At 42.1% G+C, this 72,089-nt stretch overlaps 1 protein-coding gene across 2 annotated transcripts; it reads right to left on the bottom strand.

Annotated features, from left to right (window-relative positions):
• Positions 1-15,773: 15,773 nt before the first annotated feature.
• On the bottom strand, positions 15,774-58,683 carry Acsl3 (acyl-CoA synthetase long chain family member 3). 2 transcript variants are annotated; one of them, XM_090354902.1, is made up of 15 exons: positions 58,555-58,683; positions 41,659-42,072; positions 34,325-34,502; positions 32,399-32,508; positions 31,543-31,681; positions 29,796-29,946; positions 28,310-28,433; positions 28,014-28,085; positions 26,917-27,056; positions 25,741-25,913; positions 24,857-24,931; positions 22,934-23,125; positions 21,592-21,706; positions 19,894-20,051; positions 15,774-16,486 (listed from the first exon to the last, which is right to left on the bottom strand). In XM_090354902.1, exons 2-15 carry the CDS (start codon positions 42,034-42,036, stop codon positions 16,329-16,331), a joined length of 2,163 nt encoding a protein of 720 aa, XP_090211028.1. In that variant the 5' UTR covers positions 42,037-42,072; positions 58,555-58,683; the 3' UTR covers positions 15,774-16,328. The 2 variants fall into 2 exon arrangements, with proteins under 2 accessions (XP_090211028.1, XP_090211029.1); XM_090354903.1 differs by lacking the exon at positions 58,555-58,683 and adding an exon at positions 57,213-57,350.
• Positions 58,684-72,089: the final 13,406 nt, after the last annotated feature.

Genomic DNA, 72,089 nt, shown 5'->3' with positions numbered 1-72,089 from the left:
GACTTCCTGGAGTGATGAAGAAAAAAGATGGCTTTTTTATTCTCTGACAGATCTTTCTCTGCAGTCATGGGGGATGCCATAAAGAAGGGAGATAAAAAAATCACACACTCTCCCACCCCCTTACACACACCCCCACTGACAGCCATGTTGGGGTCCACAGTCTTCAGGGACAGAAAGACAGGCTTGGTGAGCTGGTCGCCATGAGGACCCAGAGTCCTCACTGTCAGTAACTCCAGTACAACATAAGATGATTTAAGACTGTGAACTGAGAGGCTCACAGACCTGGGTTGATGAAAATCTACCCCCATACTAGCTTCAAGCAAGCTTCTTAAATCCCTCTGATACGCAGTCTAACTCATTGGTAGAACATTGGTAATTATAGCACCTATATCATGTGAATGTTGAGAAAAGCAAGTGCACTAGAACATATAAAAGCTTTTGTGTAGTATCTTAGATCTTGATGAGAGGCCAACAAATATCTGCTAATATTGTCATGATTTTTATTAGCCTCAGAAGTGTCTCATCATTTAACTGTGAGATCTTGCTTGTTAGCTCTGCTTTCTTTGATCTGGTTCCATACTAGGGCTTAAACTCAGAGATGGGGTACTCTCTCACAGCTTTCTCACAAGACTAGTGCTCTACTATTAGATCCATAGATTCATTTCTGGCATTTTGGTGGATAATTCAAAATAAGAGTGTCACAGACTTTTTTGCCTGGGTTGGCTTCAAACTTCAATACTCTGCCTCCTGAATAGTTAGGCTTACAGGCATGAGCTACTGATGTCCAGCTTAATCATGTTCCTCTATGAACCATTGTGGTCATTAAGATCCAGGGAAAGAGAAGATCACTGCTGATGGTGGAAGACCACAAAGATATGTACAGATTTCTACCCTCATCCTTAAAAGAGAACTCTTTGAAAGAAAACCGTTAGGATCTGTCAGAGAGCCATTACATTTTTACAGCAGAGACATTCCCTAAATATCAGATGTAATTGTAGGATTGATTGTTCCAAAGCAAGACAAGCATTTTAAAAGTGTTTTCCATTAATCTTGCTCTCCCTGCTGCCAATGGAAAAGAAACTCTTTGATTAGTGCTAGAATGTTACCATAAAAATAGCCAGGTGCCTGTGGTTTATGCCTGTAATCCCACCTACCAGGAAGCTGAGATATGAGGATGATGGTTTGAAGCCAGCCCTGGCAGTCCGACTCTTTTTTTTTTTTTTTGGCAGTCCTGGGGCTTGAACTCAGAGCCTGAGCACTGTTCTTGGGTTTTCTCAAGGCTAAAGCTCTACCATTTGAGCCACAGCACCACTTCTGGATTTTTCTATGTATGTGGCACAGAGGAATCTAATTCATGGGTCTTTGTGTATGCTAGACAGGCACTTTACCACTAAGCCAAACTCCTGGCCCCAAGTCTGTCAGACTCTTATCTCCAATTAACTACCTAAAAAGCCAAACGTAGAACTGTGGCTGAAGTGGTAGAGCACTCACCTTGAGCATCAAAAGCTCAAGGACATTGCCTAGGTCCTGAGTTCAAGCCCTAAGACCAGCAAACACACACACAAAGGAAGGATGGCAAAAAGTCTCCATTGCGAACATCTGAAAAGGACGGGCAGCAACACCCATTCGTTGGGTAATTATTGGTTTTTCCATCCCAAATGAACAGAATTATCCATCTTCCTTTATCAAGGACACTCTAAGGAAGAAAACATAAGCGGCAGACATTTCTTCAAAGCAGATAGACCTTAAAAGAAGGTAGACATGAAGTCAGCGTCACTTTGTCATAAGTGACAAAATCACATCAACATAATTAGGCTCTTTAGTGAACGGAGGCTCATCTATTTGCTCTGACGTAGACAATCAAATGATTGCACAAGGCCTTGTGAACCTAACAAACAGTGCTTAATGATAATGTTCATTGCCAAGACAAAATGGAAGAATGAAAACAGAAAGGAAAAGATTGCCATATATTCAAGATCAGTTTATTCAAGATAAAAAGTAAAATATTAATCAGGCATTGGCAGATCATGTTGTATTTCTCACTACTCAGGAGGCTGAGATCTAGGGTTCAAAGCCAGCATTGGGAGAGATTGAACAAATGAAGAGAGAGTAGGGGACTATACCTATCCTAGAAAAGAAAGAAAATTAAGGGGAGGGGTAGAGTTGGAAGGGATTGGGAAAAAAGATGAAAGATGTGACATTGATCAATATCCATTGTATTCTTCAATGACATGTTATATTGCCGGTCCCTGTTTGGGCGCCAGTTGCCGGGGCCTACCGGCAGCAAATTGGGGTTCCTGAAATAGGGGGCAGGGACTGGAAAAAATAGAAGAGAGACAAACACATCGGGTCCGGGAGGGTCTGCCGCCCAGGTAAAAACTGCAGCCTCATTTATTCTCAACTCCAGGCTTATATCCCTTCTTGAAACCAGGGAACTTCCAGCTGTTACATTCATATGGTAAATCTCAGGTCATTTAAACAGAATAAGGCCATAAAACAATAAGACAATAAAGCCATTGTCTGATGCAAATCAAGGTACAATTTGATTCCACTCTGGCTCCCAACATTGTATAGCTACTTCAAGATAACAAAAATATGAGTTTGAAAAATCATTTTGTTCACCTACAAATCTTCTGAGATGTCATTATGGGCATTGAAAATGAACGGAAATGGTAGTTTTGCTTTTCATCATGGAGGTCAGGTTCACAAAGTCAAATACTGGGCAAATAATTCTCACATGGGCTTCCCCCAATGTCTAGAGGCGGGTCGCAGTCCAGCATCCCTGACAACTCCAATGGGCTTTGCAGACCCTTGGAATGGGCCGTTTCTGTGCCCACACTTACAAGGCTGGCATCTAAAGGAGTCAGCCTAATTCATGAGGCTTGTCCGTGTGATCAGCCCTGGGGAAGTGTGCCAGAGAGCTCAGAGAACATAGCCCAGGAAGACTGCCAGCCCCTCCAATGTCTGAGGCTTCCCTACTCCTCTGTATCAAAGCCCCTCTCTCCTTTCGAACCTTAACCCTTCCCACTGAAACAAACCACTACCCTGAGCCTCACTGAAACAAAACAAAATAAAAAGAGTGGAAGCCAATTTGAAACTTTCCCTTTGTGGACTTTTTCTGCTGTGATTCTTGTACTGGCACAGGAGCTTGTCCTCTGGAGATAACTGGCAGACATCCAGAAAAAGGAATTACAAGCCATGCTCTGGTGGTTCACGCTTGTAATCCTAGCTACTCACAAGGTTGCTCTCTGAGAACTGCAGTTCAAAGCCAACCTGGGCAGAAAGGTCTATGAGATTCTTATCTCCAGTTAGCCACCTAAAATCTCAAACTGTGGCTCAAAATGGTAGTAAGCTAGCCTAGAGCAAAAAAGCTCAGAAACTGTGCCTGGGACCTGAGTTCAAGCCCCATAACCTGACCAGAAGAAGCAAAAGAGGAAGAGGAAAAGGAAGAAGAAGAAGAAGAAGAAGAAGAAGAAGAAGAAGAAGAAGAAGAAGAAGAAGAAGAAGAAGAAGAAGAAGAAGAAGGAGGAGGAGGAGGAGGAGGAGGAGGAGGAGGAGGAGGAGGAGGAGGAGGAGGAGGAAGAGGAGAAGGAGGAGGAGGAGGAAGAGGAGAAGGAGGAGGAGGAAAAAGAAGAAATTATTTTAAAAATAATAAAATAATCATCCAGTATGCACTCAGTAAGATTTTCTATAGCATCCCCAAGGAGTCAACACTTAAAAAGAAGGGAAGAAAAAGCTTGCATGTGTACGTAAGGGAGAGAGAGATTTTTAATCAAATTTAAGCAAGGCAATAAATTAATTTTATTTTCAATGGTAGAAAAACAACCTGATCTCCTATCTAGAAGCAGGAAGAAACCAGTTTCTCATTGGTTATTTTGGAAAGCTACCAGGGGCCAGGAGGCCGGGGAGGAGAAGAGGACACTGCAGTCTTCCTCTATTCACCCTGCTCCTGAACTTGTATGGCAAACATTGTCATGACTAAAATCTCCTAAATGATCTTTTAGAGGAAAAAAGTAAAATCACGTAACCTCCAGTGTTCTATCATTGGGAGACAGATGTCATGGAAACCAGGCCTGTGCCTAAAGCAAGAGATCACGGAAATGATAAAAAACTGTTTCCATGACTGCAAAAGGGGACATTATTGGTCTCCACACAGAGGCATTTAGCAAGCATTTCCCTAAGTGGGAAATGAGAAATGTGTTTCTCTTGATGTGGAATCATTCTTGACCAGGGGACTTATGGCAACATGTGGAGTTGTTTTAGGTTGTCCAGGCTGGAACCATGGTGCCACTGGCCTGTGACTCCCTTACCATGCATAGCATGACCTGCATCTGCCAAAGGTCACACATCCCCAAACACGGGTCAGGTTGGAGCTGAGAAACCCAGGCTGAGAATCATGTGTCCGGTACCTGCAGCTGGCAGGACTCGCCTCACCCTCCTACTGGCTTCTGAGTGCCAGACTTCAGGGCTCAGGTCTTCTCTAGCTTCATTGGTCACCAACTCCAGTCTCTCTTGCTGCTCTTTTTCCCCTCCTCAACTTCAGGAATTCATCCAGGCTCTATCCTTGAACTCTGTTTCCTGAGCTTCACTCTAGTCTACGTCTTTTACAGTCAGGTGTTGGCAGCTCACGCCTGTAATCCTAACTACTCAGGAGGCAGGGAAGATGTAAAGATCATACTTTGAAGCTAACATGGTCAGAAAAATCCATAAGAATCTTATTGCCAATTTACCAGCAAAAAGTTATGAGTGGAGATGTGGCTTAAGTGGCAGAATGCCAGCCTTGAGCAAAAATGCCAAGCGAGATCATGAGGCCTGACCCCTTGATACATTACCTCGATAATAAAAAATAAAATAGAGGGCCCAGGAGTTTGGCCTAGTGGTATAGAGCTTGCTTAACATGCACGAAGAGCCAGGTTTGATCCCTCAGTACCACATATGTAGAAAGAAGCCAGAAGTGGTGCTTAGGCTCAAGTGGTAGAGCTCTAGACTTGAGAAAGCACAAGGACAGTGCTCAGGCCCTGAGCTCAAACCCAGGACTGGCAATAAATAAATAAATTAAACAAACAAACAAACAAATAAATAAATAAAATGGGGGGAAAAAAAGATCATGAGGCCCCGAGTTCGAGCTCCAGCATTGGTGCGCAGGCGCAGACACACACACACACACACACACACACACACACACACACCATCTGCAGACCTTTTTACTCCACCCACTACTCGGCTGAGACATTTCATCTGAGACTCACCATCTCTAGAACTGGGCTCCTGTAAAATGGAAGCAGTGTCTTGCCACTCCTCTCCTCGCAGTCCCCAATGGCTCCCCGCCATCCCAGCACAAGCCCCGATCCTGATTCTACGCTGTCAGGTTCTCTGTTAGCAATCTGCCTCAAACCCTCCATGTTCCCCACAGCAGCATCTCTCTGGCTCACACCCCAGCCCCTCACCTGCGTCCAGGCCTCCCCAGCATCCACAGAAGCCTTCTGCTGTCATGTCAGCACTTCCATCTGACCAGAAGGGTGATTCCAGAACATAGCTATGACTTATTCTTCAAATCCTTCAGGGCTTACTGAATTGTCAGCTTCTCGGGGACGCCTTCTGTGGCCATGGTCCTTCAGACCTGTAACTCTCCACCTCCACTTCAACATTATCACCCTCTGATCCCCTAGGAAATTTGTGGCTCAACTGATAAGATGCAAAACTCTCTAAGGTTGGGGCTGGCTCTTACCACAGTCTCCCCAGCATCCTTGTCTCGTTCCCCCATCACAGGGTAGCTCTTTGTGTCTCTAACACTCATCTCTTACCTTACGCTGATAGTAGTAGGAGCCTCTGTCATTTCCTTTCATTCAGAAGGAACTCGATTTTGAACCAAGGGCACAAGCAGAATGCTTAAAATACCAGCTGTATCTCAAGCCATGGTGAGCCTGGCTCACCCTGGCGGCCTGGTGGCTCTCGAAGGTGCTGTTATCAGAGGACAGACTGCGAACGTCGCTTCTACACCATCTTGTGGACATCCTTGGAACTGCAAAATAAGCCATTTTCCAATATCCAAACATGTAGAAGAAATGCTTCTATTTACTCATGTTTTCTTTTATAGATCGTCCCCAAAGATTCCTTGGCTGGACATGTGTTAAGGGTGCGATTCTCACTCCCAGAAAAAAAGAGGTTCCCACCAAGTGGAGGCTGCTTGAGGCTTTGACACCTCCCATTCTCTATCAGACTCCAGTTCCTTCCCCCAAACCAGGAAACTATAAGATCACTCACTCTCCAGCATCCACAGTGACTGTCTTATGAGGCCTGAGGCCAGTGGCTATGTGAGAGGCTGTTGGCCCTCCGACTCTAACCCAACACCTGCCCTCATCGGAGAGCTTTCATTCCACTGTCTGAACTCATGCTTTAGATGTAAAGATACCTGAGAGAAATGTCAGCTTATATCAGTCATACTGCCTTGAGTGGTCCAAATTCAAACCAGGACTCCCTTTCAATGAGTTCCTGCTCAGCCTGCCTGCCCTCTGTGTAGTCTCACTAACTACATCCTATGTGTTTGAGACCGAGGAGGAAAAAGAGCTGAAGGCACTTTTTCTTTTTTTCCCCTCCCACCCTCCCTCCCCCCCTTCTCTCTCTCTCTTTCTTTCTTTTCATCCTGGGGCTTGAAATCAGGGCCTGGACACTGTCTCTGAGCTTCTTTTGCTCAAGGCTAGCATTCTACCACTTGAGCCACAGTGCCACTTTTTCTATTTGTGTGACACTGAAGAACTGAACCCAAGGATGAAGCCCCTTTCATTAGTGAAAAATCTACATTGAAAGACGTCCTCTCAAGATCTTCAAGTTATACTGACTACATAATCTTCTGGAAAAACAAAACTGAGGACTGCAAAGGGAAGTTTGTAATTTGTGCATGGATTGTTTGCAAGAACCTGGCACCTCTGAGGCAAGATTAGAGAGCCTATTTGCTTTTGTGATATCTAAAAGATGGTGAAAGAAAGAGTATGCAGTCAAGTGAATTTAATCTTCCAGCCTACATGCCTGAATTACCACTAGGAGGGGAAGAAAGAGAATAAATATGAAGGGCCATTTATGGAAAGCACCGCCTACCATACCTCTCTTTAGAGATTATCTGTGAGGCCTACACTGGAAGCTTCACCTGTTTCAGACCCATTTTCTCAGCTGTAACTTAGGGAAATTAGGGTGCTGAGGCCATGTTGATGCCTCCAAAAGTAAAGCAGAATTACCACATGATCCTGAAATCCACCTTAGTAAGAGTGGGAACTCTAGCAGATATTTGAACACTAAGGTGTTCACAGTGGCCCAAAGACAAAACAACCCAAGGTCTATTGATGAATGAATAAACACACAAGGGGTTAGTGTACCTTAGAAAGGAATTATGAAATGTGTCATGAGTGAACCTTAAAAAAAGTCAAATACTGAGGCACCTAGAATAGGAAAGTTCAGAGACAAAGAGTAAGATATGGGGCCACGAGTGTAGCCTAGTGGTAGAGTGCTTACCTAGCTTGCACAAAGCCCTGGATTCAATTTCTCATTACCATATACACAGAAAAGGCTGGAAGTGGTGCTGTAGCTTAATTGGTGGAGTACTAGCCTTGAGAAAGCCCAAGGACAATGCCTAGGCGCTGAGTTCAAGCCCCAGAACTGGCCAATAAATAAATAAATAAATAAATAAATAAATAAATAAATAAATAAAATAAAAAATAAAGCAGTGAGATGTGAATTAATAAGAGCTACAGAAAGATATTTGGTGTTTATTTGTTATGGAATTTCATTTTGAAATGGATTCTGGAAATGGATATTGAGAATTTGAATAATATTGTAGATGAACTTGATGCTACTGAATTTTGTTTGGTATACTTATAAAGGTTAAACATGGCAAATATTGTGTTATATATTGCTACAATAAGAGATGACTTGTTACAGGTTAGAGATAGATAGATACATAGATAGATAGATAGTAGACCAAAGGATAAGAGAAAGGAAGATAGAAGTACTAATTAACTGCACAAAGATTTTACTACTCAGTCCCTCCAAAAACTTCAATGGTCCTTCTCCTATATTATCTGTATTATGGTGTTGCTGAAGTGTTTGTTAGTTCACTCTGCTCAAAACTTGCATTCAAATGCCAGGTGTTGGGCTGGGAGTTTGGCCTAGTGGTAGAGTGCTTGCCTAGCATGCACAAAGACCCAGGTTCAATTCCTCAGCACCACATACATAGAAAAAAGCTGGAAGTGGTGCTGAGGCTCAAGTGGTAGAGCTCTAGCCTTGAGAAAGTCCAAGGACAGTGCTCAGGCGTGAGCTCAAGCCCAGGACTGGCAAAAAAAAAATAAAAAGAAGCCACGTGTTGGTATCTCACACCTGTAATCCTAGCTGCTCAAGAGGCAGAGATCTGAAGATCATGGTTCAAAGCCAGCCCAGGCATGGAAGTCCATGAGACTCTTATTTCCAATTAACCACCAGAAAACTGGAAGTGGTGCTGCGGCTCAAAGTGGTATAGTGCTAGTCTTGAACTGAAGAGCTCAGGAACAACACCCAGGACCAGAGTTCAAGCCCCATGACCCACCCAAAAAGAAACTAACCAGGGTAATTTTATTGATTAATGTAGTATAAAAACATTACAGCAAGTTTTTACAAACTACAGTGGAACAAGGAATCTCCCAACTTTCCTGGAGTGAATTGCATCCTGGACTAGACATTGCCTCCAAGAGACCCGAGCAGGTTGGTAAATCCTTTCTATTCTAGTTCAATGCACGTGTTCATAATGAACTTTTCCCCCACTGGTAATGGAAAAAGGTTGTTCCTCCCCCTTCCCCCAGGTTGAATGGAGATGGAACATTCCAAGACTAAGAAATGCCATACATTTGATGAGTAAGCCACACATCACGGGAATGACAGTTTCAGGACACTATCGTTTGCCAAAAATGTGACCTGTGGGACTTACGGACCATGTCATGCTGCTCGGCTCAATGGTTTATGTGGATGAACTGAACTTACCAAGTTCATTCTCTTTCCAAGGGAAAAATATCCAGAGTACATTGGGGGATAAAGGGGTCAGAGCAGGGGGGGAGTGGGAAAGAAGCAAAGGCTATCACTTAGCTTAGAAATCTTGGAAATGCCAAGAGGAAATAACACACTTGCCCTAGAAAACAAAAACAAAAGAGGAAACAAAGCCAGAAATACAGGATAATAAATACCCCAACTTACTTTTCTTTCTGAAACCAAAGCAAAATCAAGAGAACGGAAGAAAGGTTCAAGTATGAATCTCTCCAAATAGAGCCCTTATTATGTTTTCTATCTCTTCCAAATCTTGCAGAAATAACAGTCAATAAAAGACTGTCAGCTGGTGGCTCACACCTGTAATCCTATCTACTCAGGAGGCTGAGATCTGAGGATCAAGGTTCAAAGCCAGCCCGGGCACAAAAGGACCTGAGACACTTATCTCCAATAAAATTCTAGAAAAGGGAAGAGGGACTTGGCTCAGTAACCTTGAGCTGAAGAGCTCAGAGACAACATACAGGCCCAGGGGTAGGACAGTAGCCTTGAGCTGAAAAGTTCAGGAACAGCACCCAGGCTGAGTTCAAGCCATGGAGTGAAACAGCTCACTAGCTGTATGAGTTTTTCCTATGGTCAATCATATTTGTAAAGAACAGACTTGTGGACTGAGAAATGGAGACTCACCTTCCACACCAAAGATACTGGACTACTCCCATAAACCCATAAAGAATAAAACAGAATTTCTTTCTTAAGTGCCAGGAGCATGGCCTAGAGGTACAGTGCTTGCCTATCATGCACAAGGCCCTGGATTTGATTCTTCAGTATCACATACAGATAAAAAGCCAGAAGTGGCACTGTGGCTTAAGTGGCAGAGCACTAGTCTGAGCTAAAAAAGCATCCAAGGACATTGCCCAGGCCCTGAGTTCAAACTCCAGGCTGGAAAAAAAAATGTGCACTTTACCTGATATATAACTGTAACAACTCTGTGCATCATCTTTATAACAATAAAATATTTTCAAAGTGTAAAAAAAAATAGGGCATTAGACAAAAAAAAAATCCAGACATAGTAACATAAGCTAAAATACTGGACTATGAACCTACACTAAGTAAAAGAAGCCAATCACTGAATAACACATATTAAATGAGTGTAATTATGTGAAATGTCACATGAATCCACAAAGGTAGAAATTAAATCCGTAGTTTTCTGGGACTGGTGTGGAAGAAGATGGGAACTGAGTACTCATGAGCACAGGGCCTCCTCTGGGAATTATAGAAATAGTCAAAATTAGATTGCAATATTTTCCTAACTCTGTTAGTACACTAAAGGGTGTGGAGCTTATGCTTTAAATGGGTGAACTACATCACACAATAAAAGAAATTTTAAACACAAAATTAAATTTATGTGTTAGAAAGGTCAGCCAGCAGTAGCATGGGGAATAAGAGTAAAAATACATGCAAGAAGGCCAGTGAAGAAGTTACTCTTCACACCAAGAAACTGAGGTGGTGGTACATGAGCCAAGAGCGAACCACTCTGAGACACTTCCAGCCACGACAAGCTGCAGCATCGAGGTACCTGCCTGGCTCCTGGGCCTAGGTGGAGGAGCCCAGCGTGGCCCCTGGCTTGTAGCTAGATGGGAAAGTGGCTGCATTCGCCTCATGGAAACAAAAGGGGAAAGGAGAGATCTCACTCTTAGAACCTAAAGTACTTTCAAGACCTCCAGATCCAGATATCCAGTGACCAGATACTTTAGTCTGGCACTGAGGAAAGATAGTGCTGAGACTAGAATCTACACAACCAAGTGAGAATGTGGGAGATGAGGCGAACTGGGTGCAGGGCCACAGGCTGGGCCTCTTCTGGGGAGCCCCCTTTCAATAGCTACCCAGAGGAAGATGAACAAGGCTGAAGACAGACCAACACATGCCAAGGGTGAAGCTGGTGGGGAGGTGGGCACCAGAGAAGGGCTGCATTTCAAGAGGCACACGTCCATGGCATCAAGGGCATTGCCAAGTCAAGAACACAGCCAAGCTGTTTACCTTGGATTTATCAATATGGCATCCTTGGATTTGGGGTGGTGGGGGGAGAGGCAGGGCAGTGGAGATCGGGTGCTTTGAGTTGTGCACTGACTCTAGGATAAGCATGCCAGTGCAAATGCCCCCAGGAAAAGACTTGTCAGAAGAGGGAAAGCAGAAGAGTAAGAAGGGATCCCGGGTCGAGTACCACAAAGAAGCTTTAGCCTGGCACTACTGGCTGTGCTGACACCAGTTACAGCTCAAGGGAATGTCCCAGAAGGGCTCTGCATCTGGCTTCTTGAGAAGACCGGAAGCTGGAGCCTGGAAAATATTGGCAGCAAAGCCAACCTCATAGGCCATGATTCGGAGGAAAATGAGTTGGCAGTGTCAGGCAGCAGCATGCTCCTAGCCCCTACTGCTCCCTTTGAGCACCGAGTTGAGGAAGAGAGGCAAGAGACAAACAGGAGCAAATCCAGGCCTCCCTCCGCTCCATCGCTTCACATTACTGTACCCACGGCATGGTGTTTACTAGTGTATTGCTCAGATGACTCAGGGCATATGAAACGTGAATTGTTTATAACAGAAAGGGGAAAGGGAGGGAGGGAGGGGCTCTGGTAGTTACTTCGTATGTCCAAGCCCCCAGTCCTGAGCCTTGGCCACCATCTTTGTTTCTGCTCAGACTAGCACTCTACCACTTGAGCCACAGTTGCACTCCTGGCTTTGTTGGTGCTTAATTACAATTGAGTCTTACACACTTTCCTGCCTGGATTGGCTTCAAACTGTCATCCTGAGATCTCAGCCTCCTGAGTAGCTAGGATTACTGGTGTGAGCCACTGGCACCTTGAATATGGTAGTTTTTGATCTATTTGTGACCCTTGTTGGTTTGCTGTAATTCTCAGAGAGCTTACACTAATGTTCTCAAGACAGAGATGCTATGTGGAGGGCAGGGCCCAGATGGGTTGGAAGGCAGATGGGGATGAGGACCTCTCTTAGCAAGCACCAGACATGTAAGACTTAACACTCCGTTCTTTCCAGACCACTTCTGATGTCTTCTAGAGCTTTGGTCTTCAACATCCTGCTGTCTTCAGCTGGCTGACGCTTGGGTACTTGTCACATTCTGGCAAGGCCTAGACGTGGTCTGAGGGTTGATAAAGTGACCTGGCTCAGAAGAGTACCAGGGCCCTGACCTACACACATAACCATTGTGAAAGCTGGGGTGCCAATTTACTTGGACAACAGCTATAGGTTTTCATTTCTGTTCTGGGGGTTTCTTTGGTTCTTAGAGGCAGAGGCTTGGTCCCCAGTGGCTGATGCCCTTGGGAGATAGAAATTTTAGGAGGCAAGGCCAGAAGAAGAAAGTGAGGTGAGGGCATGCCCTGCGAGGATACAGGGAATGCTGGCCCATCCTCTTGCTTCCAGACCACCACGAGGTGAACATGTTTATCACGTGTTCCCACCTCAACGTGCTGCCTCACCCAGGCCCAAGAGCAACAGAGCCCAGTGAGCATGGAATGCAGCCTCTGAAAACCCTGAGCCAAAGTACAGTTCTACCAAAGGTGATTTCCACTGGGATTCTGTCACAGCAATGGAAACCTTATAGAGGCTTGCCGTGACATCTGCCTTATACTAAAATCATGAATGACTATACTATGGTAGACATGCTAAGTAACCAAGCTAGCAAAGAAAATTAAGACACATTAGCCCAAAAGACAAAAAGAAAAAACTCCTGAAATGTGTGTGTGCTTATAAAATCTAGTCAAGATAGTCTAGATTAGGTATAGAATTACATAAAGACATGCCAAAGGCATGTGATTGGCAGGAAGCACTTATCTACTGAGATACCAGGGCAAGATAAAATTTGTAATCCCACAGCCATAGATTAAACGCTGCCACAAAAAAAAAAGAAAATAAAAAAGAAAAACCACCACCCTGAAAAATAAAGAACAGACTCTGTAGTCAAATTACTGTAGGTAATATTTTGAGATTGTCAATTAAAGCCTACTATAGTGGCAAACTTAATCTCAGCGCCCAGGGACTGTGTCGAGATTTTGAATTAGAGGTCTGAGCAACTTAAAGTTCCAAGGCAGCATGCTGTGTATCAAAACCCTGTCTCAATGAAGAGCACATTTTCACATATGTGAAAGCTAAGTCGGAAGTACAAGCCTTATATGGAAACATATACAAGACATCATATGCATATAGATACCACCAGACTAAAGAACGGTATGTGCAGGAGTGCATTCCAATGGTGTCAACTCTTTTGAACCATTTGGCTTAAAAGCATGAATACTACACAATGGAGACCTGTCTACAGTAGGTGGAGAGGATTAATGGCATAATGCTCAATGTACCTATGTGAAATGGAAGTGGGGTGAGGACGTGGATGGAGGATGGGGTGAGCCTGATCACGATGCACTGCACTCATGAACTAAGTCTATTTCAACTATTTCAAGATTCAGAAAAGCATGTGTAATAAACCATGTTACGCACAAAAAGGAGCTGCCTCAAGAAAAAAAAATTACCTTTTACACAATCAGCACATTTAATTATCAACTATCTTTATTCTTCAAACTCACATGAAAAACATGAATAGTTCATTGCTATGGAACTACAAATGGTCTGTTGTTGTTGATCATGGGGCTTGAACTCGGCCTGCGAGCTGCCCAAGCTCTTTTGCTCAATGTAACTGCTCTATCACTTTTGAGGTACACCTCCACTTCCAGTTTTTGAATGACTAATTGGATCTAAGAGTCTCTCAGGGACCTTTCTGCCAGGGCTGGCTTTGAACCCTGATCTTCAGATCTCAATAGCTACAATTATAGGCGTGAGCCACCAGAATCTGGCTGAACTTTATACACTTTCTCAGCAGAAAACAGCAACAACCAAGAATACATTAGAAATGAACCTACAGTAAAAAACAATTAGAATGTGTTACATTTCAGTGCAGTGCAGTGGGCAGAGTTTAAAAAGTCGACAAATGTACTCACTGCCTTATGTAACTGGAACCCTCTCGAGTACATCACCCTGGCAATAAAATTTAAAAAGAAAAAAAAAGGTCAATCCCAGGCCTGGGATTTACACCTGTAATCCTAGCTACCCATGAAGCTGAGATCTGAGGATCTCAATTCAAATGCCAGGCAGTAGGACTCTTATCTCCAGTTAACCATGAGAAAACTGGAAATGGTGTTGTGGCTCAATGGTAGAGCGGTAGCCTTGGGATGAAAAAAGGTCAGGGACAGTGCCCAGATCTAGAGTTCAAGCCCCATGAGCGACAAAAAGGGAATCCCTTAAAAAAAAAAACCCACAAGATTTACATCCTTACAAAAAAACGAAGAAGTACTTTTTTTTTTTTTTAAACCCAGTATTTTCTTTTTTCTTCTTGGAATGAGGCATACTAACGGATTTGACTTTTACAGTTGAGATTGACTGGACTCATTTATCTGAAACTGGATTCTACTAATATCCTACTTGCTGTGGATGTGACTCCTGCACCTGACATTTAAGAGAAAGGAATTATAAATTTTAATCATGCAATAATACAAATGGAATCCGATAGAGCAAATCAGCTTGTTTCTAAGAGAAATTATTTTTATTTCACTATAGGCCACTTATTCTGCTGACATTATTTCTATTACCAATGTCCTCCTTAAAAAAATTAAAGCTTACATTCTAAATATAATTTTAAGAAATTGTTATAACAAACTATTATGCTACAAACACCAGACACAATTCTATCTACCCTGGATGAATCAGAAACCTGAGAAATGTTTTTTACTTTCTGCCCTATGTTTAGTTCCTTTTGACAACTCTTCAAATATTAGAATTTCAACTGTGACAAGAAAAACATCCTGAACAATAGATACATCCAAGTACACAAGAAAAACTGCAATAAAACCTCGCTTTTCAGGCTCTTCTATTATGTGCCTTGCTTGTTCTGGGGTGCTGCAGGCCGCTTCCCTCCACCTCCATTCCCACTATACCACATAGACCAACACCTCCTTTCTTTCCCTTCTCTCCTCCCACTATGATGCTTAAGAGTAGCAGAGCTTAAAACTAGTGGAGAATCAATAAAAAAAAACAATACAGGTGGAAAACACGATACACACAATTTTAAGTTCTAATGTGTGCATGCTTCATGTAGAGAGAATACTTTAGATCCAGAAACAAAATACATATGGGAAAACTATGTACTATACATGCAATGCATTATATGGACTAGAGCATCTACAAATTAAGTCTTAGCCTTTTTATGAAGTTGAATTCTTTCTTGTATATTCTATGTCTATTGAATACAATTCTCTTGTACAATTATCAAAAGTATTCAAATATTGTTTCATTTTCTAGTAATAGGAAGCTTATGACAGAAAGACAAGGTTTCTTTTCCCTAAACACTCGCCCCCATGCAAACTGCTTAAAAGTGGTAATTTTAAATGAAATATATACAGTCAATATCTACATTAAATCATCAGATCTTCAAGTAGAACACTTTTCTGATATATTCATAAATATGTACAACTACATTTATACTTGTCCCAGTACACTTGGCCAATTAATAACTTCCTATTCCTATATGGATCTTCTTCTAATTTCCTTAGCTAAAGAGCTAACACAGCACATTTTGGCAGACTGCATCCTGCTGGCTCCACATCAGCTGTGCTGGCTTTCTCCCTTACTTTACAATAAAGCCCAACCCTCTCCTGCTTTGTTTCATGCAGTATCAACCAAGACGCTGCCAGGAATATAGTCACAACACCTCCATCTCTTAAAACATAATAAGTATAGGTATATTTATTTCTCTGAAATGCATACAAGACAATAATTACACAGCAACAAATCTTTTGTTCAACAATGATTTGATTCATAAGCATTTGAAATTTACATAATTTCACATCCATACTCTTGTATTTTTAAATACAATAAGTAAAAAAGCCCCCAAATAACCAATTCTTATATTTTCCTATTTCTCCCTCTATACATCCAAACTTTAAAAAGTTACAAACTGAACACTACACAGAACATATAAATCATGTTTAAAAACTTGAGGTTTTAAAATCACTGCTTCCCAATATGACTGAGAAAAATTCTCCTACTGACATGTCCAGTCATAGGTGGTAATGTGAAGTTGGAAGAGAGCAAAGAGGAGACAGACACAAATTTGCTGTCTTAATATTTTACTAATCCTGTCAGTTAGAACTGGTGATGTGAGAAGTAACAACTTCAGTGTAAGATGAGGAATGGAGTTCGCCTCACGGTTGAGACATGCATTTCAAGTATTTTCCTATTTGATCTGGAGCAACGGAAACCAAAGAGCAGTGTCATTTCCTTCCGTACATGCGCTCAATGTCCGCCTGGTAGTGTGTTTTAAGCTCTTTGCGTTTCAACTTGAAGGCATCTGTCACCAGGCCAGTTTCAGGGGTCCATGGTTCAGGACTCAGACGAATTTTTACTGGAATTTCAAACTTTTCTAGACAGGCTAAGATAAAAACAGATGAAAAAGCACAGGCTTTATAAATGTAAAATTAAAGACCTTCAGCAAACTTAACCCATGCCAGATAAACATAGCATTTGCTGACCTCGGAAGGATACACCCCAAGCTGTAAATCGCATATCTCACAGGGTTGGGATCCAGGAGAAGGGGAAAGAGAACTGCACTTTTATTTGGAAATGTGAAAACACAGCTAAAAGAGAATCCTGTGACTAAACCAGGCCATCCCTGTAAGTAGAGTGGGGACAAACTGCTCTCCTGCTGCTGTGAACCCGACACCTGCTGACTCATAACTGCAAAGAATGTAAGTGCGGTGGAGCAAGGCACAGGAACGAGGGATGAAGCACAGAATTAAGAATCAACAATGTTGTTTTGAAGTGACACATGTACTTAGTCAAACTTATTTTCTAGCCATTTATTCAAAAACAATACAAACATGGAATACAAACAAAATGGCTTCTACATTCAGTCACACTCAACCCAACAGAGTAAGCAGGTAAACACCAGCCATCAGTACCCACAAAAACAATGTGATAAAGGGAGTGACTCCCCAGATAACAGAATAGGGAAACCTAGCTTCTATTTGGCGCTGAGAAGTACAGAAACCAGACAAGAAGTTTCTGCACTGCAGATGAGCATAAAGCAACCACAATCAAGTCAAGCAGTTACTTTCCAGAGCCTGTTCTAGTGGCACAGCATGTAAAGAGGAGAAACCACCCGGAGCGGTGGCTCACTCTTATAATCCTAGCTACTCAGGAAGCTGAGTTCTGAGGATTGTGATTCAAAGCCAGGCCAGGCACTAAAAAGTCGGTGAGACTCTTATCTCTAATTAACCACCAGAAAACCAGAAGTGATGCTGTGGCTCAAGGGGTAAGGTGATAGCCTTGAGCTGAAGAGCTCAGGGACAGCACCCAGGCCCAGAGTTCAAGTCCCATGGTCAACAAAAGTAAATAAATAGGAGAAACCTCCACTCCTGACGTCTTCCTGGTAAGAAAAAGGCAACACATCCAAAATTCTGGTTCTTGGGAGTGTTTCCATCTTGCCAATATAAATCTAAGCTCTAACAAATCAACATGTGTGAGAGAGATGGGGATCAAGCGCATCCCAGGGGGGAGCTCCTTGGTAAAGTCTACCAGCTCTCTTTAATCAGAACCCACAAGACCCCAGCAGGAACTTCAGACAACTCTAGACTCCATCAGGACAGACTGGACAAAGTCATCCTGGTATAAAACGAAACCACAGAGAACAAAAAAAAAGTAGCTGGTTTCTCAGGCAAAGCTTCAATAAGACACACAAAAAGAAAAATGGTCTATCAAAAGTACCGAATTTAATATTTCTAAACCAACCCCCAAACAAACATACACAAATTACCAAGTAATTCAGAGAAGTGAAGTTGGGCACAACAATGCACACCTGCAACGCCTCCTTACTTGGGAGACAAAGACAGAAAGATTACATCCAGTTCAAGGCCAGTTTGGGCAAGAGTGCTTCTGAGCTGAGCACTAGTGGTTCACACTTGTACTCCTAGTTACTCAAAAGGCTGAGAACAAAGAATTCGGGGTTAAAGCCAGGCCCAGCAGTAATGTCTCTGAGACTCAGAGCCAATTAACCACCAAAAAACCACAAGTGGAGCTTTGGAGCAAGTGGTAGAACACCAGCCTTGAGCGAAAAGGCTCAGAAACAGAAAGTGCCCAGCCTGGGGAGTTCAAGGCACAAAACTCCAAAGAAGTCATTTATGAAATTCCATCTCCAACAGTGGCACTTGTCTATTATGTCAGCTCCTGGAGAAATGCTGAGACCCCTAGTGTCATGTAGAAGCCTGGGTTGTTCTAGGCCTAAAACAGTCCCTCAAAAATAACCAATGTGTGCTGGGAGTTTGGTAGAGTGCTTGCCTAGCACAAAGACCCGGGTTCAATTCCTCGATAGCACAGACATAGAAAAAAAGCCAGAAGTGGTGCTATGGTTCAAGTAGTAGAGCTGTAGCCTTGAGAAAACCCACGGACAGTGCTCATGCCCTGAGCCCAAGCCCAGGAATGGCAAACAAACAAACAAACAAAAAACCAAGGTACCAGGCAACAGTGGCTCATGCCTGTCTTTCTAATTACTCAGGAAGCTGAAGATCATGATTTGAAGCCTGACTCTTGTTTCCAATTAACCAAGAGAAAACGTGGTAGAGTTTTAGCCTTGAGCAGAAAAGCTCAGGGACAGTAGCCAGGATCTAAGTTCAAGTCCCGTGACTAACCAAAGAAAAAACAAAAAGACAGCTACCACTAATGTAAACAGGGGGTGGAGGCAAACTCAAGTGGTAGAGGATAGAGGGCCTGCTCGGCAAGTACAATCTCTACTGTCAACAACAATAACAAACGCTTAATGAAGCCAGGTACTTTAGCTCACAACTGGCAGTGCTTGGATCACAGTGTGAGGCTAGCCTACACAAAAAGTTAATGAGAAGCCACCTCAACAAATAAGCCAGGTATGGCAGTGTGCACGTGTAATCGTAGGTACTCAGGACACACGAGTTAAAGGATTGTGGTTCTGAGGATGGCCTAGACGAAAATGTGGGACACGGTGGAAAAAGTAACTAAAGCAAAGAAAACAGGAGGGGAGGAGATAGGTGGCTCAAATGTTAGAAAGCTCTGAGTTCCCAACTCTGGTACCACCAAAACAAGTAAGTTTTAAAGAAAGTATAGGTCTGAGAATGTGGCTTAATGGTAGATTGCTTACCTAGCACACATGAAACCCTGGGTTCAATTTCTCAGTACCACATAAACAGAAAAGGATGGAAGTGGCACTGTGGCTCAAGTGGTAGAGTGCTAGCTTTGAGCAAAATAAGGGTCAGGGACAGTGTCCAGGCCCTGAGTTGAAGCGGGGGGGGGGGGGGGGGGGGGGGGGAGCGGAAGAGTAGAAAAAAAGGTAACTATGGCTGGAAGTGTAGCCTAGTGATAGAATGCCTGCCTAGCATGCATGAATTCCTGGGTGCCATTCCTTGGTCCCACATACAGAGAAATAGTGGTGCTGTGGCTCCTGTGGTAGCGTGCCAGCCTTGAGAAATCCCAAGCACAGTGCTCCGGCCCTGAGTTTAAGCCCCAGGAGGCAAAGGAAGAAGAAACTAGAAAGAAGAAGAAAGGCAGCTAACAAAATCAAAAAGTAACTCATGAAATGATACAAATATGAAAAAATATAAAGGTTTTAAAAACCAAATCAAATTCTGAGACAGAAGGACATGATCAATGGAATAGGAAAGAAGCTGCCCAGATGAGGGATTTCAGGAAATATAGCTCAGCTGTGGGAGAATGGCCTGACTGCATGGGAGACCACAAAACCATTTTCTAAGCGGGAAATAGAGGCATGCTCTTCCCATCTCGTTCTTAGAATCAGTTCAGTTGAGGACTCACCTGAAATAGCAGCTTCAGAAAGCACTCTAAGGACCTCATTTTCCATCTCACTGCTGTTACACAGCTCCTCCCAAGACCCTTTCAGTCCTTTCTTCAGAGCTAGTTCTGTTAGTTCCTTTTGATTTGGCACAACGAAGCCAATGACGTAAGAATGATAACTGAAACAAAGGATAATTTAGCTAAGAAACAAAATAGTATGCCACACTGACTGAAGCTACTACTGATTGCCTTGGCATTTTCTAGCTATTATTTTTAATGCATGGGCTGTACTTGGTAGCAACTCTCACAGCAATTCTTTTACTGCTTGGTTCACAATACATTCCAGTCTTTCAGCATTTCACATTATCGCTCAATAAACTCCAAGTATACATAACTACATACTATTATATTTAAGTATGTAATAATATGCATATTATATATTAAATGTACTGAATAGTAATATAGTATATAATACATAGTATATATATATATATTACTATACACTGTATTACATGTATATTATATACTTTTAGAATAACTGGTCTCCAGATTATTCTAGAATGTGGGCAGGGAAATGTAAGTAAATGTGTACTTAGCAAATAGCTGCCATTTCCTGAGCATTAATGCTTTCTTTTATCTCTCAAGAGCTGAGAGTGCTTCCCATCTACGAAAACAGTGCCAATATGCATTTGTAAGAAGAAAAAACATTTAAAAAATTCATCTTGCCAGGCGCGGTGGCTCACACCCGTAATCCTAGCTACTCAGGAGGCTGAGACCTGAGGATCGTGGTTCAAAGCCAGCCCAAGCAAGTCTGTGAGACTCTTATCTCCATTTAGCCACTAGAAAACCAGAAGTGGTGCTGTGGCTCAAGGGGTAGTGTGGTAGCCTTGAGCTGAAGAGCTCAGGGATAACACCCCGGCTACCAACCAAAAAAAAAAAAAAAAAAAAAAGTCATCTTTAGACTGGGAATTTGGTCTGGTGGTAGAGTGCTTGCTAGCATGCAAGAAGACCCATGTTTGATTGCTTGGTATCACATACATTCACTCTGAATATGCCAGAGGCAGACGCTCTATAAAGACTGTAACTACTTTAACCTGAAGAAATGGCAGCTGCATGGCGAACAGAAAGACAGACCAGGTTGTTGAGATCTGGTTACATCCAAATCTATACCAGTACTGAAAAAAACACTGGAGGCCAGTTAAAGGGCAGAATCACTGGAAAACCAGAGTGCACATTACACAATTGCTGAAGTCCATGCAACATTCCAAGATCCAAAAAAACTCAGATTTTTTGTGCTAACCACTTCATAAAATAGCTTCATTCTCAACTTCATCTACAACTGGGGCTATAGGCCAAAGCCTCTTTCTAAATTCTTCTGAAACTTGATTTTTCTGAAACGTGATGAGGGGAGGCATTCTAGGGAAAGAATCTGTCAATGGAAGAGGCCATTCTCAGAAATCAAAGAGGAAGAGTTCTTAGAAAACCAAGATGGGGGCGGGAGGGGGGGTGGGGGTGTGTGGGGGGGGAGGGTAATGGGGACCAAGACATGTGAAAGGGTATCAATATATGTGAATTAATGCACCTTCTATCTGGCAAATATCATGTAACCCTTTTATTAATCACAATAAAAAATATTAAAGAAAACTTCTGCAACGCCTCCTCATATGGGATGGAAATGCTTAATGGATCGTCCAACAGAATTAGAAATTCCCTTCTTACCTGTTTGCATATGCACAAATGTTATCAATCAGTGGGAGATTCTTCAGAGCTGCCTCTACTTTCCCAAGAGAAACATATTCTCCTGCTTGTAGTTTTACAAGGTCCTTTTTACGATCTGTGCAAAACAAAAGCATGGAGAAGGGGACACAGAACACGTTAATACTTTAATACGTGTAAATGGGCGTCATCCCTAAGAGACAGTGCTTGACACAAAACTTCCTGCCTTGCTCCCCTCAAATGTTGAGATAGAACTATGAGCTGCCACATCCAGCTAAAAATGTCTTTTTAAAAGAAAAAATTTCTGGGGCAAGGAGCACAGGTAGAGTGCTCACCTAGCATGCATGAAGCCATAGGTTCGATTCTCCCGTACCACACATATAGAAAAAGGCGGATGTGGTACTGTGGCTCACCTGGCAGAGCACTACGAGGCCTTAAGCAGAAAGTGTTCAAGGACAGTGCCCAGAACCTGAGTTAAAGCCCCAGGACAAGAAAAAGAGAAAGGAAGGGAGGAAGGGAGGAAAAATTTCTATTTCATGATCCCCCCTTCATCAGGCTGTGCAGGTATTAAGTGTTGTCTCCTGAACCATGAAGATGAGGAATGCGTCAACAAGCTCACAACTAATCTGGAAAGGAGACATTGTCTGGGGAGGTGGCAGACATGGGCAACACAGGAAATTCCTACATGAGGGTAGTATGAAGTGCAGCTAACCCTCAATGAGGATGATGGTTTGATAATCAGTCTTAGGACAGGGTATAAGCATGAGGAGCTGCCTGAGAGAAGCCAGGGGTCCCTGGGCATCGAGTTAGCATAAACACAAACAACAGGGGTGCCATGGACTCAACACAAGTCCCAAGAGTCTGAGAAAAGACTCCCAGTGCTTGAGTTGCCGGGCTTTCCTGTTTTCTTGGTACAAGAACTAAGAGGAACTACAGATGCCCAGACTCACAAAAGGAAACATTCCCTCCACAAGCAGGAAAGGATGCCCAGGATAAAATAACTTCTATTATTAAAAAAAAAAAAGTATGGCTCAAAGCCAATAGACATTCTTATCTCCAATTAAGCACCAAAGCCAGACTGAGTACTGTGGCTCAAGCAGTAGAGCATCAGGTTTAAGCCAAAAACTAACAAACAAAAAAACAAAAAAGCTCAGGGACAGTGCCCAGTTCTACAGACACAACAAATAAATTAACTAAGTAATTAATACTCCAGAGATAACAGAGCAGAGCACCACTGAGAAGATCTGCTCTCACCTCCCTGAAGAGCTACTAAAAAACATACTGTACCTCCTGCACAAAACCACCCAAGAAATACTCGTTTTCAATAAAAGGGTTGATGGCTCACCAATTATCTTTAAACAACCATCAGGGTCAAACTCTCCAATATCTCCAGTACAGAGCCATCTCTGACCATTTTCATCTTCAAAGAAGTCAGCTTTTGTTTTTGCTTCATTTTTGTAGTATCCCATTGTTACATTCTGGCCACCAATAAGAATTTCACCTCGGGGGTGTGGTTTATCAGTATTAAAATATCCACCTAATAAACACAAAATAAATGTAGTTAATTCACTCTCTTGATTCCTATCTCTACCATGTGTTAATTCAAACTCCAATCAAAATTTCCCAATTCAAATTCCAATTAAAGTTTCCCAAAGGAAAGAAGACAGACTATAGTTAACAAAGCTTATCAATCTCAAACCTACAAGTAATCATAATATTCAATGATTACCCAAGAAACTAGGGAGTTTGGATTAGAAAAGATAGAAAATAGTGGAAGGGGTGATATTAATCATAATGTATTTACTTATAAACTGACATATATTGAATAGTAGTAACTCCTCTGTACTACTACTTAAAACCAATATAAATTAGTAATCAGGTGCTGGTATCCTTAATACTCAAGAGGCCAAGATCTGAAGATTGCAGTTCAAAGCTAGCCAAAGTCTATGATATTTTCATCTCTGATTAACCACCATAAAACTGGAAGTGGTGCTTTCGTGTGGCACTAAGCCTTGACCTGAAGAGCTAAAGGACAGCACCCAGGCCCAGAGTTCAAGCCCCATAACCAATAAAAAAAAAAAAAGGAAAAAAATAATAATAATAAGTTGGGTGGGAATATGGCTTTAGAGGTAGAATGCCTGCCTACTATGCATGAAGCCATAGTTGATTCCTCAGTACCACATGCACAGAAAAGGCTGGAAGTGGCACTGTGGCTCAAGTGATAGAGTGTTGGCCTTGAGCACATGAAGCTCAAGGGCAGTGCCCAAGCTCTGAGTTCAAGCCCTAGCACTGGTGTGGCAGTGGCGGTCATGGTGGTGATGATGGTGATGGTGATGAAGATGAGTTTAGTGACTCTGTAATAATAGCATTTATACCTTCAGGGATACTACTCCATGAAAAAAAATATTCAAAAATCCACGAAAAAATATATTCAAAAATCCAAAGACTGCTATTTAAAGTATTGTAATGTATCTATATACTAAAAGATTTATTCTGGCAAGCAACCTTAGACTGACTCAAAATTTAAAATTATTCAACACTGTTAACTACTGCTAAAAATAGCTGGAACCTTTATATAAGAAAAGTACATCCCAATAAATCACAAGTAACTTGTACACTTTTAACATGATCAAATACAATTACTGAAAGTGATTTGTTTCAAACTGCATAAGCAACTCCGCTTTAATGAAATTATGGTGAAATTTTCTTTCTGATAACCCTCAGAAAACAAAGCAGCTGCATGTGAACAGTCTCAGGAAATAAAGTTTATGATTTTTTCCTGTAAAATAATAGTTGTGATCATCCCTTATTTACTTGTACATGCACTTGGCACCTTCATTTCTTAAGCCTGTGCACCAGACTGTTACTAAGTTTTTAGATTGTATTTATTCAGAATCACCTTTGAAATAAGCAAGATAAATGTACTACATATGTAGCTGTACAAAATTTAAAAGAACAAAAATAGCCAGGCTCTGGTGGCTCACACCTGTAACCTAGCTCCTCAGAAGATCTGAGGATCACAATTAGAAGCCAGCAGATGCTTATCTCTCCAATAAGATAATAAAAAGCTAGACGCAGAGGTGTGGCTCAAGTGGTAAAGCACTAAAGGGGAGGGGAGAGGGAAGAGCTCAGAACACTATCAGGACCTGAGATCAAGCCTTTAGGACCAGCAGGACTGAAGAAGCTAAAAACAAGCACTTGCGGGTGATTGTGCCTTCTATAAAGGAATAAATATAATTAAACCTCTGTGGTTAACATAGGTTTTTACCTTCTTCCCAGTTCTTTAATTTGATTTCACAGCAATCTAACGGTGCTCCCACTCGGCCAGTATTATAGTCCCACACTAACATGCAAAAAGAAGAAACGGGAGAACAGCAGTTAAATATTACCTCATTCCAAATTGTTTAAAATAATGACTGACCTAGCTTAGGAATCTGCACAGAACCATTAAAAGCAGAACCACAGGCTATGTGGTCTGGTACACAGTCCTGGACTTCCACTACTGGACTGGAAAAGCCCCACAAGTAGCCAAACTCCTAGCAGTAAAATCTAGCATGAAGATAAAGTTAACTCAGAGTCTAATCTTTACTATGTGTTGTTAAACTAACATACCTCCATATTTTGCTTTGTACTATATAAAGAAAGGCCAGAGAGGGAGGGAAAATTACATACCGTTATTTAAAAAAAAAAATCTTAAAAAGAGGGCCAGCAGCATACCCTAGTGGTAGAGTGCTTGCCTAGCATACATAAAGCCGAGTTTGATTACTCAGTACCACATGCATAGAAAAACCCGAAGTGGTGCTGTGGATCAAATGGTAGCGCTCTAGTCTTCTAAAAACTCAAGGACAGTGCCCAGGCCCCGAGTTCAAGTCCCAGGAATGACAAAAATTTAAAAATAAACTAATAATAAATAAAATTTATACAGTTCTAATTCTGAGCCAGGCTAGAGAGTAGACAAAGAGGGTTCCCCAGGTTCAGGAAAAGAATCTCACAATTATTTATGATCAATAATTATTGCATCTTGAATGCTCCATTATTCTCCTATACATGAATCTTTACCACTTCCTCAATGTATTTTAGAGAATAACTCAGAGAAAATGATGCCTGAAGCTGCATCCCCACCTCAGAGTACATCTTGCAGACAGCACTAACCTTCTGTAATTGTTCCAGCCCCTGTCGATTCAGTGAGTCCATATCCCTGTCCGACAGGACAGCAAAAACAGATATTCATGAAACGCTGTGTGGTCGCAGAAAGCGGAGCACCGCCACACAATAAAAGACGAATATTTCCACCAAGCAAGCTTCGAACTTTCCGGAAAATAAAGCTAGAAAGAAAGGGGGAAAAATAAGCTGACCTTCAAAGCTAAATAGAATTTTCTAAATCTTCAGACAAATCAATTTTGTTACGAAGATATTGAGATTAAAGGCCCTACACCAAGGTACACAGCAAATTCAGGAAGAGTCTCTTGTCCAATACTTAAATCTTAATTTCTAGTAGTTCAACCAGGTAAAGAATAGTTGATTTCCTTCTAAGTATTTCTCCAGTTGCTCACGCTGGTAATCCTAGCTACTCGGAAGACTGAGATCTGAAGATCAAGGTTCAAAGGCAGCTCTGGCACAAAAGGACCTGACACTCTTATTTCCAATTAACTTCTAGAAAATGGGGTGGGGCTTAACTCAAGGGAAGGGTGGTAGTCTTGAGCTGAACACCTCAGGGACAATGCCCAGGCCCAGCTCTGGGACAGCACCCATCAAAAAAAGAAAGAAAGAAAGAAAAAGAGAAGTCCTATTCGACTCCTCCAAAATAACTAGCAAAAAGCCAGGTTGGAGCTGATCAAGCAAACCAAACAAGCACAGGTCTGTGAGTTCAAACCTTGGTATTGATTTAAAAAAAAAAAAATTTAAGAAATTTTCAAGTAATATTTGAATATTACAAATCTATTCAGTGTCATACTTAATTTTATACAGGAACATATATCCTTATGACCAGAAAATTTTTCTTACATAGTAAGCATAATACATGTCACTATATACACAGTATGTATTATTAGCATTCAAAAAATCCAACATCTTTATGACATTCACTGAAAGTAAATTAATTTAACTTCATCAGAATTATGCATATGTACATATATTTAATACATAATTGTAATATACTTGTAAATTTCACTACAACTTAAAAGTTTATTGTTGCTAAAAGGAAGCTGGGAAGGAAAAGTTAAGAAAGCAATCAGTTTCCATCTAATTAACTGAGAATAACTACTCTGCCTGCTTAGTACCCTCTAGTGCAGAGGAATAGGGCTGAGGACATAGTTCACAGCAGCTTACTTGTCACACAACGGAGTACCATGTCCTCTTGAAATCTGCTCCATCTTGTAATTATAGGCCAGAATAAACAGATTCCGTTGAAAACTGCTCATTTCATTCACTTTATTCATGACATTCTTATAGATTCGATCCATGATTTCCTAGATGTAAAAATGAAGTTATTATATCACCTGACTTATGTATATAAACCTTAACGTCTGATTAACGTAACATTTCTATCAGTGTTAAAGCATTTTAAAAGATCTAGACTTAAAATTATAATTCTGAAAAAATAATTTTTTTTTTGGCCAGTCCTGGGTTTGAGCTCACGGCCTGAGCACTGTCCTTGGACTTTCTCAAGGCTAGAGCTCTACCACTTGAGCCTCAGCACCATTTCCAGCTCTTTTCTATGTATGTGGTACCAAGGAATCCAACCTGGGTCTTCATGCATGCTAGGCAAGCACTCTACCACTAGGCCAAACTCCTGGCCCTGAAAAAATAATTTTAATAGCAATTGATCTAGTTACATATGGCAATACTAAGATCACCAGGAAAGATAGCGGTTTTGGTGAATGAAATCCAGGGCTTTACACACTCTAAGTGCTCTACTACTGACTTATCCTTCCACTCTTAATTATTCATATTGCTTTGCATGGTTAGTGGTTTGCTTGGTAGGTCCATTACCATAATTAACAATTTAATGACAAAAAAAAATGCCCCTCTACAACTGCAGATTATAAGTAAAGATTTGTAAAGTAAGGCATCACAATTATACTGAAATAACTATCCTCATATATCTGACTTTGGAGCAGCCATGTCATCATTGTTGACGTGAATATTCAAGCCCCTGATTAAGAATCCCTACACAGTAACAATCAGCACATAGCAGTTACCATAAAAACAAACGATCGTAAGAAGCTAGGTTAGGGAAAAGAGCTAATAATAATAAGAACACAAGCTGAAATTAAATATTCAGTAAGAATAAAGTAAAAAAGGAAAATATTTTGCAAAGCTTAAGGCAATAGAGACAAGTGGTCTGGGATGGATTCTATGTGAACCGCTTGCTGAAGCGGCCAGTGAGACTTCATACCACACAGGATAGAATGGTCAGTTCTTACCGGAACAGCTGCCATCAGTGTTGGTTTCAACATGGATGTATCTCCTTTGCTTCCTTTTTTTATTTTTGAAGACTATAAAACAAAAAAATGCTTTGTCGTTTTTTTTTTAAATGAAATGGAATCCTCACACCAAAATAAGTACAGTATCTTCTTAATGGAGTTATATTCTAACAAGCAAAAGGCAAGAGCTTAACTTAACTGTCATACGGGGGGGGGGGGGAAGGGGGGCATGATATGCGGCAGGGAGTGCTACAGATAATCTTTTTTGTATTTCAAGTCACTGACATATAACTTACCTGATCTGCTAATGTCTGTGGTGAAGAGTACCCAATGCGGCATCCATGCGAAAGGCAAACGAGCTCTGCACTTAGTTCTAGAACATGAGCCAGGGGCAGGTACCCGATATATATGTCCTCCTCCCTGAAGAGAGAGGAAGGAAGCACAGGTGAGGAATGCTTTCTTCCAGAAGTGACTCAACAGATCAAATTTGAAGGCACATGCAAGAGCCCTGAAGGCATCAATTTGGATTAGCCACTGGGAGGAGAGAGAGGAAGACAGGGAAGATGGACCAGGGACTAGGAGCGTCAAGAATAAAGAACTACATACAGCTCAACCTAAAATGAGGGAAGTGGTCTGTTTTCAGGCATTCTCTAATAACCATTGCAAATGCAAGGTGTTAGGGCCAAAGGAATCTAGTCTATCTTAATATGTATGAAACACACACACGCACGCACTCACACACGCGCACAGAGAGAGAAAACGTATTTTTTTAAGAACTGATATTACTTGAAAACTGTGAAGGGCAACAGAGACAGAAATCTGAAGGAACCACTGCTCTTTTTTTCCCCCTAAAAATGTATGCACACCAGAAAATTTCTCAGTTCACTCCTAAGTTCAATGGGATAGTTCCCCATATATGCCTATGTCAGTTTCTTGGCATAAAATTATTGAAAACAAGGCCAGGATCATGGCCTAGTGGTAGAGTGCTCACCTACCCTGCATGAAGCCTTGGGTTTGATTCCTAGAAACCACATACAGAGATCAGGGGGAAGAGAGCTAGCCTTATTCTAAAGAACAGGCCAGGAGTTTAGCCTAGCGGTAGAGTGCTTGCCTAGCATGCACGAAGACCCAGGTTGGATTCCTCAGTACCACATACATAGAAAAAAAGCCAGAAGTGGTGCTGGGGCTCAAGTGGTAGAGCTCTAGCCTTGAGAAAGTCCAAGGACAGTGCTCAGGCCCTGAGCTCAAGCCCAGGACTGGCAAAAAAAAAAAAAAAAAAAAAAAAGAATTCTCAAGTACAGTGCCCAGGCCCTGACTTTAAGCCCCAGGACTGGAGGAGGAAGGGGAAAAAAACATCCAGCTTCCACAACCACATCAGTTATCACAACACTGGCCCTCAACCCTGGAATGTTCCCTTTACAATCCCTCAAATTCCACCTGTATCTTCCCACTCTAACAGACTCCCTTCTCCCTCCCACTGGAATTATTCTCAAAAACCTAATTGAATATATTATGCTACCTGTTCAGTTGAACGGTTATTTTGACTGAAACATGATTCTGCACATAAGGCAGCAATACCAACTGGTTAAATGAAGGAATTTTCAACTGCAAAATTTGCACTTTAAAAAGAATCCATGAAGTGAAACACTATTTTAAAGCTCACAAGTACATTTATTCTGCATGTAATCCTGCCGTCGTTTTCTTAGAAAATGTCTGCCATGCACAGACTGTAACAGATAAGCTAACTCTATACCACTAGTGCAGCGCTTCACCAGGACATACCCCAGGCTGGGGATCCTCCTGGCCATCCCGGTTATCCCAGCGATAAGGTTGCTGTGGGAGATCACGACACCCTTCGGGATCCCCGTGGACCCACTCGTGTACATGATGACTGCAGTGTCTGAGGGCAACGGCTTGCTGTGAGGTGTGGTGTCTGTGTTGAAGAAAAGAACAAAGGTCCACTTCGATCACGTTACACATCATCTTAACACATCTCAATGAAACCCTCACATGGTAGTCAAGAGATAAGAGACATAAATTCTATGTTTTAGAAAAGAAAAGGCTATTCTATTAATTCCACTAAGAAATAAAAGGGCCTTAGCCTAGGATATCAAGAAATGTGCTGAAAGATGACCTCCAGGTTATACTCAAGGGTTCAGGCCTACAAAACAGTGCCTCTCACTGGTCGTTACAAGACTGAGTCTAAGATCAGCAGTTCACCAAATGATATGGATGACACCAATAACCTGTCCAAATTAATTTCAGAACTACCGTACATGTAGACTTCTAAGAAAAAAAAAACAACTTTAAATGTGTTTCCATAGAAGAGACACTATTTCCTGTAACATCCAGGTAAGGTGTCTTAAGAAAGAACCACGCTGTATTGGCTTCTTCCTTCCTCTACACCCAGTCCTCAACAATCACAGGAACCACCACTCTCTGTGGGCTATGTCCTTATGCTGCTGTCTTGAAAACCTACCTTCTAGCATCTAAACCTCAAACTTAACTCAGGTGGATGTATACCTATATGCCACACTGCTCACTAGATGTCAAAATTCACATTTCCCACCAGCGTTTGAAATCTGACATGCTCAACAAGAATACCATCACAGAGACTGGGCACACGGCCTGCTGACAGAGTGCTTGCCTAGCGTGCTCAAAGCTGGGTTCGATTCCTCAGTACCACAGAAAATGCCAGAAGTGGTGCTGTGGTTCAAGTAGTAGAACAATAGTCTCGAGAAAACAGTGACCAGACCCCGAGTTTAAGCTACAGAACTGGTCAAAAAACAAGTTCCAAGGTGGGTGCTAGTAGCTACTCAGGAGGCTGAGATGTGAGGATGGCCGGTTTTTTTATTTTTGTTTTTATTTTTTGCCAGTCATGGGGCCTGGTAACTGTCCCCGAGCTTCTTTTTGCTTAAGGCTAGCACCCTACATCTTGAACCAAACACTACCAGTTCCAGTCTTTTCTGTTTATGTGGTATCTAAGGAACTGAACCCAGGGCTTCATGGATGCTAGGCAAGCACTCTACCTCTAAGCCATATGTATTCCCTGCCCATGATAGCAGTTCAAAGCCAGCCTCCAAAATAAAATCCATGAGGCTCTTATCTCCAATTAACCACAAGTGAAGCTGTGGCTCAAAGTGGTAGAGTGCTAGCCTTGAGCAGAAGAGCTCAGGAACAGGATACAGACCCTGAGTGTAAGCCCTATAATGACCAAAAAAAAGTCCCTTCTGGAAGAGCAAAAAGAAAAAAAGAGAAAAGTTTAAGGCTTCAGGTTTAATTCACAGGGGAAAACCTAATGGCATTACTAATAAAACATTTCTACACTAAAACTATCAGAAAAGGAGAAAAGTGAACAATATGAAACACTAATTCATTACAAATTTCCCTGAAATCGTTAAAGTCTAGTACTCCTAGAACTATCTAGAAGCTGATGTGCCATTTGATCTAACTTCAGAATCCATTTTTGGCACAGTTCTGGTAATCATGGTGACAAAACATCCACAAGAATGAGAAGCACGTGACCTACCCGTGTTGGTCTTGGCACCCAGAGCCTGCACCGCAGCCATGGTGTGTACAATGACACCCTTGGGGAACTCGGACCAAGTTGGTGGCTTTCCATCAACAGTGATGATGTGTCGTAGGCATGGGACCAATGAAACTATATCCTGGAAGGACAAAGTATTTGTTCTGTTCCTTATTCCATGGGTTAGTAAACAGATCAAGAAGGGGAATTCACAGCAGTTACTACTTTATTAGTCTCTTACCTCAACAGAGCCAAGAAGACTGAATTTAACTTTACTGCTTTTAACATTTAACTAATTTAACTGACTATATTTTATAGCATTGTATTTTCTGGGTATACCCCTTTTCTTTGATAAAATCATAATCACAAGTTACTGCCCTAAAGGCAGACAGAACTACATAGCCCAAAGTCCTTCATTTTACAAGAAAGAATATTCTAGTTATTATTGAACTAGCAAGTCATTGGGAAACTAAAGAAATGGTTTTCCCTGTAATTTCCTGAAACATCTCCCTTCTTAGCACTCACAATATGAAAATTCATTACTTGATTCAGAAATGAATTAGTTCTTTAAAGTTTGGCCCTTCAAAATTAATTATTTGAAATAAATGAGAAAACAGACATAATAAAAAAAAATAAAGCTGCAGCCTGTTCAAGTTAGACAAAGACATCAACTATTTGTAAAGATAGATGTTCTGATTACAAATACATAACAAGACTTTCTGTGTTCCACAGAATAAAGTATATTCTTAAAAACATGAAAAATATTAAGAATATCATAAAAGAACTGAAGATGTTAATGACTCATTATAGTAAGAAGTCCTGAAGCCTCAGGCAGTTATAAAACAGCTGCCGCTCTCACCTTCAACTTGGTCTGTAGAAGTTCTTTACTAGTAATGATATTGGTCACCTCTGTTTCATTTAATCCATGAACAATGGCTGGACCTCCCAGGGTGGCGTATAATGTGACAACTGTAAGAAAAGAAGCACACATTACGCATCCCAACGCTTCACAAACTATGAAAGAACACAACAACAAATAATCCCTTGTGTAATGATTTTTAAGTATCTTAACCATTGGCTACTTGATAGTAAGAACACAGAATTATGATGATCACTCAATATGAAGAAATCTTAGCACAGATAATTCTAGTTTAAAAAAAGATCTGAAGAAAAACATCTTTAGAAATGGTGAGATCTTGGGAAGTGGGGCTTGGCTCAAGGGTGGGCGGTAGCCTTGAGCTGAAGATCCCAGGGACGGCGCCCAGACTGAGTTCAAGCCCTATGACCCACCAAAAAAAAAAAAAAAAGAAAGAAACAAAGAAATGGTGAGATTTAAACAGAAACATGGATTTTTATTTTTTCTGCCTGACACAAACTGACTTTAAAAGAGTAATTCGTAGCTGGAAGTGGCAGTGTGGCCTAAGAGGAGGGTGGTAGCCTTGAGCTGAGGAGCTCTGGAACAGAGCCCAGGCCCAGAGTTCAATCCCCATGACCAATCAAACAAACAAACAAAAACGTTATTCTTAGCTGGGCACTAGTGGCTCAGGAGGCTGAGATCTGAGGATGGCAGTTCAATGCTAGCCTCACAAAATTGAGCACAGAAGTCCTTTGATACTTGGGCTGGGAGTTTGGCTTAGTGGTAGAGTGTTTGCCTACCATGCATGAAGACCTGGATTCGATTTCTCAGTACCACATACATAGAAAATGCTGGAAATGGTGCTGTGGCTCAAGCAGTAGAACACTAGCCTTGAGAATGCCCAAGGACAGTGCTTAGGCCCTGAGTTCAAGCCCTAGGACTGGTTAAAAAAAAAGTCCTTGAGACTATTATATCAATTAACCACCAGAAGTAGCACTGTGGCTCAAGGGCTAGAGCACTAGCTTGAGCTGAAGAGCTCAGAAACAGCACCCTGGCCCAGAGTTCAAGCCTCATGACTCACTCAAAAAAAAAAAAAAGGAATTCTTTGAAATTAAGGTAAAGCCTAACCTGTAACAAAAAGGCAAAGCTTAAAGCTTTTTTTTTTTTTTTTGGTTAGTCATGGGGCTTGAACTCTGGGCCTGGGCACTGTCTCTGAACACTTCCACTCAAGGCTAGCACTCTACCACCTACCACTTGAGCCACCACCTCATTGATCAATTGGAGATAAGTCTCACAGGTGCCCAGGCTCGTTTTGAACCTTGATCCTAAGATCTCAGCCTCCTGAGTAGCTAGGATTACAGGCGTACGCCTCTGTTGTCCAGCACTTATTTTTTAAAGTGAAGTAATTTCCAACCAATCTGCTGAAAATGTCTTATCTCAAGACATCTCCAAGATTACAGTGACATTTTGGCACTAAGACCTCTGAAGAAGCTTCAAAGCCTGAAGCATCCCAATTACCTCTCAAAAACCACAACACTGAGAGCCAAGGCTCTACTATAACCTAGAGCATCATCTGGCTCTAGTTGTAGAGGTCAAGTGTTGTTACTGTCAAAAATCATCAGTAACATCATCAGTAACATCACAAGAGAACTGGAGAGATGTTTAGTGTGCATCTAGTTCTCCAGATACAAAAAAGTCCTTATTAAAGGATCAAGGCCCTGGCACCATTACGAGTGCTCATATGCTCCACAGCTGGCTCTTCTTCCAAAACAAGGCAAAATAATTCCAAGGCCTACCAGGAATTAGGTCTTCAAGGTGAAAATTAATATCAGTATGTTAACCTCTTATGAGGGAAATATTATTTAAGAAAGCATCATCACTCCCACATAACATTAAGTCCACTCTTGCAGAAGACAGGAAGTCACATACGCTGGAAGTTGTACATGAAACACGCCTGCGCAGCAATCATCCACTCCGCCCTGGTCTCACAGAAAATGGCAATATTGGTCTTTGGTTTCTGGCCCAATATCTGTAAGCCACTGCCAAAATTAAAAGCTCGGATGAAGACGTCTTCATAAGAGAGCCAATTATAGTGTCCAAGAATAACCTGATAAAACAAGGAAAACCACAAATACCTTTAAATGCAAAGCATATGTTCCAATTTTTTTTCTTAACAAACTGAAAGTTTTGTTTTTCCTAATCAAACAGAAAAGGCAGTTTCAATAGAAATATCTAGTTTTAAAACTGGCTTTGTGGTATCTTCTATTATGACAACTAGAATCCTATGCTAAATCTTTTCAACAGAAAAAGATTTTTGGCTTTAGTTTTGATTTTCAAAACTACTCAGGTTTTGGCTGGATGTGGTGAGGCATGTCTACAGGATACTGGGACAGCTCTGGGGGTTTGGGGGTATTTGGGGCTTCATGTCAAGACCTTTTTTGAAGAGAGATAATGGGAGAAAGGGAGGAGAAAGGCAGGGAAGCAAAGATAAATCAACAAATCCAAATGTGATAGAATCCTTACGTTCAATTTCTGCTACCTCCTATGGCACACCCCTATAACTTAGCTACTCTGTAAAGCTAGCTACTCAGGAGGCTGAAATCTGAGGGTCGTAGTTCAAAGCTGCTCTGAACAGGAAGCCCTGGTAAGATTCTTAAGTCCAATTATTAACCACTCAAACACCAGAAGTGCAGTAACAGCTCAAGTGGTATAGAGTGCTAGCCTTGTGCAAAGAGCTCAGGAACAGGACCCAAGCCCTGAGTTCAAGCCCCAAGACCAAAAAAAAAAAAAAAAAAAAAAAAAATTTCTAGACAGTCATATACTAATAATTTGTTTACAGGTTTTCTACTTACTCAAATTATGTGGGTGTTCATTTAAAACAGCCTGATAACTAAGCATTTCTAAGGTCAAAATTTGACTTGCCTTTACTTAGTTTCTGAATTTCAATACCGAACAGTACAGTATTATCCATCAAGCAGAAACTGGTACTATTACTCAAGCTCAAGAAATATTTGTGGGGGCCCAGGAGTTTGGCCTAGTGGTAGAGTGCTTGCCGAGCATGCACAAAGACCAAAGTTCAATTCCTTGGTACCACATACATGGGGGGGGGGGGGGGAGCCAGAAGTGGTGCTGTGGTTCAAATAGTAGGGTTCTAGCCTTGAGAAAAGTCCAACGACAGTGCTCTGAGCTCAAGCCCAGGACTGGCCAAAAAAAAAGTTATATGTGAATAAGGAAAACAAACATGCCTCTCTGTATGAGACCAAATGGGGAATGTTCTATAATTCAAAGTCCTTTTGTTTAAGCATTAAATATCCATTGGTATCCACAGTCTCCAAACATTTTTTTTTATTTATCAGAAGTTCAAGCTTACATTAGTAGCAAGATCCTACTTTTAAAATTGCTTAACCTATTTTTGTCTTCACAAATTTTCTTCAAGCCAGGCATGGTGCCTCACACCTGTAATCCTAGATACTCAGGAGGCTGAGATCTGAGGATCTAGGTGCAAAGCCAACTGGGGCACAAAAAAACCTGAGAATGTTATCTCCAATTCGCCTCTAGAAAATGGGAAGTGGAGCTTGGCTCAGGGTAAGGCAGTAGCCTTGAGCTCAAGAGCTCAAGGAGAGCACCCAGGACCAGGGGTAGGGCAGTAGCCTTGAACTGAAGAGTTCGGAGACAGCACCCAGGCTGAGTTCAAGCCCCAAAACCCACCAAAAAAAAAAAACAAAACAACAACCACAAGATAGGCTGGGTATCAGTGGTGTGTGCCTGTAATCCTCACTACTCTGGAAGCTGAGCTAAGAGGATTGCCTTCTAAACTAGCCTAGGCCAGAAAGTTAGTGAGATGAGACTCATCAACCAACCACCAAAAAGATCAAAGTGGAGATATGGCTCAAGAGGTTGTACACTAACCCTGAACTCAAAAGCACTGGGACAGTGTGGGTCTAGAACTGGTACCAAAAAAAAAAAAAAACAGGTAAGAGCAGACTGCGTGCACATACGTGTATATATGTTTGTGTGTGCAGTTATGTTGTTAACATACCTCTAAAACCCTTTAAAACACTGTGTCTAGATGTATAATTCCAGCACCAGGAAGAGTGAGATATGAGAATCCCGAGTCCAAGGCTAGTCTGGGCTTGATGCTAATTACCAGACCAATATGGGAAAATAAGGTAAAAATTAAATATAAATGCATAAGTTAAGTTGTTGATTATATCTACTTTAAAAACTGCACTCAAGAGTTCTAGAAGATGCCAGGAAAAGAAAAGATGAAATACTCCAGGATACTGAAACAAAAGCCATATAATGAATGATTGTTGTCCTTAATGTAAAAAAAGAAAAGAAAAAAGAAAAGATGAAATAAAGAATAAGGCTGCCCTCTAGTGTCCCATCCAATGAGATTTATGATTTAAGACTGCTTTTGGTGCCTGACACGGGGTATGAATTCAGGGGTCTGGTGCTGTCCCTTAGCTTTTTTGCTCAAGGCTGACATCCTACCAGTTGAGCCAGATCTCCACTTCCATCTTATAGCTGGTTAATTGGATGCTTAACCGTCTCGTGGACTTTGGCGCCCTGGCTGCTTTGAACTGCAGTGCTCAGGACCTCAGCCTCTTGAGTTGCTATGATGACAGGCATGAGCCAGCAGCACCTAGTGTTACAAATTCTTACTTGGCTAATGTTTGCAAACTCAGCTGCTTATCAGGTGGACGGCCATTCACAGTGAGACTCCATCTCCACAGAGAAAAGCTGGGCCTGGGGGACACACCTGTCATCCACTTTGTGGCAAACACAGTCCAGGAAAAAGCCAAGATCTTAGTATTAGTTGGGAAAAAAGGATAGGGCTAAAGCCAGAGAGTACTGTATAGCAATCACAACAACCTGAGTTCAAACCACAGTACAGACAGCCAATCAAGCATCTCTTTCTTTGATGGATAAAGGACCTGAATTATGATATTTATGTAACTGTAGTGGTCCCCAAACTTTCACCTTGCTCTGTACCCCCATGAAATGCTCAGCACTGTGAGCTCCAATGTCTTCTAAAGGAGCTCTGTGTGTGGGCGGGGGCAAGAAAACAGATGAGAATTTGGCCAAAACATGCAGGGAGTGGGTGACAATGGTTAAGAATTACATAGTCCAAGGATCAGAAACAGTTACCAATGAAATAGGGGAGGGGCCTGAAGAGGGTGGAGGAGGATGAACAACTCTACAGTTTATCCACACATGTGGAATACAACAGTGGGATGGCGGATGGAAGAGTTGACAGGATGAGACTGATGGGGATACACGGCTTACTGTATGGAGCTGTCACAATGAACCCACCCCATACAACTAGTGAATACTAACAAATTTGAAAAGAGTGAGTTGTCTTTAGTCTAGAACTAAAATAACAGGCTTTATAAATTTTATAGGTATTAGTGTTCCCACGGGCATTAGACGTAGACTCCAAATATGTAGATTCGATTGATGATGCCACCACATGGCAAAGAAGTGGAATCACAGATTCAAGTATAAAGTTTCTTCACATACAAAAACAAAATTCAGTCTAAATCTGGCATCTAATCACTGTGCATAGTGTTGCTCAGCAAGTTTGTGGTTTCTTTGTGAGTTTTTTGTATAAACGTTTGAATTTAGTTCAAGCCCTACGATGCCACTCAAACATTCCGCGCCTTCTAAGGCTTCTGGCAGTGGACCCAAGCACCAGAAGATGCTTACCAGCAAAGTAAAGGGGGAACTTCACACAATAAAGGAAAGCAAAAGCTACACGGCTGTAGGCTGCCATTATGGGATCAACAAATGGACTGTTCACTACATAAAGAAAGACTAAAAGAATATTAGGTTTACAACAAGGGTGACAACAAAACTGTAAAGACGATGGGCACTTCTTGCAAAAAGGCCATTGTAAGGATGGAGTTTGTATTGGCCTTGTGAATAAATGACTGCAGAAAGAAAATTATCTCACTGGATACCAACACTATCCCGACAAAAGCTAAGAAACTAGGACAGTTTTACAGAAAACACGGACATACATGAGGAGGAGGGGGGGAGGAGGAGGGGGGGGAGAAGCAGGAGGGGAAGAAGAGAGGAGATGGTGGTGGTGGTAGTCACAGAAGCAGGGCCATTGAGCACTTCTCCCACCAGACCAATCCCACTCAGTGCCAGCAAGGGCTGATTTGACAAATTTCAAAGATGCTTTAGACTCAAGAGCGTTTCTCTACATTAAGAAGCTACCTCTGTGGATAAAGCCCGAGCCCAGGAGCACATGAATGACATGGTCGAATCCATCATCAAGAAGTAGCTACAAGGAGCTGGGAGTTTGGCCTAGTGGTAGAGTGCTTGCTTAGCATGCATGAAGACCCAAGTTCTATTTCTCTGTTCCATATACACAGAACAAAGCCAGCACTGGTGCTGTGGCTCTAACCCAAGGGCAGTGGTCCGGTCCTGAGCCCAAGCCCGGGACTAGCCAAAAATAAAAAAAAAAAAAAAAACAAGGAGCTACAAGCCTGAACATGTTTTTAACACAGATTTTGGAAGCAGATGCTGTCTCAGACTTTTCAAAGGGTAAAGTCAAAGCCCCAGGTTTTAAGGCTCAAAACCATCCAGTAACTGATTAGGTGTGGGAATGCTACTTCTGTTACAATCAGCAACCAGTCACACACATCCTTTGCCTACCGCCTTGCCTAGGCCACATACATAATGCAAACAGATACACCTTCTACACCTTTCTAATGGACAGTCACTAAACAGTGCCATTCCATCTTCAAGCAGCTTCCTCAGGCAGACTCAGGAAGGGAGTCAGGTGTGACATAACACCTGTGATAGCAGCCCTGTCATCCAAACTGCCTACAACACAAAAACTTACATGCTTCCATTACAATCTTATCATGAAAGAAATAAAGAGAACATTCAGAACCCTTACAAAAGCATTAACCCCTCAAGATTCTGAATGGTGAGATGGTCTGATAAGAAGACCAAGTTTTGCTGGGCACAGTAGCTCACACCTATAATCCTAGCTTACTTAGGAGGCTGAGATTTGAGGATCATGGCTCAAAGCCAGCCCAGGCACTATAAAGACTGTGAGACTCATCTCCAATTAACCGCTCAAAACCTGTAAGTGGCGCAGTGGCTCAAGGGATTGGGAGGTAGCCTTGAGCTGAAGAGCTCTGGGACCACAGTTCAAGCCCCATGACAACATACACATACACACATACACACACACACACACACACACACACACACACGCACACACACACACAGAACAAGTTTTCACACAGTTGAGTTCAATCACATTAAGTACCAGGCCTTTTTTCTTTCACATTTGAAATGTAACTATTTCAAAATTAAACATTATCTATAGTCTTCAACACCTAGCTTTAAGTTTTCTCTTTGCTTCTAAGTTTCTCTCTTTGTTGTATGGCAATAAATCAGACCTTTTTTATCAGGCATTTTATGGCCAGTGCACTTAATACATGAGATACCTGTACAAGGAAGAGGCAGGAAGAAGAAGACTGAAGGGAAGCCTCAGAGAGAGATGGCCAAACCACAGATCCTAATCCATGATACAAAAGACCGAATGTGTCAGAGTCATATTGTACATATATATGCAAATGGGGCAAGAATATGTCACTCTGAGGTAAGACATCAGGCTGTGCCAAAGGAACAGAGAAAGCTAAGTCATGTATAGAAGGACAGAATTGGGCACTTTGATATCTTTGGGATCAACTTAGAAGAGATATCAATACAATCCACAAACTCTATGATTATCTAATTCTTATTCTAACGTATATAAAAGTAAAAGAGAGTACACATTTTTTATAATTATCTTTAAAAACATCTAAACCACCCTAACCTTGTGCTCCTTTCTGGTTTTGATAGTTTTACTCTTCATAACTGGATTGGTTGTTTTGTGTACATATACTTTATAAATGAGGGGAGGGGAAAGTACATGGATCTGAACTCGGGCCCTTGTTCTTACTTGGCCAGTGCTCTACCTCTTGAACTACACTTATCTTTTTAAAAATTAATAATAATAATAATAAGAGGCCAGGAGCTTGGCCTAGTAGTAGAGTGCTTCCCTAGTATTCATGAAGCCCGGGGTTCGATTCCTCAATACCACATACACAAAAAAAAGCTGTGCTGTGGCTCAAGGGGTAGAACTCTAGCCTCAAGAAAGCCCAAGGACAGTCAGTACTCAGGCCCTGAGTTCAAGGCCTAGGACTGGCAAAAAAAAAAAAAAAAAAAAAAAAAAGCAAAGTAACCAGACAAGAACTCATTATATACACAAAATTAAGAAAAAGGAAGGAGGGGTGGGGAGTTTGGCCTAGTGGTAGAGTGCTTGCCTTGCATACATGAAGACCAGGTTCAATTCCTTGGTACCACATACACAGAAAAAAACCAGAAGTGGTGCTAAGGCTCAAGTGGTAGAACTCTAGCCTTGAGAAAGTCCAAGGACAGTGCTCAGGCCCTGAGCGCAATAAATAAATGAAAAAGGAAGGAGTAGATCAAAAGAGAGGTGAGAATGCTGAAGGGGGTGACAGATCAAGGAATATTTTATTCATAAACTGCTTTGTTGAGTGGCAACTCCTTGTACCACTACCTAAAGGTAATTTTAAAAATTAAAAAAGCAAAGAAATCCTGCAACTTCATCCCAATCAGAGAACATCTGCAGTCTGTCCCAAAAGACAAAATGTAATGCAAAAGGAGGAAATAAACTAGGCTGAAGAATCAAAAATTTTTAGCTGTAAGGTATTACTGATGTTTACTTATTTGCTGTCTCCTTTAGTCTAGAGGAAGATGACATAAAATTTATATGGTAAATGGGCTACTAAAGAGGTTAGGCAATATGCCCTATGGCTTTCTCATAGCCACAAAATGAAATTCACTTATCGAAGTTGTGATTGTGTTCTTTCCTATAACCTGTGCATTCCTTATGACTAGCAGAAAAACAAGAGTTAAGGAGTGAAGATGTTTCTACAAATGGTTAAAAGAATAGCTTTGCCTTCACAAATTTTAAAGTTATTACTTAGCTTTTTTTTTTTTAAGACTACATAACCCAGAGACTGGTCCCAATCTGATGCTTCCACTTCTGCCTGAGTGCTAGAATTACACGTGCATGACACTATGCCTGTTGGTTCTAGTCATTCACATCTCAATTGTACATGCTAAAACAAGCACTCTACCACTAGGCCAAACTCCTGCCCTTTGCTACCATTTCTAAATGCACATACACTGTGGGCAGAAAAAAAGTAAAAGGTAATGAAAGACCTTACCTTCTTAAAGATTTTCCCATTTGGTTGCACTTCATCTTCTTCATTTAAAATTTCACGTGTTCCCAAGAGTCTTTTGTCCTTAAATTTGTTTTTTGCATACATAAAAATTTTATCTAGTGTGTCACATCCTGGGTACAATATTGAAGCCAAATGATTCAAACTATGAACAGATCTGTATGCAGAGTCAGGCTTCATATTTACAGGTTTGGCTTTAATTTGGTCTGATTTCTCTTGTCTTGACTCAAATAAGAAATAATATGGAATATACGTTAGAATTGTGTAAAGTGATATTATTAAATGTATGAAAAATAAAAGAATGGGGTTGATAGTCTGTTTTAACTTCATGGTTGATGGTGTTGAAGATGCGTGGTTATTCATGAGTGTTCAAAGATTAGAACAGACTGCAGCAAGAATCTACAAAAAAAAGAAAGATAAACATTAATTCAAATCACTTTAAGAAAAATTTTAGTTAGGCAGATTAACTTTTGTTTTTTTCTTTCAGACAGGAGTTAGTACACTAGCTACCTGCAAATGTCCTACTATTCCTGGGAGATAGGGTTGTACCATGTCACCATATACCACAGAATTCCACAGAGAAGATGCCACCACATATTGTCAACAGGTAGCCTCCCTAACCCAAAGTATCCACAGAACACTTCTGGAAGATGCAAGCCACAGAGAAAAGAAAATAAGAGAGGCATTTGTCTTCAGTACTCTGCTATACAGACACTACTGGGTTAAAGCTGTGTTCTTTCCAAGTGAGTGCCATTCTCCCTCCAGGCAGTAGCAAGTAACTAGAGTGGACAAACATGTCACTTACTTTTCAATTTGTCGATTTAGGCAGGTACAACTGGGAGGCAAGAGGCAGTAAGCTATAGTCCTATGTACTTAACATTCATCAGATTTACTGAAGCTTTACTGTGTTGGATATTGCTCTTAAGTACTGGATAAAAGCAGCCTGAGTCTCTGCTCTCATGGAAAGCACAACTCCTCTGGGAGAGGCAGATGAGCAAATGGGTCTGTATGTAAGAAAGAAAATAGACATGCCTACATACCAGGTGGGGAAGAAGGCTATGGAATGACTGAGGCCGTGTTCACTACACTCCATTATACGCGTAGCTTGGGAAGCCTCTCTGGAAAGTTAATTAATATACACCAAGAGAGACTTGAAGGGACAGCATGTACTCCCTGGAAGAATGCTCCAGGCAGAAGAAATAGCTGCTCCATGATGGCACCAGAGTAATAACAGCATTGTTAAAGAAACAAACTAGTTCCTAGTTTGCTTCAGATCCACAACTATGCTTCCGCCTCCAGATGGCGCAAGCATTTTTCATCTCCTACCCTTCAGCTCCATGTTCAATTCCAAGGGCCCAGGGATTACAGAAATCCCTTCTTCCCAGTTTCTGTTTATAAGTGAAGAACTCTACCACCCTACCCCCCAGGACAGCAGATCAAACTCCTGGACACAGACTACCTGTGCTTCAGTCACTTTTTTTTTGGTGGTATCAGTACTGGGGCTTGAACTGTGGGCCTCACACTCCGGCATGGTTTTTTTTGTTCACAGCTGGCCCTTTATCACTTGTGTCACATGTCCAGTTCCAATATTTTGCTATAAGAAGCCCTGGGTTCGACTCCCCGGAACCAGAAGCAATGCCATGGCTCAAGTGGCAGAGTGCTACTGAGGCTGACTTCAGAGTTAAAACCTCAGATCTCTGCCTACTGAGCACCTAGGGTTAGAGCTGTGCCCAGTTTCTTTAGCTCACTTTTCGGGCAGAGACTCGATGAAGGTAGAGAAGCCTGAAAAAGGTCAGTGGCCACAGCCCAGCATAGCCTTCCTAAAACAGAGGCCTAACTGCAAAAAAAAAAAAAAAAAAAAAAAATACAGCGGGTCTCCCACAGCCAGAGAAACAGTCCATTAAGAACAGGGAACTCCTTAGCAAGTCCTGAGACTAACCTCATTTAGAACACAGAATGGAGAATTCCATGCCTATAAACACTGTGAGTATAGATCAAGAAGAGAACTCTATCTAGTGAGAGTGAGGCCCTCAGTTCATGGGAGGGAACAACCCAGAAGCTATATATGTAGAAGACATCCTGGAGGCAGCAGAAACCAGAAACAAGAAAATCAAACAATAGGATAAAACAGCCTTCTGCCTAGATCCCAAGGCAAAGACCGCAGAACCTGGGCTCCTCCAAGCCATTCCTGACTGCCCAGACTCCAAGTATGCAAAGATTAACGCTTACAGCTATTCCTCCAGATTGTCTCAACATATGAAAAGACAAGAGCCATGGGTGCCATGGCTCATACCTATAATCCTAGCTGCTCAGGAGGCTGAGATCTCTGAGGATCGAGGTTCAAAGCCAGCCCGGGCACAAAAGGACCTGAGAGTCCTATCTTCAATTAACCTGTAGAAAATAGGAAGTGGGGCTCAAGAGTAGGGTGGTAGCCTTGAGCTAAAGGGCTCAGGGACAGCTCCCAGGCCCAGACTTCAAGCCCTATGACCCACAAAAAAATAATTAAATTAAATTTAAAAAGATAAGTGATTTCTGCATATGAATCCTAAACAGAATGAAATCATAACTATAGAACAATGGTAATGAAAAGGAGATAAACTTGGTGCCCTTAATACAGATAGAAAAAGATAAACAGTTGTGCACACTTTGAAGATAAAATGAGATAAGGGATAAGACTGCCCATTTAGGCAATCTCAAAGATCACATATAAGGACAGAAAACTTAAGAAACCAATGAAGGTCTAAGGAGAAGAATCCCCTGAAGAAACCAATACAGCAGATCCTGAGGGTAGTATTTCAAAAGCCAGGGGAAGAAGGCAGAACCAAAGAATTAAGTGCTCAACAATGCATAAAAATCCTACATATATTCACCACATTCAAATCAGACATTGGATTTTTCTAAAAAATTTCTTTTAAGTAATGAATTTCTGCCCAATTACACACTATTTAACAAACTGGCTATGAAAAATTTACAGGACTAAAAATCTCATTTTTAAAGTTGACACTTTTTTAATGGGTTTTGAAGCTACTCGGCCTGGGCACTGTCTCCAAGCTCTTCAGCTCAAGGCTACCACCCTACCCCTGGTGCCACAGTGACACTGTGTGGTTAACTGGAGATAAGACCTATGTCTTGCAAAGGACGGACGTGGCTCATGCTGGTAATCCTCTGCTACTCAGGAGGCTGAGATCTGAGGATCAAGGTTCAAAGCCAGCAGGGCACAAAAGAACCTGAGACTCTTATCTCCAATTAACCTCTAGAAAACAGAAGTGGGGTATGGCTCAAGGGTAGGGTGGTAGCCTTAAGTTGAAGAGCTCAGAGATAACACTCAGGCCCAGGGGTAGGGCAGTAGTCTTGAGCTGAAGACCTCAGGGACAGCGGCTCAGGCAGAGATCAAGCCCCATGACCCCCCCCCCCAAAAAAGACCATGGTCTTTAGTGCCCGGGCTGGCTTTGAATTGTGATCCTCAGATCTCAGCCTCCTGAGTAGCTAGGTTACAAGCCTGAGCCATCGTGACCGGCAAACTGAAACATTTTTTGATAAGTATATTCTCTTAAATCAATTGGAGGTAGGTGCTGCTGATGGCTCGTGTCTGTAATCCTACTGTCTCAAGAGGCTGAAATCTGAGGATTGTGGTTCAAAGCCAGTTTAGGCAGGAAAGTCCATGAAACTCTTCAACTAACTTGAGGTGTGGCTCAAACTATAGTGCGCGCTAAATCAGACCAAAAACAATGAGGGACAGAGCCAAGCTCTGATTCAAACCCTAGGACTGGCACAAGGGAAAAAAAAAATTAAAAAATTACAGCCAGGCACCAGTGGCCCATGCCTGTAATTCAAGTCCCATAACCGACAAAAAAAAAATTACATTTTACCAGTTGAAATAGTGAGAGGTACTCATACCTTCTTGGTATACTCCTTTAACTTCAAGAGCTGTCAAACACAGACACACTCGCGTGCACGCGCACACACACACACAAAAAAAATTATTCATAGTCTAATCAAAGCCAAATATCAACTTTTCCTTTAAGATACTTTACTTCTAAAACTCGGTTTCTATAAAGGTTTCTGCCAAGTTTTTCTGAAAACATCACTACTGTATCAGCAAATGGCGTTCAGGCATATAACCCTTATTTGTAAAAAGTATAGTAAACTCACCAAGCACCAGTGATTCACATTGATCTGAGAATTTCAATTTAAACCAGCACAGGCAGGAAAGTCCATGAGACTTATCTCCAATTAGCCAAAATCCAGAAGTAGAACTGTGGCTCAAGAGGTAGAGCTATAGCCCTGAGCAGAAAAGTTCAGGGACAGCACACATTCCAGGACCCAGGACCCAGTACCTACTGCACACGGGCGCACACACACTACAAAATTTTATTTTATTTACTCATAGTAACAGTAACTAAGACACAGTAAACTAAAACACAGTAACATTATTTATAAAACACACCTATAATCATTATTTCAATGATTTCCTGTAAAGCAAACAGGTAAGTTTTTAGTAATTTATTTATTAAAATACTAAAAAAGTTTTAAGGTTACCAGTCGTAGTGGCTCAAGCCTGTAATCCTAACAACTCAGGAGGCTGAGATCCATGCATTAAAGTCCATGAGACTTTCATCTCCAATTAACCACACACACACACACACACACACACAAGGGAAGTGGGGCTGTGGCTCAAGGGGTAGGGTGGTAACCTTGAGCTCAAGAGCTCAGGGACAACACCCAGGCCCAGAGTTCAAGTCCCACGACTGACCCAAAACAAAAATCTAATGTCAGCTCAAATTCAGAGGTAGTTAAATAGCACTTATTAGCTGGTATTCTAGTAAGCCAGTATTCTGAATTAAACTTCTACACGCTACTGCTTCATTATTAATTTCTTCACTCCTTGCAAAGCAGCTAAATATACAAAGGGAAAGGAAAAGCCTTTAAAGCCATTTATGTTGATAGAACTAATTCATTTTTGTGTTTTTTAAAGTGAAACAATGAAATGCTGAATTTAAGAGGGGGGAGGAAAAGAGAAGGGATGGGGGATTAAGAATGACTAGAATCATTTGTGTATGTTCTGAAATATCACAATGACCACCACTCCACCCCCACCCATCCTGTAGAAATTATATATGCTAATGAAAAAGCAAACACATATCTAAGTTCAAAAGCTCTGCTCTAATTCTTATTAGCTATGACTCTGGACAAGCTGTCTACCCCTCCATAATAAAAAACCTCTTATAAATTCCCTTGCTAATTTACATATATGTAGTGTTTTGTGCTGATCCTGAGACTTGTGCTCAGGGCCTGGGCATCGTCCTTGAGCTTTCTTGCTAAAGGCCAACAGTCTACTACTTGGCTTTTGGTACTTAACTGAAGACAGAAGTCTCTCAGACTTTCCTGCCTTGAAAAGTGGCTTGAACCATGAACTTCAGATCTCAGCTTCCTGAACAGCTAGAATTAGAGACATGAGCCGCCAGCAACCACCTTCCTTTACTAATTTTTATGACAGCTTCCACCTATATATCACCAAATAGAATCAATTCATAGCCATATTTGTAGATTTTCTAAATAAAATAGAAACTGGCTCTGTATATTAAAACCCACAGGGAAAAAAGATCTGCAGGTCCAGGAAGAGAAGAAAATAGCCTCATTAGTTATTAAGGAAATACAAAAAGCAGCATTCACCTATCAGATTTTTCTAAATAAAAACTTCAAATGTTGCAGGTCATGGTGGTTCACTTCTGTAATCCTAAACTACTCAGTAGGCCGAGATCTTGATATCTGAGGATCAAAGCCAGTCCAGGCACTAAAGAACACAAGACTCTTAACTCCAATTAACCACTAGAAAACTGGCAGCGGCACTATAGCTAAAAGGGTAGGGTGGTAGCCTTGAGCTGAAGGGACAGCACCCAGACCCAGAGTTCAAGCCCCATAACCGACCAAAAAATATACATAAAAATAAACCTGCAAATGTTGTCAAGAATATAAGGAATCACATAACTCCTGGCACTTCTGGTAAAGCCAGCTTAGTGCACTTTGGCAAAAGTCAGCAAAGACTGAAAATGTAAATGCCTATGACCTAGAAAATCCCTAAAAAGTTTGTCAAGAGTGTACTTACTTTGCCCTACTTTGTTTTGTTAATTAAACGGTTCAAGGTGACAAGTTCTAAGAGTATTCAATTATATTCAAATGAGAAGAAGTGTTAGGAGTCTCTTCAATAAATATTTGCTAAGTTTCTACTCCACTCCAGACCTGATGCTTCTTCATTCTGAGAATGAGACCACAGTACACTAAAAAAGTTTCTAGTCCACTATTAAACCAGAGGAGACAACTTATTTGAACATTAAATATGCTATTAGAGAAGTACAAGGATGTGTACAGTCAGATAAAGGCAAGGGAAATTGAAGGAAGTCACTACAAGCTAGCTAAGTGAAATGTATGTATAATCAAGTAAAACAATAGCTGTAGGCAGTACTAACAAAGGCACAGGGGCATATAAAGACAAAGGAAATTCAAGAAAACTAAGTACCTGCAGTGAGCAGATATCAGCCTGGGCACGAAAGTCCCGTAAGACTCATCCCCAATTAACCACCAGAAAACTGGAAGAAGAGCTGTGGCTCAAGGGGTAGGGTGATGGTCTTGAGCTGAAGAGCTCAGGGACAGCACCCAGGCCCAAAGTTCAATCCCACACCCCCTCCCCCCCCCAAAAAAAAACAACCACACAAGATGGATAGAAGACAGAATAAAAGCACTGAAGACACTGGCTAGAAGACTGGGCTGGTACACAAGAAAACCAGCAAGTGCAGAACTAGAAGCAGTGAAAGACAGATTCTTCCCTAGAGCCTCCAGGGGCAGCAAGTTCTTTAGTGGAGTACTAATGATACAAACTTCTAGCTTACAATAATTATATAATAGACTTCATTTGTTTTTCTTTTTTCTTTTTGCCAGTCCTGGAACTTCAACTCAGGGCCTGGGTACTGTCTCTGCACTTCTTTTACTCAAGGCTAGCATTCTACCACTTGAGCTATAATGTGTCATCTAGCTTTTTCTGTTTCTGTGGTACTGAGGATTCAAATCCAGGACTCGATGCATGCTAGGCAAGCACTCTACCACTAAGTCACATTCCCAGCCAAGAATATTTTTTTCATATCTGAGAACGACAAAATTCCTATTTCTTAAGAATAAATCCAATGGCAATATGACAAACGATTAGCGTAAAAAGAAACTAAAAACAGGAAATCCACTTGAGAACTAAAAAACTACATAGAAGATAACATACAAGATCGCCAGAAAATTGCAAAAATCATCTTTTTAAGAGACTTGGGGCCAGGAGTTTGGCCTAGTGGTAGAGTGCCTAGCGTGCATGAAGACCCAGGTTCGATTCCTCGGTACCACATACATAGAAAAAAGCTGGAAGTGGTGCTGAGGCTCAAGTGGTAGAGCTCTAGCCTCGAGAAAGTCCAAGGACAGTGCTCAAGCCCTGAGTTCAAGCCCAGGACTGGCAAAAAAAAAAAAAAAAAAACAGAGGCAGGACCTCAGGGGTTCAAGGCTCTATGATCAAGTTCCAGAAATGCAAAAAAAAAAAAAAAAACCTAAATAAAACAAAAAGACCAGGGAAAGTAATATTTTGACAAAAATAGGTAACAGAAAATGTGCTCTGGAGGCATATACAGGAGTCAAAACAGCCTGAGCTACAGAGGAAAAAATTCAAAATTTTTGAAAAATAAAAATGAAAAAGATGTAGAGAATAGTCAAATTCTTTGACATCTTCACAAGTTCCACAAAGACATTGAAAGAAAAAAAAAAAAAAAGATGACAGGAAACAAATTACTTAAGCATCCTGCAGTAAAATATACCAGAGTTGACAATAGGCTGTATTCAGAATTTAAGAGCTAAGCAGATGAATAAGGTGAAATATAAATGGTGAAAGATGAAGTATTAAAGGGAAAGATGAATAAGGTCAAAAATATCTAGCCTCCCAACAGTTTTCTATATTCTTGTAGCAAGACTAAGAATATCCTAACAGCCCCCACCCCCCCCCAAAAAAAACTGTTTTGTTTTTTGCCAGTCCTGGACTTGAGCTCAGGGCCTGAGCACTGTCCTTGGATTTTCTCAAGGCTAGAGGTCTACCACTTGAGCTACAGCACCAATTCTGGCTTTTTCTGTGTATGTGGTCCGGAGGAATTGAACCCGGTCTTTGTGCATACTAGGCAAGTACTCTACTACTAGGCCAAATTGCAGGCCCCCCAAAAATGTTATTTATGTCACCTACAAATACAGTGATTCTATAATGGATCAACAGATAAGGATGATTCTCAAGGCTTTAAAAAGAGGTGCTATATTAAAGCGTGTGATATGAGTTGTTCCAGACACATCAGGACAACATTCCTGGAAAGGACCAAGAACCACACTAGCATCATATTGTTTCAGCAACATTAAAAGCTAGGTGTTAGGAACAATGCTTTAAAAGTCTCAAACTATAACCTTTGAGATATAGTGTTGCCTAGGCACACAAGAAACTCTGGGTTCAGTCGCTAACACCATGAAAGAAAAAACTGAAGGAAAGTAATTTTAACCTAGAACTCCCAATTGAATGATTCATTAATTTCAAGTAAAGAATAAAGAGATTTTCAGACATGCAAAGATTCAATTTAACTCCACAAACACACTTTCCTAAGAACTTACTTTAAAAAATCCCCTAATTGCCAGGCTCACACCTGTAATCCTAGCTACTCAGGAGGCTGAGATCTGAGGCTCACAGTTCAAAGCCAGCCTGGACACGAAAGTGCGTGAGGCTCTTATCTCTGATTAATCACCAGAAAACGGAGAGTGGCACTGTGACTCAAGGGGTAGGGTGGTAGCCTTGAACTGAAGAGCTCAGGGACAATGCCCAGGCCCAGAGTTCAAGTCCCACGACCGACACCCCCCCCCACCAAAAAAAAAAATCCCCTACTTATGTGCATATATTCCTTTAATGAAAATTTTCAAAGACAAGTTTAAGCTGAAAATTGGTATGAAGTTTTGGGTTTTGCCCTTATTACCAAACGATCTCTCTGATGAATGTTGGGGAGAATACCAGTAAGCCTAACCCAGCAGAGTTAAAATACCTGCAAGTAAGGTTAGTTTGCATGTACACAGCTGCTTGACCACTGCAGGACATTCTACCACTGTCACACTTAACAGTGAATAGGAAGAGAAAGATACAATCATGTCAAGTTCTGTATGAGGTGAGTTTTTAAAAGTATTTTGGAAAAATATGAATTATTGAAATGAAACTTCTTCGTTGGGCACTGGTGGTATACACTTGTAATCTTCCTAGCTACTCAAGGGGCTGAAATCTGAGAATTGAGATTTGAAAGCTAACCAAGTCAGAAAAGTCAGTAAGACTTATCTCCAATTAACCAACAAAGAGCTAAAAGCAGTGCCCAGGCCTGAGTTCAAGCCCCAGTACTATCACCAAATTAAATTAAAAAAAAAAAAAAAGTAACTTCTTACTCAGAAACAAAAGAAAACTTCAAGTGGTAGAGTGCCTGCCCAGAATGCATGAGACTGAGTTCAAACCTCAGTCATTGGTGACTGAATTACTTCTCAACAGTACTGTACTCCGACCAATGCAATTACAGGAAAAATAAGTGTATGAAAACTGGGAAAATAAAGATCATCACTGACTGCAGATCTGTAGCTGTCTAAAGAGGAAATCCCAAACCATCTGAAACTATCCCACTAAAGGAAGAATTCACTAGTAAATTGAGATAACAGGCAAATAATAAAATCAATATTTTCCTATACAGTATTAATAGCTACTTAGAAAATGAGATGGAAGTCTCTCCACCATCTCAGAGCCTGTGGAGGCCTGCTGGGAAGAGGACTTCTAAAAAGCAACATGTCTGGAAGGCTGTGGTGCAAGGCCAATTTTGCTGGCTATAAGCGGTCTTTGGAACCAAAGGGAACACACGGCTCTCCTTAAAATCAAAGGTGTTTATGCTCAAGGTGATACCAATTTCTACTTGGGCAAGAGATGTGCTTATGTATACAAAGCAAAAAACAACACAGTGACTCCTGGAGGCAAGCCTAACAAACCCAGAGTAATCTGGGGAAAGGTAACTCCTGCCCATGAAAACAGTGGCATGGTTCGGGCCAAATTCTGCAGAAACTTCCTGCTGACGCCATTGGACACAATCTGTGTGATATTGTACCCCTCCAGAATTTAATGAAAAGTAAATGAAGTCGTCCCTTAATGTTTGTTCATACACTTCCTTCTGTAAGTTCCTTGAAAGCTGGAGCTCTCAATCAGTTTCAGAGTCTCAGAGCCTTGCAAAGCAGGTGCTACATAATATATATAAATAAAGCCAGCCAGGTAAGGAGGCTCATAGCTGGAATCTGAGTTACTCTAGGGGCAGAGGTTGGGAGTTGAGAGCCAGACAGTGCAAAAAAAGGCTTCTAGATTCCACCTCAACCCCGTTAAAAAGGTAGGCTCAGTGGTACATAGGTTACTCAAAAAGCATAAAAAGGAGAATCACAGTCCAGACTACACCTGGCACAAACATAAAACCCTGTCCCCAAAATAACTAAAGCAAAAGAGCTAATGGCAGGCAGTAATAGATGAGTGTCTCCCAAGCAAGTATAGGCCCTGAGTCCAAACTCCAATACTAAAAAAACAGAAATAAAAAATACAAAGAATGATTGAATGCATCAATACCCTTCTGTAGTTATATCACATGCCTTTACAAACAAGTAAATAGATAGTTGTATTTGGAAGTGACTTAAAAGTTAAACATCTCAATTCCAAAGAAACAGCAGAGGAAGGCCAGGAGTTTAGGCTAGTGGTAGAGTTCTTGCACAAAACCCCAGGTTCAATTCTTGGTACCACATACATAGAAAAAGCCGGAAATGGGGCTATGGCTCAAGTGGTAGAGCTCTAGCCTTGCGAGAAAGTCCAAGGACAGCACTCAGACCCCAAGTTCAAGCCCTAGGACTCTCCCCCCACCCCCCCTGGCCCCACCAACAAAAAAAGCCGGGCGTGGTGGCTCACACCTATAATCCTAGCTACTCAGGAGCTGGGGATTGAGGTTCAAAGCCAGCTAGGTAAAAAAAAAAAAAAAATTGAATCACTTCCCAAAACACAACCATTCCATTAAGAGATGGGCCAAAGACTTAAAGAGAGTCTTCTCTGAAGAAGAAATAAGAATGGCCTGTTGACACATGAAGAAATGCTCAACATCTCTGGTCATAAAAGAAATGCAAATCAAAACAACTCTTAAGATTCCACCTCACTCCAGTTACAATAGCCAGGATCAAGAAAACTAATAATAACAACAGATGCTGGAGAGGTTGTAGCCAGGAGGGATCACTACTACACTGTTGGTGGGAGTGCAAACTCATTCAACCACTATGGAAAGCAGTATGGCAGTTCCTCAAAAGGCTAAACATAGAGCTCCCCTATGACCCAGCAATTCCACTACTTGGCATTTACCCAACCATCCAGAAACAAGGGCATACTAAATCCACTAGCACAATGATGTTCATTGCAGCACTATTTACCATAGCAAAGATATGGAACCAACTCAGATGCACCTCAGTTGATGAGTGGATCAACAAGATGTGGTATTTATACACAATGGAATTCTATGCTGCTGTCAGAAAGAACAACATCGCCGATTTGTAAGGAAATGGGCTTAGAAGAAAATGATATTACAAGGTACATAGGCTCCATGGTTTCCCTCATTTGTCATAATCAGTAGAAACCTTGGGCTCTCCTAGCAGAGATTTACAATAGAGCAAAACCAGATACATAAGGCCATACAGTATGACGCTAAATGAAAGGACCTTCCAGGACATAGAAACAAAAGCCATATAATGAGTGATTGTTGTCCTTAATGTGCTATGTTATCTCTCATCTCTTTTGCTGTCCTTGGTTATCTCATATTGTTATAGTATTTCACCTTGTTATCTGACATATTGTATATATGCTTATTTGGTTATTTGAAATAGGATAGGGAAAGGGGAAAAACAAGATGAGGGGCGGGATGGGGGGAGGGAAATGGGGACCAAGACATGAGAAAGGGTATCAATGTTTGTGAAGTAATGCATTTTCTATCTGGTGAATATAATGTAACCAACCCTTCTAATTAACCAACCGAAAACTGGAAGTGGCATTGTGGCTCAAGGGATAGGGTAGTAAACTTGAGCTGAAGAGTTTAGGGATAGCGCCCAGGCCCAGAGTTCAAAAACAGATTAACTAAGCCTACTCAATCATCCAATCATCCCATCATCCTTCCAGTGGGAAACATTAGAGGTAAGTAAACATTCCAGTAATAACCAATACTAAAACTAAAATGAAGCACTTAAAAGGTTAGGAAAGATGAAAAGAGCATGAAAACCTTTTCTTATGAAACTAAATATGCAAGGGGAAAAAATCAGACATTTATATCTCCTTTTTCAGAAAGAGAAACTATAATCAAAAGTCAGAGACAAATATATACTGTATTGTGGGATATAAAACCAAAACGAAACCACATATTAAATCAGTCTCACAAAGAGTTTCTGTGGTGTGGTTTTTGTGAAAGACTGGGTCATCACTCAGCTAAAATGGATGAATTTTAGGAATTTAACACTTCTTGACAGCTGAAGGCTTGTGCTTAGGGCTCCAAGATAAGTACTGATTTTAATAGCCACCTACAGGCCTGTCTTCTGTTGTTTTCCAACAGGGGTCACTCCTAGGTAAGGAACAGGCTCCCTTTCCGTCTAGCCATACCCTCTCCTGATCTTCCAATAAGAAAGGAAACCTTTCAAACTTACATTTGACGTTCTCTGAAACAAGCCTTCCCCTTCTTCAAGGCTGAAACATGCTGAAATCAAAACTCTTGGAAGCGTTTCCCATGTATAGGTGTGTATAGGTGGTCTCCATTTCCACACAGCCTGTTTGCTCACCATCCCCACCCTAACATCACTGCACCAATCCAATGGACTAAGTGGTCCAATCTCCTCTCCTAGGAGCATTCCATAGCAGTACCTTTCCCTGGTAGTCACTTGGGGTGGTTAATCTTTATTGTCTATTTGATTGGATTAATACCCCAAGGAGATTAGTAGAGCACAGAAGTGTTTCCAGAGACAAGCAGATCTGTACTCTGACCTAATCCTTGCTGGATTCCTATTATGATGACATGACTGGAAACTGGTGAAAAGTAAGAGGTGGGCCTCTGGAGGAAGTAAGTTGCTGGTTGCGGAGGGCATGTTCTGGGGGCGGGGGGGGGGGGGTCTAAGTCTTGCCCTACACCACCTTCCGGTATCTCCCTTCCTCTGCTTTTAGGCCACCACGATGATGCGACAGCACTGTTTCACCATACACCCTGCCACAGTGACTGACCTCTACAGCCAGTGAGCCCAACTCAGCTCACTCCCTTAGGGTGTTGTTTCTGCCAACTCGTTTGGTTATCCTTAGCACACTCAGCCTGCTCTCCCCTAGCACCATCCAGGACCTTCTTCAGATCTTATACTGCCATTCCTCCACAGGCAACCAACCTCAAACATGTCCAGCTCTCAGCCATCCCCCTACACTCAATGGTAAACAGCCCACTTCTGGACACTAAAGCAGCAAACCAACAGACTGAACACTTTGTGTGTGTGTGTACGCGCGCGCGCACACATATAGCTGTGAGTGAGCCACTGGCACCCAGCCAGTCATGCTCTCCACACATCCTCTCCCATCAAGCCCCAACTCAGTGAACAGCAAACAAACTGCACTGTCCTTCACTTGTGTCTGAGTCCCAATAATCACTCAACATTTCCCATCTAGCTCACTACTTATCACCAAGCATCAACAGCAGACATCTAAAATCTCCCCTTTCCCAGCATATCTACCCATCACATCAATGTCATTTAATGAATCAAATAAGTGAGTATGAGTTAATGTGAAAAAGAGAAAAAAAAAAAACTTAAACTTGGTATTAGTAGTCATTACAATAACTTCCTACAAGCAGGGACTATGTAGGAACACCTAAGGGCAGTGTTTTGCAGCTGCCAATCAGGAAATGTAATGCAACATATTCTTTGTATTGTTTTCATTGGTGCACTTAATAGCTTACATTTCCCAATTCATGCCACAGTGTTTTGCCTGCATGCTAATAATTTTAAGTTGAATTACTGTATATTTCTGGCAATTACAGTGCTATTTTCCTAAAACTATTACTGCATACTTGTGTTTCCAGAGACAGATCAGAATATTCTGACTTTTGTCCTAGCAAATATCACATAAAAGATTCTTGCTTCCTTCAGGGGGAGGCTATATTCAGTACTTGAAGATAGAATGATTGGAAAAAATTTTGTCTCATTTATACACCTGAGCTGAAATGACCGTCTAGATAGGAATAGAAATCACAATGAAAACTTGCTGGGAAGTTCTCAAAATCCTAGTTCCATTTCATTATGGCCTCAGAATGTAAGACCATCATCTAAGAAAATTTCACCTTTAAAATTTAAAAAAAGCTGAGCCGAGAGGGTTCACGCCTGTAATTCTAGCTACTCAGGAGGCTGAGATCTGAGGATCAAGGTTCAAAGCCAGATCAGGCACTAAAGAAAGTGAGACACTTATTTTCAATTGCCCACTAGAAAACTGGAAGTGGCACTGTGGCTCAAGGGGTAGGGCGGTAGCCTTGAGCTGAAGAGCTCAGGGACAGTTCCCAGGCTGAGTTCAAGCCCCAGGACCCACAAGAAAAAAAAAAAATCTTCAAATTAAATGGTACCACCATAAACTATTACATATAAAAAACAGAATAGCCAGGCATGGTAACCTCTAGAAAACGGGAAGTGGGGCTTGGCTCAAGGGTAGGATGGTGGTAGCCTTGAGCTGAAGAGCTCAGGGACAGCACCCAGGCTGATTTCAAGCCCCATGGCTCACAAAAAAAAAATAATAATAAATTTCCACTTGAATCTCAATCTTGATTGTAATCTTCATTTACTCAATACCTTTCTTTTATTGCATGTAACACACCTTGTGATCACACATTTATCTGTAAGATCACTTCCTAGGAGTCTGTTTGCCTCAGGGCCCAGGCCATACCAGTTCACAGCAGTATCCCCAGCCACCGAGGCAGGTGTCTGACAAGTAACAGAAGGTAGTGACTAGCTGAGCACGACTCAAGGAATGGGATTGTCATTTTCTTCTCAAATTGTTCTCCCCTTCTCTTCTATCAAGGAGGACATTTCACTCAAATATGCACTCAACCCAATGTCTTACAAGTAAATGAACCTCCGCCCAAAGGTGGTCTGTCACCTTGACCTTGATTTGATGTCCAATGGGCCATTCTGTCCAACTGATAGACAACACAGCCATTCCACAGAACCAACACTTTTAACAGGAGAGGAATCAGAAAACATCTACAGAGAAAGAAAAAGAGCAAGCCAGAGAGACCAGTTAAAGCCTTCCTCAACCCTGCAATGTGAGAAATGAGCAGGAAGATACCTGAAAACCAAATATTCGAATAAGGCACCACCTGGTCTCTCTTTTAACCCTTGTTCAACTCAGAAATGCCCCCTTAACACTAAGAACCAACCTGGGGCACGAAATAGTTTGCGCAGATCCCTGAGAAACACCACCATCGAACACTTTTCCTGGCCAGCCAGACCCAAATGGACTCTAGAAACTATTCAGGAAGCCACCAAGGAGAGAGGCTGCCTGCTCAAGTGGCTAGGTGAAAGAGTGCTGCTGCATTTAGGTGGGCTAATCTCAGCCCCAGCTTCTCCCCTCCCATCAGCTCTGGGTCGAGTAACTTGTGTCCACAGTAGTGCTTCTCCCTGTTAAAGTGAGAAGAACCAAAGTCCTGAGTGTTAACGGGTAGGAAGACACCGTGCGTAAAGAAGCTTCTGGCACATGATGTGTAACCCAAGCCCAATAAATGTCAACTGTTTGTCATTTGATTCAACCATAATCACTTTCACAAAGCCCATTCCCTCTCTGGCTTCTATTTAATTCTCAAGAAGCTTCTACCCTTCCTATCTTGGAGGAACCCTATATAAAATATAATATGACATATAGAGAGAGATTATATAGAAAAGCTCCAACAGCTTGAATGGAGAACAAGTGCTACAACCAGACTATCCGGGCAAACCAGTTCGGATCTGTGCCTCTGAATGCTCATCTGTAAAACGGGCCTGACAATAAATACCCACCCGGACTCATCTAGTGAAGAGCAGCAGCACTCTCCCTCGGTGCTCCCTTGTGTGACACATCCGTGTGTAATTAAAACACACTTAGGAAGGGAAAAAAAAAAAAGTCAACCTGCAACCAGCTCCCCGCCTCCGCTCTCCGTGGGTCTCCATCCCAGTCCCCCAAGCACCCGGAAGGTCCAGACGGCTCTCGCCCTCCTCACTCTCTCCAGCCCCAGGGCGCGGGGGAGGGGGAGGGGGTCCACCCACGGCCACAGCACCGTCTCCTGCGCCGCGGGAGACCCCGCCCCCGTCCCGCAGCGCGGGGAAGCGGGTCCGGAGGGAGCCGCGCATCCTCCCCGCCCGGGAGGCTGGGCCTGCGGAGCCCACACGCGCTCACCTGGGCCCGGCCCGCACACCTGGGCCGCCCCCACCCCGGCTCGCCTGCCCGACCCCCCCCCCCGCTCACCTGCCCGCTCCCCACTCACCTGGGCTCCCCTCACTCACCTGAGCCCCCCCCACCAGCCGCAGGACCCACGCCCGGCAGCCGTTCCCGAGACACCCCCCCCACACACGCGCACGCCCCCCAACCCTGCCCGCCGCTTCCCCGGACGCACGGGCCGCGGCGTCCCCGGCGCGCAGAGACGCCCCTCAGGCCCGGGCCCCCCGCCACACGTGGAGGCCGCCGCGCTCACCCTCGACTCCCCCCCACCACACACCCGCCCGTCCGCCCGCCGCGGATGCTCCCACCTCTGGCCCACGCAGGCCCGGCGGCGCTCCGCAGCGTCCACGTCGCCCGCTGGGGGATCGAGGGATCCGAGCGCAGCCGCCGCGCCACACCGGAGCGGATGTCCGACCGCAACTCCGGCCCCCGCCGCCACCGCCCTCCCCCGGCTCCTCGCCGCGGCGACAACGGCCGCGCCCGCTCCCGGCGCCGGCAGAGCAGCGTCTGTTGAGCCGAACCCGGGACGCGCAGTCCCGGCCTGCGCTCGTTGCATATGCAGAGAGGCCGCCGCCCATTGGCCCGCGGGCGGTGGCGCGTGCGGGGCTGGGCCTATGGCAGGCCGGCCGGGGAGCGCGCCGCCGGCGGCCGGGGGCGGGGCGGGGTTACTATAGGTCATTCCGCGGAGCCACCGCCGAGGCGGGACGGCCGCAGCCAGCGGGGCGCAGGGATGGAGTCGGCGGGGAGGGGGGCATGGCGGGGGGAGGGGAGGGCGGAGAGAGCCAAGGGGCCGCCGCGGGCGGGGGAGGGGAGCCGGGCTCCGCGGACGCCGCGGGGTGGGGAGGGGGAAGCTGCGCGGGCAGCGCCGGCCCTCCGGGAGCGGAGACCTCCCCCCTTCCGTTAAAAAAATAATAAAATGAACTACAATTGCGCACTGATTGCTGTAATGCATAAATCTTCACCTAGATCATGAAGCAAATGCGCTTCTTTTCTTTTAAAGGCTGCTGTTCGCCACTGGACTAGATTCGTCATCTTGTTTTGCACCAATCTCGCCAAATAAAACTAACCTTGGGGAATGCCTGGGGCGGCCAGAGGCGCGGACTCTACCCATTATTGTTTCTCTTCTGTGGGCTTCGTTTAACCCAGCAGGTTAGCCCCGTTCTTCCCCTAAAGGACCTCGCAATTTCATATTTGCTTTTAAAAGGGTAAAGTGTATCCCAAATTAATGTCGAACGTTCTTAGACATCTAAAACTATTGGTCTGGCTTTTAAGAGTTTGCCTTTATGTATCCTTTTGGACACTACACAGAGAGAAAAAAAAAATGTATTTAAGTGGAGGTAGTTCTTTTCCCCACAGCAGACAAAACACAACACACACACATACTGAACACAAATGACTAAAATAGCTACAGTGTGCTATTACCCTAGTAATAGTAGGATTAGACTCTCCTCCCCCTTTTCCCACCTTAAACCAACACACTATTTAGAGAGTCTGGGAAATTTTCCTTAAGTAGGTGAAAGGTTATGGATTCCTGAGCTAGCCTCAAGCTAAGGCTACACTCTCTTCTGTTGGGAGGATCTCAAAATCTAGAAACTGCCAGAACTTGAACTAGGTGGAGCACCTGATCAACTGGCAGAAGAAGTTCATTCACCTTAGGCCTTGAGCCAAGTTAGCTACCTAAAGGGATGAAGATGCCTACACTTAGCCAATTCCTGGACTAGAAATTTGTGTCAGGCTGGTTTCTCCTTAAATATATCCAAGGGCTATGGAAGGCATACTGTGGAGGTCAGAGATTTTCATCTCTACAGAGGGCTGTGTGCATGTCATAGAAGCCATAGTACAGAATTCATTAGAAACGTCCAAGCTGTGGCACATCTATTATCCTACCTACTCAGGAGGTTGAGATCTGAGAATTACAGTGATTCAAGGTCAGACCAGCCCTAGGCATGAAATTCCATGAGACTCTTTGTCTCCAAATATCCAATAAAATGCCAAGAAAGTACAATTATGGCACAAATGGTAGAGTCCTAACCTTGTACAGAAAAAGCCAAGCAAGAGTCCAAGGCCCTGAGTTTAAGCCCTAACCTAGGGGGTAAAATAAAAAAAAAAAAAAAAAAGGAAAGGAAAGGAAACTTCTAAAAAAAAAAAACCAAGAAACTTGGACAGGAAGAAAAATAAATAGAATTCCCAGCAACATCTTCATGACATTTCTATATTATGGAATATGTTATGGACATATTTTTACATTAAATATAGTTCTTGGAATTAAACTTTTTAATTTTCATCTTGTGTCCTGTTTTAACACTTGGTCTAATACAGTGGCTTTTTCTTTTAGAAAGTTTTGCAGTATATTTTCACTCAGAGCTTTTGAGAGTTTGGGGAATTTGGTTCCATTTACCCTCTTTTTCTAGAAATTCAACACAGAAGCTGCAAAAGCTAACTGAAGGAAAATACACATAAGAGCTGGGTGCTGGTGGCACATGCCTATAATCCTAGCTACTCAGGAGGCTGAGATCTGAGAATCAGCCTTGGCACAAAAGACCTTGATCAAGATTCTCATCTCCAATTAATCACCAGAAAATGGGAAGTGGCACTACGGCTCAGTGGTAGAGTGCTCGCCTTGAGCTGAAGAGCTCAGGGACAGCGCAGAGGCTGAGTTCAAGCCCCACAATCAACAATAACAACAAAAGAAAAAATATCAAGTATGGGAGGAAAACAATCTTGTCATTCTCTGTTTTCCAAGTTACGGGGTGTTAGAGAAATGCCTCTGTAATGAGCATGGATAACTAATGCCCTACTTCCTGTAAAGGGTCACAGCAATAGTCTATGACTATGTCATAGAGTGTCATATAACAGCAGAGCCCAGGTGGCTTATTCCTCTAATTATAGCTACTCAGGAGGCTGAGATCTGAGGATCGAGGGTAAACACCAGCCCTGGCAGGAACTCTTATCTCCAATTAAGCAATGAAAAACTGGAAGCAGAGCTGTAGCACAAGTGGTAAAGCCCCACCCTTGAGCCGAAAAGGCTAAACAAGAATGCAAGGCTGTGAGATCAAGTCCAATTACCAGCACACAGACACAGATGCATGTGCACACACACACACACACACACACATACACACACACACACACACACACACACACACACACACACAAGAAACCTCCTTTGAGGCAAAGAAACAGCAATGGCCACATCTCTAAAATGTATGGGTCTATGATATATTGAAGTACTGCCTGATGGGACAACTGAAGCCCTCAGAACAGCTCAGCTAAGCAGCCAGCTTGGGGATAATGTCTTCAAATCTGGCAGCTATTTCAGTGCAAAGGTCAAATGATACCATGTTCTCTGCAGCTAAAATGCCTTCCCCAGCCCGAAAAGATGATCCATGATTCACCTAAATTTATCAGAGTAATTTCATTTGCGCCAGTGATGAGTTTAGAGGATGTAGCTAGAGCACATTTTAGAAGCATTCAGCTCTTTGGTGAGCACACAGTGACTTGTGAAAAGAAGCCACCTTTTTCTTCTGGCTTTGGATATGTGAAAGATAATGTCTGGAATGATTGCAGTCATCATATCCCCATGAACAGAAAGACAATATGGACAGTAAAGAATGCAAAGCAGTGGAAGGAATGGAGACCTTGGTGAGCTGTTGAACCTTCGAAACAGCCTTGGCATTGACTTCTACTAGATGTTTTGCTAGAGAAGATAGAAGGTTTTGTTCTACCTAATGGTAGAAATGGATGGTTTCAAGTGAGAGCTGTGGCAAACCCTTTTTAGATGGGCTTTTCTGTATTCCTTCCTTACCATGACTCCATTAGTGCTGACAGTACCTCAGTCTTCCAATACAGAGCTCCCCAAATGCTCGGGAAATCGCTGTAAGGAAGATGGGAGTGACAAAGGGGATTTGCAAAGTAATCTCTTGTGAATCTTCTGAATAATGAATGATCTCTTTAATAAAAACAGGCATTTGGGGCTGGGAATGTGGTGCTTTCCTAGCCTGCAAGAAGCTCTGGTTTGACTCTTCAGTACCACATATACAGAAGAGGCCTTTGGGGAACAAAGAGGCATTTGGGGAACATATTACTCCATGTGTGCAATGTGTGTGTGTGTGTGTGTGAGAGAGAGAGAGAGAGACAGAGAGACAGAGAGACAGAGAGACAGAGAGAGTGATTAATTGGAGGTAAGAGTTTCAACAGACTGCAGTCATCAGATCTCAGCCTCCTGGGTAGCCAGTGGCTTGTGGCATTATTACTCTTCTGTGGCTGGATGCTACTGGGTCTGCATGGTAGCTTCTGTTTCTATAAGTGGATGGCTTGTGAATAAAACCTAAATAAGGTGAGCCCAGACTCTCAATGGCCTCCAAAACTCACTTAAACTTGCTGTTTTCTAAGGTTTCTTTATGTGAGATAACATATGATATTTTTTTTTTTTTGCCAATCCTAGGCTTGAACTCAGGGCCTGAGCACTGTCCTTGGACTTTCTCAAGGCTAAAGCTCTACCACTTGAGCCTCAGCGCCACTTCTGGCTTTTTTTCTATGTATGTGGTACCAAGGAATCGAACCCGGGTCTTCGTGCATGCTAGGCAAGCACTCTACCACTAGGCCAAACTCCTGGCCCAACATATAATATTTTAAAGTTGTCTGTTGAATGTTCTGCTCCTGGACACTGGAGCCATCTTAATTCAAACAAGCAGTGTCATAGGCCACCTTAGCCCCGCCACACCCAATCCACTGACTTTAAAAGAACAGCCATGTCCCCCATCAGCAGATGCAGGTAATCTATTGGACACTGCTAGTGTATTAGACGATATTTGTTGTATTTCTTTATATGTGTGTGTGCTCATGCTTGCATCCACGCACACCAGTGCTAGGGCATGAACTCAAGACCTGAAGGTCATATCAAATCTAGAAGCTAACTGCCTGGCTTATATCTAGAACTTCTAATCTGTCTTTCCAGGCCTGACTCACTTCACTTGGAATTCAAGGGTGCTGTTAAGCAATCTACACTCTGAAAACTCAAGTGAAAATGATTGGAGCGATTGGGGATACATTCCCCAAGGGGAACCTGGGGTGTAGGTATTAACAGATTAGTGACAAGGACTAAAATATTAGATGGCAGTCATATGCTGGGTACTTCCTGGATTGTATTGTGTTCAACTGGATTTCTCCTTTGCTAATTCTGTGATGAGCCATTTGGGAATCCTGACTCTGTGACATAGCTGAAAGATTATCCTCATGATCCATGGCTTCAGTAATTTCTTCTGTGTTATTTATTTATTATTCTCTCCATCATGAATTTATTCTTTTTGGGGGGGTGTCATGGGGCTTGAACTGGGCCTAGGTGCTGTCCCTCAGCTCTTCAGCTCAAGGCTACCACCTACCCTTGAGCAAAGCCCCATTTCCCATTTTCTGGAGGTTAACTGGAGATAAGAGTCTCAGGTCCTTTTGTGCCCAGGCTGGCTTTGAACCTTGATCCTCACATCTCAGCCTCCAGAGTAGCTAGGATTACAGGCGTGAGCCACTGCACCCAGCTTTATTCTCTTTTGTTGAGGATGACAGAGGGATTTGAACTGTCTTGTGCCTGCTAAGCAGGAATTCTACTACATTGGTCATGTCTCTTCATCCCTTTTTGCTTTCATTAATTTTCTAATGCTTGGTTTTTGCCAAAGCTAGCCTAGACCCCTAGACCTCTATTTAAGGATGACAGACACCTTTCCTATCTCCTTCCTTCCTTCCTTCCTTCCTTTCAAATGGAATTCTCTCTTTTCTTTTTTTTTGCTCAAGATATTGAATGGAATCACAATCCTTCTAATCTCAGCCTCCTAAGCAGCTAGGATTACATACCAGCCCTATTTTTTTTAAATGAAAGATTTTATTAACACTGATTTTTATATCATGTTTCAAATGTCATGTTTAACAAGCAAGTATTCAAGAAAGGAATCTCTATATGCAATCACTGGGACATAGATTTTAGAACATAATTAAAATTATGTTTGTATGTCATAGATACATATCGATATAATATATAACAATATTTCTATAGAGTATATATCACATCACAGATTTTTTATGTCTATGTAGTTATATTTATGTCTCCAAGATCATGTTAATAACCTTGGGTACCCAAATATTGAGTCATTGTTCTTGTACTATTTGGATCTAATATGCACATATCAAGGAAACCATATGCCTTTTGTTTCTTTGGTCTTAACTTATCTCACTCAACATGATTTGCTCCAGTTTCATCCGCTTCCCAGCAAATGCCATTATTTTATCTTGTCTGTTGTCTATGTAGAATTCCATTGTGCATATATATATATATATATATATATATATATATATATGCACACCACATTTTCTGTATCCATTCATCTGCAGTAGGGCATCTGAATTGTTTCCATCTCTTGGCTATTGTGAATAGTGCAGAGATGCACATGACCAGCCCTACTTTTTTAATCTTGTTTTTTAATCAACATGTAACTGACCATGTCATAAATCTTTTTTTTTTTTTGGTGGTGTTTTGCTTTTCCTTTTGAGACAGAGTCTTACCAGCCCAGGCTAGTCTTGAACTTGCATTACTCCTGCCTCAGCTTCCAGAGTGTAGAAATTTTAGATATGTACCACCATGCCTGACTCCTATCATAAACTTCTAGCCCTGGGGTACCGCAAAACGTGCCCTATGAAACAGTGATGTTAGCTTCGCCTGGGAGGCTATAGGAAATTCAGAATCTCAGACGCCACTCCATGCCTACTTGAACTGCATTTCGACAAGATATTCGAGTGATTCCTAGATATGGAAAGTTTGAAGATCTCTGGTTTGCTGCTACAGTCCAGCACCATTCTTCAGAGACACACATATCACTTAAGCTTTTCTAGCAGACACATTAAAAAAAGAGAAAAAAATGGAATGAATTTCAATAATGTATTTTACATAACCCCAAATACCCAACATATTATCATTTCAGATTATAGTCTAGTGTAAAGAATTTATGGAGACACTTTTACAGAATAACTCCGTGTTGAGGTTACCATTACAATGCGCCCCAATTTGGACTAGCCAGCTTCATATTCTCAGTAGCCCTATATCATTGGCTAGTGGTCACTGTGCATGGGCAGACCTAGACAGTAAGAGGATTGAAAACCACAGACACATCTCTGTGGTGTGTGTGTGTGTGTGTGTGTGTGTGTGTGTGTGTGTGTGTGTGTGTGTGTGTGTGTGTATGTGTGTCCCCGTCTGTCTGTCACTCTCTCTCTCTCTTTCTCTACTGTATCCCAGTGCATAGCACATACCTTGAGTTCACTGACCCTCCCCCCCCCCCAAAAAAAGACCATTTGTTGAATGAACTGATCTGGAAAGAATGATTTTAAAAGGTTTTATAGCTTTGGGAAAAAATGCTCTACTAGATCTTGACTCTTGAAAAAAACTGTTATCATTTGTGCTCTGTGTTTTTCTTTACCATCAGGAAGACAATAGTCAGCCTACAACTCTTAAGACAAAGTTTTTCTGTGTAGCCTGAGCTATCCTCATGTGTCAGTCTTCTAACTTCTATGATTACAGACATGTGCCACGACTCTCCACTTATATGCTTTATATTTTGTCTAGTTATGTGTGATTGTTGGTCTGCAACACGCTACTGTTCTTCATACCATTTTTTTTTCCTGGTATCAGGGCTTGAAATCAGGGCCGCCTTTTCACTAAGCTTTCTTGTTTATGACTGGCATCTACCACTTGAGCCACACCTCCAGTCTAGCATTTGGCTAGTTCATTGGAGATGAAGGCTCCCAACTTTTCTGTCCCAGCTGGCTTCAAATTGTGGTCCTCCCCATCTCAACCTCTTGAGTAGCTAGGAAGTGGAAGCACAATGTGAGCCATCAGTGCCAACCATCTTTATCTCTTCTTGCTATTCTTAGTTTATATTGCTCAGCAGGGCACTAGAGGCTCATACATAGAATCCTAGCCACTCTGGAAACTGAGATGTGAGCATTGCTATTCAAAACCAGCGTATATAGGAAAGTCTGTGAAATTTAGTGCCAATAAACTACTCAGAAAAGCAGAAGTGGTGCTGTAGCTCGTGTGGTTGTGTAGAACCCTTGAGCAAAAGAAGCTCAGGGACAGCATGCAAGCTCCACGTTCAAGCAAAAAAAGAAAAAAAAAGAAGAAAGAAAGGAAGGAGGGAAGGAAGGGAGAATGAAGAAAAGAAAAGAAGGAAGGAAGGGAGGAAGGGAGGGAGGGAGGGAGGGAGGAAAGGAGGGAGGGAGGGAGGGAGGGAGGGAGGGAACATAGTGCTCAAACTTGCACAAATTGTAAATCAAAGCAATAAGTAAAAGTCCAATGAGGATACCTAATTTACTCACTGAGGTACAGCGCAGCTTTAAATTAAACTTGTAAACACCTAATAATGACATCATTGCTTTGTGGCTTAAACTGTGTTTTCTGAACCAGTAGCATTAGCCACGCTAGGGAGTCTGTTAGAAATGCAGATTATCAGGCTCCCACCCACATTAAAGGAATAGGAATCTGTCATGTAGCTAGAAGTTTGTGTACCAATATTGGGGCTTGAACTCAGGGTTGGGTGCTGTTGCTTAATTCAAATTTGGTGCTTTACCACTTAAGCCACAGTTCTCCTCCTAAATTTGTGTTGGATAATTGGAGATAAAAGTGCTAAAGAGCAAGGCGTGGTAGCTCACGCCTGTAATCCAAGCTACTCAGGGGCTGAGATCTGAGGATCATGTTCAAAGCCAGCCCAGGCACTAAAGAAGATGAAACTCTCATCTCCAATTAATCACTAGAAAACAGGAAGTGAGGCTGTGGTTCCAGGGGTAGGGTGGTAGCCTTGACCTGAAGAGCTCAGGGACAATGCCCAGGCCCAGAGTTCAAGACCTGTGATCCACAAAAGAGAGAGAGAGATAGAAAGAGAAGCAAAAGGTCTTGCCTTTCCTGCCCTGAGAAGCTGCACTAAGTAAAAAAATCAAAGAAAGTATGAACAGATTTTGTTTGTTTTGTTTTTTGCCAATCATGGGCTTGAACTCACAGCCTGGGCACTGTCTCTGAGCTTCTTTTGCTGAAGGCTAGAACTCTACCATTTGAGCCACAGCACCAATTTCAGCCTTTTCTATTTCTGTGGTACTAAGGAATCAAACTCAGGGCTTCATGCATGCTAGGCAAGCACTCTACCACTAAGCCACATTCCCAGTCCTGCAAATGTATTAAGGAACCCACTTTGTCCACAAGTACCCAAAACCTTCTCTAAGACAATATTCTTCATTCCCCTCCCCCAATTGAATGATGTCAATGATAACCACAAGATTAGAATCTGCCTCCCAGCCTCCTGTTATATCAGTGCTGTTAATTTAAGGAAATCAAAGTAATTTACCACATACTGGTTTTAGCTACAAAAAGCTCAGATTCTCATCTACTTGCTATCCCATTATAGCTACTTTTAGCAAGTGCAGGACAAAAATAAAACCAATGAGAAATTAGAGAGAATGTTGGTTTTGAAAAGTTACACCAATATATCCCTTCCCATTACCACTATTGACTCTCCAAAAAGTTATTATCCTTCAGTACTTGAGAATGCACTTTTCAGAGGTAATGTGTGACAAATGAATTCTCACAGGGGACAAAGAAGATGATACACAATATTTCAAAGTTTTATTTTATTTATATGCTCAATCCAATCAAGAAGATAATTCATGAAAGATCATCTTCAGCATAGACATCTGTAGAATTGTTTGTCCAGAAACCATCCACCCCCTTCTCCCCCATTCTGTGATTCTGGAAGTACTAAAGGTCACAAAATTTTGGGATCACACTGGTCACAGAATTGAGTACAAAAACCCAACCTGTCAATTAGAACACCCCTTTCTTCTTTTGTCACAGATACTGATTGGTTCAAAGGATGGTCATGTTATCCGCGGAGCACCAATCAGAGTCCATCTCTGGTTTTACATCTATATCTTGAGAAAGACACAAATTTGGAATCATGTTGGCCTGGAAGTATACTGAGTTTGTATCAACCGTCTCTCAGAAGCCATCAGGCAAACACAGAGCAGAAATGAGAGTGAGGATGTTCAGATGAAATACTGAGGTCAATACCTATGCTTATTCTTTGAATCCATCTTTGTGTGTGTGTGTGTGTGTGTGTGTGTGTGTGTCTGTCTGTCTGTCTGTCTGTCTGTCTGTCTGTGTATATGTTTACCTAAGCTACTTTTGGCTCATTCAAAACTCAAACTTCCTGATATCTAAACAGGAAAATGTAAAAAAAGGTTAAATATGAAATTCACAAGCTAGCACTGGCAACTCATCCCTGTTATCCTAGCTACTCAGCTGTGTGAGGTCTAAGGATCATAGTTCTAAGCCAGCCCTAGGCAGGAAAGTCCATTGGATTCTTATCCCCAATTAATCACCAAAAAAAGCCAGAAACGGAAATGTGGCTGAAGTAATAGAGTGCTGGCCTTGAGCAAAAAAAAGCTGAGACAAGGCCCAGGTCAAGAGTCTATGCCCCTATACCAGCACACACACATACACACACATACACACACATACACACACAGAAATAATGATAATAATAATGGTAATAATGATGATGACAATGAAAAACAAGAAAACTTTAAGAGGGCAACTTACTGTAACTGTACAATGGCAGGTTTACTAAGCAAGCAGCCAGCCAGCACTATGCACATTTCTGGACTTGCTTCTCATCTATTCTATCTCTCCATCTCTGTAGAGTCAGGCATCGTATTTCCAGGGCTTCTTTTCCTTCTTGCTCTAGATCAGACAAGCTCAGGTTTCTAAGTAAGTCCAGCAAATGAGACACATAAAGAAAGCAGTGTTTTCTTTTAGACAATTCTTCTCACTGAATCACTTTCTTCTTTCCCGTCCTGGGTGACTTGCTGGTAGGTATAATGTTTCCATCAATGATTCTCAAATTCAAAGTATTAGGAAGGAAAATTAGTACTCCTTTACTGACTTAATATCACATATATGTAATTTTCTTTAATTTGACAACAATGCCATGAACCATTCCCATATTTTATAGAGAGACAATGAGCCCTTGTTAGGTAACTTCTGAAGATAGTGAAATTAGTGAGTGCCAGAACATGGACCTATAGCAAGTCTATCTGATACTCAGAACTTTTCTCTGGGGCCCTACACTTCTTTCCAGAGAACAGGCAAGTACTGTCAGTTATCCTGGTACTAGATCATTTATCACACCAAGGCCACAATACTTGCATATTGTATTCATAATATTATAAGCCTCCACATAAAATAGTAGGTGAGATAAAGCCATTGTAAGATTGGGCCTGAATTAAATGAAAATCAAAGTTAGAAACTCTTCTTCCTCATACAGATATTAGGAGAGACAAAAGCCCCAAAAGAAAGAGGAGAGGAGGGAGAAAAGAATGAGAAAGAAATTCTGCCAGATGGGACCGGGAGCTTGCCTAGCATGCACGAAGACCCAGGTTCGATTCCTCAGTACCCCACATACATAGCAAAAAGCCAGAAGTGGTGCTGAGGCTCAAGTGGTAGAGCTCTAACCTTGAGAAAGTCCAAGGACAGTGCTTAGGCCTTGAGGTAAAGCCCAGGACTGGCAAAAAAAAAGAAATTCTGCCAGATAAAAAGCACTCAAAAGCCTGCCACAGTGGCTCACGCCTGTAATCCTAATTATTCTGGAGGCTGAGATGTGAGGATCGTGGTTCAAAGCCAGCGCAGGCACTAAAGACCCTGAGACTTATCTCCAATTAATCACTAGAAAAGTTTAAGTGGGGCTGTGGCTCAAGAATAGGGCAGTATACTTAGGCTGAAGAGCTCAGGGACAATGCCCAGGCCCAAGGATAGGGTTGTAGCCTTGAGCTGAAGAGCTCAGGAACAGTGCCCAGGCCTAGAGTTCAAGCCCCATGACTTACCAAAAAAAAAAAAAAAAAGGCACTCAAAACAGGGCTTGGAGTATGGCTTAGTGGTAGAGTGCTTTCTGGATGCATGAAGCCCTGGGTTTGATTCCTCAGTCATTACATAAACAGAAAAGGCCAGAAGTGGTGCTGTGGCTCAAGTGGTAGAGCTCTAGCCTTGGACACAGAGAGTTCATGCCCCAGGACTAACCAAAAAGAAAAAAAAAGCATTCAAAACAAAAACAATTCAAAGACTAGCCATCTCAAGTTATGAACTTGCATAACTTGAGATACCCAGCTTGATTCATCTAAAACAATCATATTGTAATTTAGATCAGGTGCAGGGGCCGCTCACCTGTAATCCTAGCTGCTGAGGAGGTTGAGATCTGAGGATCATGATTTGAAGCCAGCCCAGGCAAAAATGTCTATGAGGTTCTTGTCTCCAATTAACTAGAAAAAAAGCTAGAAGTGGATCTGTGGCTCAAATGGTAGAAGCAATGTCCTTGAGGACAAAAGCTTGGAAACTGTGTCCAGGTCCTGAATTTAAGCCTGAGGACTGGCAGTGTCTCTGTCTCTGTGTTTGTCTCTGGCTGTCCGTCTGTCTCTCTGTCTCTGTCTCTCTGTCTCTCTTTCTCACACGCACACTCATTGTAATTTAAAACTGGGACTGCAGTAGGAATTTGAAATGGAAAAAAACAATTAAGTTTCATTACCACTCACACCATGATCCTATCAGTGTGGGATTGTGTGTGCGCGTCTGTGTGTGTCTGTATGTGCTAGTACTATCATTACTCACATATGTATATGTTATCAGATTAAATAAATGACATTATAATATACATTGTGGGCAATAATATAAAACAGATTATAGATTAATGTTATGGAACGTATAATTATTTGTACTAATTTATTTATAGTATTAGCAAATAGTTTACAAGCTACATAATCTCTATCTCTCTCTATATATATGTAAAGCAAAATAAACTTTGGGAAATACTTTTTTTGGGGGGGAAATGTGAACAGAGTGATAATTAGGTATGTTCCATTTCAGTAGGCCACAGTTAAAGTAATGTGATGACCTTTAAGGATGTGTTCTAAGGAACTTTTTCCTGTATGCCAGGTCAAGAAACTCTTTCCTATTCTACATGCCTAAAAGGTAAAAAGGTTTTCATGAAAGGTAACTCACTGCTGTCATAGGACCACATAACCTCTGTAGTAGTTCCTGCCTATATCTGCTGATTGCTCTGATTTCTGAATTTCTTGTTCTCATTTCTCTCTCTCTCTCTCTCTCTCTCTCTCTCTCTCTCTCTCTCTCTCTCTCTCTCTCTCTCTCTCTCTTTATCTCTCTCTCTTTATCTCTCTCTTCTTTTCTTTATTTTTTGCCAATCTTAGAGTTTCCACTCAAGGCCTGGGCATTGTCCCTGAGCTTCTTTTGCATAAAGTTAGCTCTCTACCACTTGAGCCACAAAGCCATTTCTGGCTTTTTCTGATCATTTGGTACTGAAGAATTGAACCCAGCGTTTCATGCATGCCAGGCAAACACCTTACCACTGAGCCACATTGCGTGCTTTTATTCTCATTTTCAAGTGGGAGAGACCCAAACTGAATACCTTTATTTGAAAGAAAGAATTATTTTTTTCATGAAATTGGAAAATCAAAACAAATCAGGCATCACCTAAAATTGTACTCGCTATTCAAACATTACTAGAAGCATTGTGTTTTTCTACCTCTTAGCTCTTTTACATGGGCTTTGCTCTTCTATCTTGCTTTAAAAGATGACAACTATTCCCTACAGTCATAGAGTCTGTGGGAGCCATTAAGGCATTTCTGTCATTGTTGGCTTGACCAGGAACATCTCCAGATATCTCTGCAGACATCACGCAACAGCATGACTTCATCCCCATCTACTTATCAAACATGAGTCTGATCTGTTATGATAATCAATCTCATGAGA

This window comes from Megascapheus bottae, chromosome 21 (genome assembly GCF_031878675.1).
Source record: "Megascapheus bottae isolate mThoBot1 chromosome 21, mThoBot2.hap1, whole genome shotgun sequence".
Taxonomy (NCBI): Eukaryota; Metazoa; Chordata; class Mammalia; order Rodentia; family Geomyidae; genus Megascapheus; species Megascapheus bottae.
Note: the sequence above shows the minus strand (reverse complement) of the source record. Positions and strands in the feature narration are given on the sequence as shown.

Excerpts from the sequence above, each read along its gene's own strand:
- Acsl3 (XM_090354902.1), bottom strand. The coding sequence starts at position 42,036 with ATGAATAACCACGCATCTTCAACACCATCAACCATGAAGTTAAAACAG. Across the intron at positions 28,086-28,309 it reads CACAGACATTAGCAGATCAG|TCTTCAAAAATAAAAAAAGG; the intron begins GTAAGTTATATG and ends TTTGTTTTATAG. Across the intron at positions 20,052-21,591 it reads ATTTGTGCATATGCAAACAG|TTATCATTCTTACGTCATTG; the intron begins GTAAGAAGGGAA and ends CCTTTGTTTCAG.